The sequence below is a fragment of the Pinus tabuliformis genome, chromosome 4_2, assembly GCF_031772625.1.
Source record: "Pinus tabuliformis cultivar Carrire ecotype Pingquan chromosome 4_2, CPIR1, whole genome shotgun sequence".
Lineage (NCBI taxonomy): Eukaryota > Viridiplantae > Streptophyta > Pinopsida > Pinales > Pinaceae > Pinus > Pinus tabuliformis.
In genome coordinates, this window is record NC_142304.1 from 404,742,181 (window position 1) to 404,814,269 (window position 72,089).

The following is a 72,089-nucleotide window of genomic DNA, read 5'->3' on the forward strand; positions in this document are numbered from 1 at the left end:
TTATTTGATGTTATCTCCAGAGCCATGGCTTAACCCCGAAAAGCTACTTGGCGAGCTATCGGATTATAAGTGAAGTAATTTGATTTTTCTTTCATTAATCTGCAATTAGGTAATTTAGATATCAAGTTCTTCATGTTATTTGATGTTATCTCCGAAGCCATGGCTTAACCCTGAAAAGCTACTTGGCGAGCTATCGGATTATAAGTGAAGTAATTTGATTTTGCTTTCATTAATCTACAAGTAGGTAATTTAGATATCAAGTTCTTCATGTTATTTGACGTTATCTCTGGAGCCATGGTTTGACCTCGAAAAGCTACTTGGCGAGCTATCGAATTATAAGTGAATGAAAAGTTCTTGAAAATTAAAAGCTATTGTACCCAAGGATTGTAGCCATTGGACTCCTAGTACAACATCAGCACCTCCCATTAGAATGGAAAGCATTGGGCTAGTCAATACATATTCTCCCATGGATAGCTTGATATTATGGCACTTTCCAGAGCAATTTATTTTTCCTCCATTTGCAATCATCACTTGACACTCTGGTGCTGGATATAGGAAGCAATTCAATTCTTTTGCTACCTTACAATGAATAAAATTGTGGGTGCTTCCTGAATCAATCAACATTATTACCTTTTTATTCTTGATTTGTCCTTCTATCTTGATGGTTTGAGGAGTGGTAATTCCCGCCAATGCATTACAAGATATGGTCGGATTTATTTGTTCTTCATCTAGGCTTTGTTCCTGGAGTATATCCTCTTCTTTTGACCTTTCTTGCTCCTTTTCTTCTTCCTCTTCACAATCTATGTAGAATAATTTCTTCTTAGCACACTTATGACCTTTAGTGTATTTGCTATCACAACTATAACAAATCCCTTTTGCTCTTTTTTCTTCCAATTGTTGTGGTGTCAACCTTATAGGTTGTGGAATACTAGGGGCAACAACACTTCCGTCTTTATAATTGTGAGTGGTATGCTTCCTGGTTGCCATAATTTTGCTTTCCATTTTTCTTGCTAACCTGAATGCCTTCTATAATGAATTAGGTTCCCAAAGGCGAACATCATGTTGGATATTATCCTTTAAAGACCCTTTGAACACATCAATCCCATGCTCCTCTGGAATATCTTTTACCCTTATGTTCAATTTTTGGAACTCCTCAATGTGCTCCATTATTGAACCCTTTTGTTTGAGACTTATCAATTGGCTAAAAAAAGTGTTGCTTTTTGTATCCTCATAATGTGCTATCAATTCTTCCGTAAAAATTGCCCAAGTGATAAATTGTTTACGAGAGCAAAGCCATTGATACCATACAAACTGATTTGGTTCCAAATATAAAGTTTCCATACGTACCTTTTGTGTGTTTTGCACATTATTGAGATTGAAGAATTGCTCCATCTGTAATATCCATGTTGCGGGATCCTTGCCATCAAACTTCCTCATATCGATTTTTGGAATATGGTGGGTCTTCGATCCAACATTAGGGTCTATGGAATCATGATTAACATTTCTTTTGTTCTCATCATGAGTTTCCTTTACTACCCTTTCACCATTAGTGACCCTTCCTTGTAGCAACTTCTTCAATTCTTCCATGTCTGTCTTCAAATCTATCTTCAAATCGTCCATCTTAGCTTCTACGCCTTTCTTTAAAGCATCCATCTTCGCTTCTACATGTTTCTTTAAACCATCCATATTAGATTCTGTTCCTTTTTGTGCAAGTGACACTTGTTGCACTTGGTCTCGTAATTTTGCTATATCATGTTGCATTTCTTCCTCTTCTTCATAAGTCATGCTAGAGCTTTCAGGTTGCTTACTAGGTGTTTGCATTTTCTTTCCTCGGGGCATCAATTACCGATAATAATGCTTTACTATGCCCTTTGATTTCCTTCAAAACCAAGCTTATGCAAAAATTAAAAAAAAACTACACACTTTTTTTCACTTTGTAGAAGCTTGATATTGAATCTGATGTATCTCTGTAATTTCGAATCATCCAGTTCTAAAATTGTGACCTGTAGTAGCCTTCTATTTCCTCTTCCCAATGCCACTAGTCTGATCCAAATTGGATTCTCCAAGAAAGAGTTATGCACAATCTCCCGCAGTGACCTGATTATAGACTAGTTCAGTAGAGCGAACTTGTATGAAGTGCCACGTGTCACTGTTTCTACCTTTGACTCTAAAAAATATATACAAGAAAACTACAGTCCGTCCTCTTTTTGTACCTTCTTACGAAATTTCAATCCGATGCACAGAAAGAAAGTTATGACGATTTTCCCAGGTCACCTGTTTGGAATGTAATTCAGGAGTCTGCAAAAAGACCAACTTCCTCAGATCATATCTCCACAAATATAGCGCGAAAAGCTCTGAAATTTGGACCCGAGGTTCAGCACGATTTCTTCTCAAATGGTTTTTTTTTGCAACTTCTGAAACGTCGCAGAAAAAAGTTATAGAGAAAATGCCACGATGACCTGTTTGGAGCAACGAAACCCTAGAATCCAAAGCTCTGATACCAAATGTTATGAAACCAGCTCAAGAAAAGATAGAAAAGATAGATCAACGCCTTAGAATTCAGCCTCTTCGAGGGGGCAACCTCCTTTACATTACATAAATGAAAAATTATTGGATGATTCAAATGACAAACCTCCTTTCTATATATAGGAGTTTAAGGAGTCACAATATAATCCAGCCGACCTAACAATAATAATATAAAGCCACAAAAATAACAATAGAGGGATTCTATGGGGCACAGTAATAACAATATGGGGGCAATAGGGGCACACCAATATTAATAAGGGGTATAACTACCATAGTAATGGGGTAATCACTAGTATTATAGGGACCCAACAGCAGGTAATTTGGATATCAAGTTCTTCATGCTATTTGACGTTATCTCCAAAGCCATGGCTTAACCCCAAAAAGCTACTTGGCGAGCTATCGGATCATAAGTGAAGTAAATTGATCTTGCTTTCATTAGTCTGCAATTTTTGGTTTGTTTGAGTGCAATAGTTTAGATTTTATTTCTGTAATTAGATGGGTAGCATAGACAATGATTTCATGATCAGTATTTCATCTTTTGTTTGATTTAAGTAGTTGCATATTTACATTCCTGTTCAAGTATTAATTTTATCAATCACATGTTTTCAGATCTTTTGAAGTGCTAAGTTTTGGGAAGTTACCATAAGGGACATAAACCTTGTCTTGAAATCTACATCCATACTTGACCTTTAAAATTATTCTTGAGACCTTAGAATAGGATTTCGATTTGCATTAGACACTTTAGGAGATCGACAAGAAAAAAACCCCAAAACAAGATAAAAACTATAAAACAACGAAATAAGAAAAAGGGTTAACTAAGCACATATGGTGCACCACACTTCATCAGTTTACGATACTCGGATTGATAATTTATGTAGAGCAATTTAAGACGTTAAATTTACTAGACATTTTGGCGCCAATGCTGGGGAAGTGTAATTAGGAGACCTTATTTCTTACATCTAATTTTTTTTTAATAATTCTTGAGTATGCTCTCCTCCTGCACTTTGTGTAATCTGGAGGATCAGAAAAATGATTATTATGTAAAAAAAAAGGAAGAAGAAGAAAAAAGGAGACAAAATAAACTTCATCATTTCAATTGATTCAAAAAAAAAAAAAAAAAATGAAACCCAACTGCTTTGATAGGTTCAGCTGTCCAAGATTGACTGGTTATGGTTTGTAGTGGTCCTCAAAACACTGTGTCCTGTTTTAATAAGATTCTGTAAATTAGCTGCGGAATGCACCCTGATTCTGCAGCTAACTATTAATTCCGCAGCCAATTTCAAGGTTTAGTAGGTTACAAGCGTCCAATGAAGAAACCAACCACATGGGCATCTTCGGAATTGTCCTGACATGGATCCTATCCTAGTCACCCAACCCAGATTGATAAAAAAAAACAGCTTAAGACTTCAGTCAAAGTCCTGTTTTTAACATATTTTACTAAGTATTTGCTGTCTAAAATTTCAAATCATTAAATCATTCTTATAAAATTTCACAATTTCAGAGAAAAATAAAAGAAACAATCAAAGGCTATCCCCAATTCTAGTTTTCATTGTGGCTTCAATAGAAATCTGCATTTCTGTTTGAAGTTTTGGCCTTAAAACAAACCTGCAAGAACATTTAAAAAAAAAATTCAAAAGTGCAAATTCAACAGATAGAATTGCTTGGACTGTTGTAAAAAAAAATAAGATGAGAAAAAAAATTTCTTGTATGGCTTTCAAAATAGTGTTTGCAGTTTCCTTGGGTTGATGTTATGAATCACCCTCAGGCAGATATCAGCAAAAGTGTTGAAATGACTGTTGCAAAACGAAGAGAGCTGGAATATTTTTCAAATAATACATACTATAAACGTATAGCACACAAAATGAGATTAGAACATCTTGTGAAGATTCTTTCGAAGCATCTTGAAACTGTAATTAAGTTACCATCCCAAACCTTCAGTCATTTACCAACAAAAATATTGCTGATATTAACACAGAGTTGAGTCGACTTGGAAAACCGATTGCTTCGGATGCTGGAGGAAAATTGTATGCCATTTTGGAGATTTGTTTCACTGATTCATACACTGAGAATACATCTGAAAATAATTTTTCTCTTAGAAATTCATTTCATAGCCGAATGCAGCAACTTAGGAAAAAAGCAAAACATTGAAAAATGTCAAACTTCAACTGCACGATCTGGCCAAACAGAGATGAATTTGGGAAAAATAAAACATGGGTTTTTTTTTCCAATAGGGTCAATTAGATAAATCAAAAACCGTTTTAATAAATTCACATCAGTTTAGGAGAAATTCTCTGTTCTCTAAAGCCTATTTCTGCATGTTGCGTGAAGAAAAATGAGTTTAATTTAATGAACAGTCTGTTGTTTTAACTCGGCATGCTTGGAGAGGGAAAATTCAATTTGGGAACATATTGTGTGCTGGAATTCAATCCTGTTTATGCCATGCCTCTTGTCTTTAAATGTCTAACGATCTCCATGGCGTGTACTTCAATTTAACAACAAGATACATGACGTATCACAATTGAGTACGACTCTTCCAAAATGATATGTCATTTTCAATCAAACTTCACTACTCCACCTGTTTAAACAGATATTCCTATGTTCTTTTCGTAGAATTCTCGACGCTTTACTTGGATGGATTTCATTATTTGCATAGTCACACACATTGCATGATTCGTAGAGATTTGAATTGTAGCAACATTTTCATGAATGGCAATACTGGATTCTTGCGAATCGTAAGCTGACTGCATACGACTCTAAAACCCTGATTAGTTGTTCATTACACTGATTTTTTTTCCCTTTCCATATCTCTGCGGCCTCTTTGCATACACAGTCACTCCGTTTTCATACTACCTGTGTATAACAAACACCCTGTTTTCACACAGTCTGTGCATATAGTTACTCTGTTTTCACATATTCTGTACATATAGTCACTTTAGTCACGATCATTAGCTTCCATATACATTTTCATTCCATTTCCATATCCATAAACGTCTGATTTCTATCCATGCAGTCACTCCATTTCTCAAATAGTAAAGGGAATTCTGAAGAGTAGCCGAGAACAAAAATGATGGGTCTCATTATGAGGACAGAATCGAAGGAGTCATCAAAGCTGTTGAAAAGATCATACATTTCCATTACTCTAATATATTTTCATCACTAAAACTGTTTTGCTTCATATACCATTTACAAAGTTTTTATTTTTCAGGCAGGCAGTGAAGAAAATAAAAAAATATAACAGATCATGAATAATTGGTCTTGTGCACTAACTGTGATCATAGGATCTATCTCCCTGGTACTTGGCTACATAAAATCTCTTTTCCAATAACTTAAATCAGAACATTAATGGTTGGTTGTCTTTTAGCTGTGAAATGCAGCCTGATTCCGCAACTCACTGGCAATTCCGCAACCATTTTCATACTTTTATAGGTTATAGGTGTCAAGAGATGAAACAAACCACATGGGTAGCTGGGAAAATGTCAGTACATGGATGGTGTCCTATACATTTGATCCAAGTCGATGAAAAAGACCTTGGTCAAAAGGAATTCAAGGTGTGTGTTATCACTAAGTCGCCACTCCAAGTCGCCGCATGTCAAGGAAAAAAATAATAATTTTGAATCAAAGAAATGAATAAGTTATTTGCTCACTTTTCTGAAGGTATTTATTAATTTTGGACCGATGATGAAAGATGAATGGCTAACTTTTTATTCAAGATTTTAGCTATAGAAACTGTGCACATACTGCAGCTAAAGTCCAATTCCACAGCTAAACATCAATTTGCAGCAGAGCAACCTCATTGTTCAAATCCGCCTAACATTTTCATACAAAATCAGATTTTGATGATTCAAGTATCATTAGAAAGATCTCAAGAAGATCTACACAATGTGAAATCTATCATTAGAGTTTGAAATGGTAAATAATGAAATAAATTGCTGAAAAGAAGCAACATCAACTTGAGGTACTAATTCCAAAACATGTATAAATTCTTTTGATTTTTCCTTTGAGAACATGTTTCATTAATACAAATTCTTAGCTTTGTGTGATCACTAGAGAGATTGATCACCTATCTTCTTTGATAATCTTACATTCCATTGCAGAAGAAGTATTAGCTTTTTTGCAGGTTCCAGGAGGAAGGACAAATGACTACAAGAGAATGGTGTCTTTCTAAGGGACCAATTTGTTTCATAAGAGGATGATCAGCAACAAAGAGGAAATATGCTGATGCAAAATCAGATCCAAACACTTGAAAATATTTCAGATACTATTGTCTCCATCACATCCATACGTCATAATAAACCATTCACCTCATTTCACTTTATATTTTCCATTTACATCCACATACACTTTCCATATCTTTTTTTCCATTCATAACCCACAAATAAAAGTAAGAGGCTCATTCCCATGTTTATTTCCCATTGCCATTTATGCTCTCCATTTCCATCTTCCATTTTCATCTTTCATTTCCTGTCATTTTCATTTCGCAAATAAGCCCTGCTTCAATGCAAATTATTGAGTCCATAGTCCTTTGAGTCTAAGTTCTTTGTAAAAACACCTTGAGACTTGCATGCCTTAATGGAAAGTCCTCATGCTGACAAACAATGGGAATACATTAATGTCCCTTGTTCATCAGATCTTCTAGGTGACTTGACATCGGCAAAACCATTCATACCTAGCAAGATGTGTTTGGGCATCTTGACTCTCATTGTCATCAATGGTGAGAGTTCTCGTGTTGACTAGTGGCATCCATTAATGGCCACTAAGTCAACAATTTCCTGCTATGTTCAACATCAGAACATCTTTTCACATAGTAGGAATTGTGCCAACGAGTTATGAAGACATGAAGACTATTATTTTCAGAATTTTGGAGCAGATTCAACAAGTTTTAGTAGAAGCAATAAAAAGTCATCTTAACTTTTTATCCATGACTTTTCTTGTTCAGCCACTTGAAGAAGAATATGATCAGAATTTTGCAGCCACCACATATACAACTCATCCATTCCAAAGGGTAAGTTAAGGTACGTCATTTTCTAACTTTTGACCATAGAATTCCATAAAAAGCAAGAATGATAATTGTTGGAAAAACATTTCTCTTCCTCATTTCATAAAATTGCCAATACCATCAGTTGGGGGGGAATACATTCATCTTCATATCTTTCCATGTCCATATCATACTTAGGAGCCCACATACTTCCAACATATATTAATTATTACATTTTTATTATGAGCATACAATGGCTTTTCAAAAAGTGCTTAAAGGATAAATTGGATACAAATAAAATCATGGTTGTCACACAAGAACCAACCATCATGAAATCCAATAAAGATATACTTTGCAACAATAATAAAAATATCATTATGCAAAGTTCAAAGATCAAAATAGAATGCAACCAAAAAAAAATAAAAATGGTTGTAACACAAGAACCAACCATGTTGCAATTCAAGTAAAACACTTTGCAGAAATATGAAGTTATCAAATGATATCATGCAAAGTTAAGACAAAGCTCAAGGATCAAAAGAATTAATGTAATATATATTGCATGAGGACATGCAATAGTTTTAGTTGGGGGGTATGTTGGGTCTTGAAAATGTCATTCATTTCCATTACACTTTCACTATTATGTCCATTATATCACCTCCATTTCACTTCCATTTCATTACTATGTCGCTACATTCATCCCACTTTCATTACCATTGGGCCAAATTTATGTTTTTCCAAACTTTATTAATTCTTAACCTTTTTAAGTGAATTTGTGGTTAAAAATTAGAAAATAATGTGCATATGCTTATACCTAACAAGTGGGTTGAGATTGTTGGCATGTGTAGGTTAAAAGGAGGCTTCTAGAAGACTTTGATGTGGCACTCTAAGGCCAAATTAGAATTTGAGTGGAAAGAATCATGGGATCATGAGGATATGTGTCACATCTCCTAATTGTATTAAAACTCTAAGAAGACATGTGTCTTATCAGTTCCTATTTTGATTAGAACTCTAGAGGTAGAGGGAGAGATTCATGGACTCTCATTAATGAGATGGCTTCTCATCTTTTTGTATAAATAGGAGATCTCTCTCTTTCATTTGTTAGTCTTAGCTTAGCTTGGCTTTTAGTTCTTTAGCTTGGAGTTTGTAGTTCTTCCTTGATGGCTTTGGAAAGATTTGGAGAGCTTTGTTGTACTTTATAATTTTGAAGAATTTGAATAAAGTTTTGATGTTCTCAACATGGAAGGAGATGTGATGTAGATGTTATGGAGCACATTAGAATGTAAGGTAGAGTAGATTTTATTTTGTAATTTTGCTTTCATTTCATTATGTCATTTTATTGCTTTCAAGTTTGATAGATTAGATTTTCCATTCATGCAATTTTAATTCATGCAAGTGTGTTCAACCGGTTGATTGTAGATTAACTTTTCTTTACATGTTTTTGCATCAAATAATGACATGAGATTTGCCTCTCTGCTGAACGTTTTCTTAAGCTTTTCAATTTCAATTATGCTTTGATTTCAATCTTATTTATTTGTTGTTGTTAGCTAGTTTAGATATCAAATTCTTCATGTTATTTGACGTTATCTCCAGAGCCATGGCTTAACCCCGAAAAACTACTTGGCGAGCTATCGGATTATAAGTGAAGTAATTTGATTTTGCTTTCATTAATCTACAAGTAGGTAATTTAGATATCAAGTTCTTCATGTTATTTGACGTTATCTCTGGAGCCATGGCTTAACCCCGAAAAGCTACTTGGCGAGCTATCAGATTATAAGTGAAGTAATTTGATTTTTCTTTCATTAATCTGCAAGTAGGTAATTTAGATATCAAGTTCTTCATGTTATTTGACGTTATTTCTGGAGCCATGGATTAAATTCGAAAAGCTACTTGGCTAGCTATCGGATTATAAGTGAAGTAATTTGATTTTTCTTTCATTAATCTGCAAGTAGGTAATTTAGATATCAATTTCTTCATGTTATTTGATGTTATCTCCGGAGCCATGGATTAACCCCGAAAAGCTACTTGGCAAGCTATCGGATTATAAGTGAAGTAAATTGATCTTGCTTTCGTTAGTCTGCAATTTTTGGTTTGTTTGAGTGCAATAGTTTAGATTTTATTTCTGTAATTAGATGGGCAGCAGAGACAGTGATTTCATGATCAGTATTTCATATTTTGTTTGATTTAAGTAGCTGCATATTTACATTCCTGTTCAAGTATTAATTTTATCAATAACATGTTTTGAGATCTTTTGAAGTGCTAAGTTTTGGAAGTTACCATAAGGGACATAAACCTTATCTTGAAATCTACATCCATATTTGACCTTTAAAAGTATTCTTAAGACCTTAGAATAGGATTTCCATTTGAATTAGACACTTTAGGAGATCAACAAGAACAAAACCTCAAAACAAGATAAAAACTATAAAACAACGAAGTAAGAAAAATGGTTAACTAAGCACATATGGTGCACTACACTTCATCAGTTTACGATACCCGGATTGATAATTTATGTAGAGCAATTTAAGACGTTAAATTGACTAGACACCTGGATGCCTATGATAGGTGAGGACTGTATCAATAGCATAGTCAGAGGCATCTATCTCAATTTCAAATGGTTTTTTTAAGCTGGGAAATTTGAGTACAGGTGCAAAGAAGAGGCCATGATTCAGCTCAACAAATGCCTTATGTTGGGACTCATAATAGGAAAACTTTTGTTTCTCTCCACCCTTGGTAATCTGACTTAAAGGCCAAGTGATATGGGAGAATCCCAACATGAAACTCCGATAAAAATTGGTAAGACACAAACTATTGTGAATCTCGATTAGAGTGGTTGAGGATGACCAATCCCAAATGACTTGGATCATAGCCAAATCCACATACACACCTTGCTCATCTTTGATGTAGCCTAGATATTGGACCTAGATGATGCCAAAGGTACATTTCTCCAAGTTGGCACATAGTTTGTGTTGTCACAGGGTTTGAAGGAGATGCCAAATGTGTTGCAAGTGTTCTTCCCAAATCTTGTTGAATATGAGGATGTCATCTAGATAAACAACCATGAACGAGTGTGTGAAAGGCCACAAGATGTTTTCCATCAACCTCATAAAATTAGCAGAGGAATTTTTCAATCCAAAAGGCATGAACACCATTCAAAAAGGCCTTGGATTTGAAAGAAGTTTCCCATACATTTGTGGGCTCTATTGGAACCTAGTGATAGCTAGACTTCAAATTGATCTTGCTAAAATACTTGGCCTACTTTATCTGGTCTAGAAGGTCATCAATCCATGGGATTGGGTTCCTATTCTTGATAGTGATTTTTTTGTTGCCCAATAATCAATCCAAAGCTTCGAAGTCCCATCCTTCTTATGTACAAGTACAATCGGTCTCCCACAAGGTGAGGAACTTGGTTGGATGTGTCGTTTTTGGAGAAACTCATGGATCTGCCACTTGATCTCTTCATTTTCGAGAATGGAATGACAATATATTGATCCATTGGGTATAGGTGCTCCGGGAGTCTGATTGATCAAATGCTTGACCTGATAGTGCAAGGGTACCCCTATGGGTGAGGAGATGATGTCCTTGTATTCTTCCATGACCTTATACACCTTCTTTTTATTCATGGATGATCCCTTCCTGGGGGCCATGGATGTGGCCACGATCTTCCCCTTATTTTGAGAGTGAATTAGAAAGAAAAAAAATTTCCCGGTCAGGGAGATGATCTTACTGCATTTCTTAAAAAATATCGAAGAGAAGGCAGTAGGCAGGGTTACCTCTAGTATCCTGTATAACTTATTGCCCAAAGTAATAATAATATTGTGAGGCCTAGACTCATACACAACATGAAACTTCCACAATTATGGCTGGACTAATCGTATATCACAAGATTCAAGAGGAACAATGTCACAAAACACCTCATCCGTGAAGGGTTTGATGTTGTAGAGAAGGAAACACTTTGGGTTGATGCAGAGATCTCGTCCTTGGTGGAGCCACCCAATGGTGTATGGCTACAAGTGTAGTGTGGTCGGCAAACCTCACCGCTTAACGAATTCTATTGAGATGAGGTTCTTTTGGCTCCCATTGTTGACAATGAATTGCAATGGTGATACCTACACCACATCTGTGAGTGAAAGAGACGCTCCCCTTCCTCTAAGTCTTAGGGCTCAATCTTCTAGACCTTGTTGGTGGAAATGGTGGTACTAGGCTCTGCATCAATAATATGCTTCTCTTTTTCATTCCCCTTATCGAGGTTTGACTCCAAGTTAGAACATGCATTTCACTCTGAAACCTTCAGCTCAGCCATTAGTGCCTGCTTGGAATGACACTCACTTGTGTTGTGGGTGGTATTCTTGTAGAACTCACACCTCTTACTTGTGTCCTTCTTTGTCCTCATGGTGTTGTTCTTTTCTTGTGGCTTCGATGGGTTTTCCTGGGTCACCACGCCTTGGCTTTGTCCTTTGTTTTGTGGTTTGGGGGCACATTTTCCCTACTTCTGATTCACAAATCCAAAGTCTCGCTTATTCTGTTTATTTTTTTGTTCAATATTGGCAACATATTGGTATGCTGCACCAAGAAACGAGATGTCCAGAAACTCCACTTCTTCCTGAATGTATTTGCACATAGTACTGTGGTACTTGAGCACTAGATATCTCTTAGAGTGTTTGATACCCATCTTTGTGCGTAGAATATGAAAAATATTTGTGAACTCATGCACATCTTGATCCCTTTACTACCATAGCGTGGTCGATTATATGTATTGCTCCTCATAGCTCCCCACGGGGTAATATTGTTCCTTGAAAGAATCTCGGTAAGAGTTCCAAGTGGGTGCGAATATGAACAAAGAGGGTTTCTCCATCCTTTTCTCATAATAAGTTTCCCACCAGTCCTTGACACAGGGAGGGATCTTAAGTAGTGAAAAGGTAATCTTCTCCCTATTAGAGAAACAATGGAATGAAAAAAAAACCCTACATCGGATTCAACCATTTATCTACAACATCTGCATCTATTTAACTTTCAAATATAGGGATATCAAATTTCAATTGTACTTTGAAGGGGGTGGTTCCTCCGAAGTGACTATTGGATGAATATGCATCACCGGTGAGCATCTGTCGAAGGATTTGGGAAAAGTTGTCCATTATCTCATTCCTTTTATTCTCGAGGGATTCTTCAAGTAGCAATTTGATAGGATCTCCTACTCCCTCTTATTTATTTTCTTCTTCCGGGAAAGTCATAAGTTTTGACAGGGGCAGTCTTGCAAAGGTTCAACCAGTTTAAGTCCCAACTCCTTATACCCTGATCTCGTTGGGTACATGCACAAAAAAACAGAGCAAGAGTAGGTTGCTTTGATATCGCTGATATGGAATTATGTAGGAATGAAATGAAATATAGATATAAATGGAAACACAGAGCTACATCGAAAACAAAACTTTAATTCGTTAATAAAAAAGTACTCAAAACTCTTACATGTAGAATGGAAATAAACTAGTTTGGATGACGATAAATTATCTCTAAGAAGATATGTGACAACTACATGCCTTCTGAAATATGTTACGATGAGGCTTAGAGGCATTTTTATCATTAAGAAGCAATGGGAAACCTTAAAAATCCAAAAATATTACCCTAGGAGATGAGCACCAAAATCTGGTGCGTCCCGTTGGGGTTAGTTGGAACTTCAACTTCCCGGGGTTGTAACTTTTAAGGAAACTAAAAGAAACAATAGTGGGGTCCAAGTGGAACAGGTGGGTGGTCACCAATATCCACCTGGATTATATAGACAGTATAATTTATTTTAATTCCCAAGTTTACTAATTGTGGAGAGGTATCAAATCCACATCAAATATTTCAGTATGTAAACCTTTTTTTGAGTGAGAAACTTGAGTAAATGTTTGAGATATTTAATTCCTCTCAAAGGCTAGGTAGATTCATAGTGAGTTAAGATGATATATTTTGGTTCTTAATAATATAATTTATATCTATAAAAATATAGATCCATATTAACTTTAGATCTACCAAGGGGTGATAGGAATGAAATCTTTCGAGATGCAAATATTTCTTCACATTTTACACTCAAAAAGAGGTTAGAGGTTTGAGGTTTGCATCTTGAGAAATTTAATTCCTTTTGAAAATGGGTAGATCGAGAGTTTTTTAATTTCGTTAATAAATCACAAATATAAACAAGTATTCATTGAATCTTTATTGTTATATGAAAAATTAACAATAAGTTGTATTTTTAACTTTAATTTAACTTGCATAGATATTGTTAACCTCAGATCTTTCTAGCCTTGAGAGGGACCAAAACATAAAAGAAAAGTTTTCACCTTGAGAGATTTGATCCCTTTCTGTGTTTGATATATCTAGGGTTAACATGGATATATATATATATCTATATATATATATATATATCTGTGTGTGTGAACTCCATGCTAACCATGGAAGGAATTACACATCTCCTTCATCTTGAGCAACATATTAATAAAATGTGTTCATTTTATTTTTATTTTTTCTACTAAAATATTTCATTTTTTAAAATATATTATACACAATCTCCCTCTTTCTATATATTTATATTGAATTTATTATTATTATATTAATATATTTAAAAAAAATTACATGTCAACTCCCTATTAAGTATTGAAAGAATTGCAAATCTCTCTTATACTCTAAAGTAAAATGCACAAGCACCTATTCATATGAGGAATTACATTTCTCCCTTATTTTGAGCTATTAATACGAAGAATTACATATCTCCTTTATTTTGAGCAAAGTTATAATAAAATGGTTTAACCCCAGGAAATTTTCTATTTTCATTTAATTGATCTCTCTTTATATATATATATATATAGGAATTTTTTATTGATGAAAACTTTTGGAAGAAAACTATGTATGATATTAGCATTGTCCAACATTTCAGGTGGACACTCCACCCATCATTACAGTCCAAAAATCTTGATAATGATCACATGAATGCAGAGGAGACTTAAATAGGTAAAAGCCACAAAGTAGCTATTATAATATAATAAGAAAATATTCAACATATATATATGGAAAAATTAATAAAAAAGACATAAAAAGAGAAAGGGCATTTACATCATAATGGAGACAATGTAATAAAAAATAATGAACTAGCATAAGGTGTAAAAGCTTAAAAAAAGATACATAAAATCAAGGAGAAAAAGAAATCATGATTTTATATATCATAATTTTCTTTTAATATTTTATACACTATATTAGTTCATTATTTTTCATTAACCTCTTTCCATTATGATGTATAAACCCTTAATTCTCCCTTATCTTTTTCTTAATAATTTTTCCATAGTCTTTGAATATTTAACCTAATTTTAATTAATTGATTTTTATATTAATTAATTTTGAATATTTTCTTAATAATTTTAATATTTTGTTTCTATCTTAACATAATTTCAATTAATTTATTTTTTACACATCAATTGTCTTATAATGACTACTTTGTGTCCTTACATATTTAAGTCTTTTTAGTAATCATGTGATCATCATTAAAATTTCTGGTCCTTGATGATGGGTGGAGTGTCTACTCCAAAAGTTGGACAATGCTAATATCATACACAATTTTCTTGGAAAAATTTCATCAATATGAATATTTGTAAAAACATTGTCTCAAAATTGTTAAGATTTCATCAATATTAATATTTGTATAGACATTGTCTCAAAATTGTTAAGATTTCATTAAATTAATATTTGTATAAACATTGTATCAAAATTCTTATTTTCATTTACTTTATATAATGGATACATAGCCTCTATCTTTTTAGATAAATAAATAATTACATTATTTCATGTGAACTTTAGTGTTAAAAGAATTACAAATCTCCCTCATTAGCATAATTTTTATATTGCATTGTACTATCAATATTATTTTTAAAAATTACTAATTAATTCTATATTGAATAATAGAAGAATTACACATCTCTCATTTTAAAAAGTAGAAAACAATATTTTAATTTAAACTATGTTGTTTGTCTATAAAATTAAATGTAAAAAAAAATTGAATTATTTTATTGTCATCAACATTGGAATTATTTTATTATTATTTTTTAAATTTGTTAATAAAAATATTATTTTACTATGTTTAAATGTAACATTAAAACTTTTTCTATATATATTTTTATTTTTAATTTTATTAAAAAATTGATACACAATTATGTTTATTAAATTTTTACATGTTATAAAATAACATGAATATGGATCATTATTAAAAATATTAATACAATATATATTATATTATAATATTTTATGATTTTTATAAAAAAATTACAATATAACGGATTGAATTAAATTAATTTAATATATTTATCATATTTTAATTATTATTTTTAATTAAATTAAAAATTAAATATGTGTAATCCTTTATATTCACTACATTATCCGTTCAATACTTTGTAAAGAGCTGAATAATGATGTCTTTTTCGAAAAAAATATTGAAAAAATAGATAATATTATTATAATCTTATCTTTTCCCATTGCCTTGCCCAACCTATGACATATGAAAAGTGGGATAGTGAAGAGAAAAGTGGGATATTCAAAAATAAAAAAATATATTATTAATATAACAATATTAAAAATATATATATTTTAAAGTTATAAGTTATATGGATATTTTAAATAGAATTAAAAATAAAAAAATATATAGAAAGAAAAATATATTTTGAATATTATTTTAGATATAGATAATGATGATGATGGTTAATATTTGTTGAGATCAAACTTTGTTCTATATATTATATTAAAAATTATGTATACTAATTTATTAATATAATAATATTAAAAATGTATATTTTAAAATGATTAAATATATAGATATTTTAAATTCTAGTTATAATGATATTTTAAATAGAATTATAATAGAGTGAGTGGATATATTGAATAGGAAAATATATAGAAAAAAAATATATATATTTTTAGCTTAATAGAAAAATATATAAAAGATATATTTAATTTTTTAATAATATATTAAAAATTATATATATTAATTTGTTAATATAATAATATTAAAAATGTATATTTTAAAGTGATTAGTTATATGGATAGTTTAAATTCTAGTTATAATGATATTTTAAATGGAATTATAGTAGAGTGAGTGTGGCTGAGTTAAATAGAAAAAACATATTTTGAACATTATTATATATATATAACTGCTGCATAACCCTGCGATTTGTCTTTTGTGCAGCAAAGGAGAGTGACTTTTATTTTCGAGATATTTTACACACAGAGATGGTAAAGTGTGTGGTAAAGTTAATTTGAACATAGAAGATGTGGGTTGCAGGAGGAGTCAATGTTAGAACCTAGATATTGTGTACAGTTTACGTTATTGTTTTTGCTGTTGTTATTGCAATTAAATATAATGTGAAAATCTTTTTTGTTGGATTGATTGTATATATATTTATTGATATAATGGTTAGTAACTTAAAGGAGAGATAAATGAATATTGAATTTATTTTTATTTAACAAATAAAAAATAAAAATATTATATTTTGTTATTTTATTTTATTAAAAAAATAATAATTATAAAATAAGGTTTATATATAATTGTTAAGGGCATAAAACAAAGTTAAGATTGTTTATTTTTTTTTAAGTTACAGATTTAAAATCAAGTAGAGCATGTATGTTTTGGTAAATTTATTTTGAGATAATTTTTTTGTTCAAAAACAGAAAAAATTCTTATCCACTAATTCAGGGTCTGCCTTAACAATAACTTTAAAATTAAATAATAATAAAAATAATATATATAATTCTTATTAGTAATTAAAAAAATATTAATAAATATTATTTATTTTTACTTGAAAAATAATAATTTAAATAATAAAATATTATCCTATTATCATCCCACCATCAGATTTTATCCCAAAAAAAGAAAAAAAAAGAAAAAAAAAAGAGGAAGCCCAATGAAACTACTTGACTTGACTTGTAAGTTAGGAAGACGACCATTATTATCTTATCTTGTACCACCGGCTAATAATCCCTCCATCTAATTGAACAACCATTCCCCACGGACTAATCACTCTTGAATGGTAGCTGAATTTTAATGTCCGCACCGCCATAGAGGAGCGAGAGGGAAAAAGAAGTATATAAATATGATTCAAATTGTATGGTAATATATTGTTTTTTATATATCTTCAGTGGAAGACCTCAAATTGTGCAGTAAGAAGTAAGTAAACATGGCTGGTCGTGGAGGTGGTGGCGGAGGACCTGGTGGTGGTGGAGGACGACCTGGAGGTGGCGGGGGAGGAGGACCTGGTGGGGGTGGCGGTGGAGGAGGACCTGGTGGGGGTGGTGGTGGACAACCTGGTGGTGGAGGTGGTGGACCTGGTGGGGGTGGTGTAGGAGGAGGACCTGGTGGAGGAGGGGGACCTGGCCTTGGTGGTGGCGGAGGAGGTCCTGGAGGTGGCGGTGGCGGTGGTAGAGGCCAGCAGGGAGGTCCTGGATCAGGAGGCGGGGGTGGCGGTCAGGGAGGCGGGGGTGGCGGTCAGGGAGGCGGTGGCGGAGGACATGGAGGACGTTAGTGGCATGATATATATCTTTCCATATTTGTATTTCCATGGCAATTTGTTTAATTTTCTATGAATGTGATAGGCCTTCTTATCTCCTCAAGAGTGAAAGTATGCGTGTAAGTGGATCTTAAAAGATCTCCATATTAATGTTTATAAATAAATGACGTTTAGGCGGTTCCGAATTATGATTTTAATTAGTTGCCATGGAGTTATCCATCTTTCTGTGCGTTGAAAATCATGAAATCTATGATTCTAATCGACGTATTGCTGTACTTTCAGTTATTTGTTTACACATATAAAACAGTGATTGGAGTTTACTTGGATTTTCTTTGTTTACACATATAAAACAGTGATTCATATTTTACATTTTGAGAAAATTTATCAAAATTTTAAGAATATTGTCAATAGACAACAATACCACCTTTTCCATAGGAATAAAAATGCTCCCATTAAAACAAGTATCTCAGTGAGAATCTTGACAATAATAAACGAAAAAAATTAATAATCGTGGGAGATGTTCTGTAACTTTTTCAAATTTATGATAACAACCTTTAATTATTGGACTTCTGAAGTCTGTCTCAGAAATACTGGTTATTGCAATAGGTATGAGGGTAAATGAGCGCTTTAATGAAGTAAAATTTTGACATATGAAAGCTTCACTTGGACTCATATCTCCTTGATAGTGATTAGGAGTCTGTACCATAGTATCTCTTGATAGTGATTAGTAGTCTGTACCATAGTTAATAATTTGATTAAAAAAATTTCATGCTTTAGAAAATTCATCTATATTTCATAATCTATCAAACCTACTTGTAATCTGAATAAGGTTGTCTATTTCTTTGACTTTGACTTGCTCTGCTGACTGCTTCCTGTCTGGCCTGGTTAAACTATAGCCCTGTTAAACTTTCCATTAATGTTTTGGGATTTGGGTATAAAGCGAACTTCTGTTAAATTAGTTTTCATCTCTCCCCACAACGATGACGAATATTCCCATTTTTTACCAATACCCCGGAATTTGGTAGCTGTGGTCTGTACATAGGGGATGAAAACCCGCCAAAGTAAGATAAGGCTTGCTCCCAAACGCACTTGAGTTCGGAGTGTGACGGTGTCCAGACTTTCTTTCAAATGTGAAGGAAAATTATGACTATGAAGTTATGGGTTTAAGTCTGAAATTTACAAAAATATTATTATCTAATTTTAAGGTTCAGGTTAGGTTAGATACTAAATTGGTGTATGAGACTTTTTTGTTTGTGGGGTAAGGAATCCACCTCTTGGCAGCTATTTGACTGCTATGTTTAGCAAATCATACATACTCTACCCCTCTAGAAAAGCATACATACTCTACCCCCCTGATTTTGAACTTGTGACTTTTTACTAGGAAACACATGCTCTTAACTATAAGCCCACTCACTCTTTATAATAATATTAATTTAGTTTTAAGATGATTGTAAAGTTAGTGTATTTATATAAATTAAGTGTCCAATAAAAATCTATAAACATTTATTTATAAATAGCTTCAAAATAAATTAAAAAAAACATAAAATTAACTAAATAATTTTATTATTAACTAAATAATAACTTTATTATTATTAAATAATAGAAACAATTAATATATGTTAAAATATATATATATATATATATATATACATATTTATTTATTTAAAAAACATGGAAAGAAATTCTTAACTATGTAGATTTACTCTTTTTTTATCATGAATATTTAATTTGTAAATAAATTTTATTACAATACCATCAATTGTCATTACTACATACCAAAAAACAATAACTCATTTCATATGACACTTGTTCTTATAACATTTTTTTTAAGTAATCAATTTAATTAAAGCACACAATTTCTTTGGAAAAAAGTTTCAACTTTTGATTTCTGTATACTAAACTTGATTTTTGTATCACTATGCATTTTCTAGAATATTTTGTGAAGGAAAACTCTCTACCACCCATCTAATAATTAGTGATAATTAAATTACTTAATAATTATTGATAATTAAATTAAAATTTTGAAAATTTTTATTTCAAAATAAACACCATATAACTAGATATTAAGTTCATGTATATTTTATTTTATTTTATTTATAAAATATAAAAATCTTTATTTAATATTAATAACTATATTTAAAATTAAATTAAATTCTTTATTATATCTATATCTATATATATATATATATATAGATAACTACATATAATTAAATATTAAAAATTAATATAAGGACAAATAATTTTGATAATATCGCTAAGTCACAAAACCAAACCATGGAATGATGCAAACTCGTTGAGTATTCAACCATAAATCATATATACAATATTGATGTCAAAATAAACTAATAAGAGAAATATTAAAAAAAAGTTGACATTGTTGTTGGAAGCATGAACAACATTGACAGGGTGTGAGGAAGTGAATTAATATTGCGCTAGATGGAGCAATTTTACTGTTTTTTTCCTTTTCTTATAAACCTTGTTTTATTAATTCATTAGCAGCATAATACATGTGCAGGTCTCTCCATAAATCATAAGAAACAAGTAAACATGAACCTTGAATATATCAACAAACATAATCAACAACACATTAATTAACACATGAGAAACAAAATATAAGGTGGGAACCCAAAGGGTAAAAACCATCGTTCGCTGATAGTCTTCATCTTCATGTTTCTTATTAATCTTCTAATCTTCTTTTACATATGATCACTAGCCACCACAAGTGTGCAAGCCACATCTTTCCAATCATGCAAGTCGCTACTCACTCTAGGCCACTACTTGTATGAACTTTGCAAGCTAACACCTACCGGAAGCCACCACTCCCATGACTTTGCAGGCCACCACCCACTCGAAGCCACCAATCCCACATCTTTGTAGGCCGCAACCTGTTGGATGCCCCAACACCCAATAGTCTATCTAGCCACCTATGGACGGAACTTGCCACTCCCAATTTTTTAGTCCTCTATCTAAAGGATGCCACAAAACCCTATCACATCAAGCCAATACTTGCCTCACCAGAGGCCCCAACCTTCAAGCTCTCATGTGGACCACGTTTCACAATGTTTCATACTCGATCCACTACTCTTTGTAATCAAACACTTGTGAGCCACATTTCTTCCATTTTCATACTAAACTCACAATAAAACAATTTGGTCATATATCAAACTTTGAATACATGTCCTCCAACACAATCTTAGCCACAATCAATACATCACCTCAACACAATCAACAACATACATATAAATTTGCAATACCATGGAAAATATGATATACAATATACCAAACATCAAACCTCCAACATACACACTCTCAGCACAAATCCATCAACAACATAACAAATATGATCACAAAAACTCATCCATGTCTCAACAATAACATCCATACAAGACATAAACCACAATGCTACGTCCAAAATTTGTACAATAATAAAAAATGATAAAGTCACCTATGATCCCTTGCATACACAATGTAAGCGATACAAATGTGCCATTTAAAACGTGCTAACATCAAATCTTTAAGGTAGCAGCAATCTGCTCAATCAAATGTCTTCATAAACCTACATAAAACAATTATTGAAGCATGCACACAAAATTGCAATAAAATTGATCTCCTTCAACAATTTGCTACAACTATTTCTCTCCTCTTACCTTTGTATCTTAATGTTATCATTGCTTTCCAATACCTTACTCTAAAAAAAGAACCAACCTCTCCAACATTGAGGCTACCTCTAATAAATAGATTATCTGAAGTGATTAAACAATAATGGCTCATAGATATGGAGAGACAAACACTCCTGTCCATACTTTGGTACTTTTCTCCTTCGCTTGATTCTCCATTTTATTCATTCAATGAGAGACTTATCCTTGACTTAATCACCTTATAGAATCAAGACCAACTCAAATCGACTCTAAACCATAAAAAATTTTGGGCAAATATCTTGGGAAATGTTCATGGTAAATTATATGCGCGCACAATTTAGAAATTCCTCTCTATAGCTATTGTTGTTGGGACATAATTGGATCTTAGAGACAATTGTTGCTTGGATAGTATATGCATCCTAAAGAAATTTCTGCTATCTTTGCTCTATGCATAACTGCCTCCTAGAGAAGGTGCCTGAGCACATGGAAAATCACCTCCTCTTTGCCTAGAATGTTTCCATTTGTCTTTAATGGTTCTCCACCACTTGTAGAGCCTATGAAAACATTAGGAATTCCTTAGTAACATATCATCAAACCTATGATCATCATGACAAATCCTCCAAGCCCGTTGACATCAATTCTTACACAATTGATTCCACGATTGACTCCTTAGGTAGACATCCTAGGTTAACATCAATTCCAACACCACGAGTGTTGTGGGGGAAAGTATCCAACTCGGAATGACCCTAACCCACTCTAAGGGTGACAGTTCCTTAGCAACAGCTGAAAGCAAAGCTATCTAAAGTTTCTTCTTTATGACATGCAAGAGATAGAAGGAAGAGATCCACTTACCGATGTCTTGCGCAAATGGTCGATCCAATCTCCTTTGTTTGCCGCTTGCTTCCAGATCCAAGTCTTTTCACGGGCCCAGCTACACGAGATCCTGCAAATAAGACAAGAAAAGGAAACTACAAGAGGCATGCATTCATAATCGATTCAAGGATTAGCATAAATCAAAGACGCAAGTAAGACAATACACCATTGAAACACATGCGAATAGAAGAACCTCAAATGCTTTATTAATATATGGAAGTAAGGTTCAGGCGGTGATACAACCATGAAAGGTCTAATCCAGCATCACCTTCCCGACGGAGAGAAATCTCTTCTTCACCTCCCTCAAGCAATCACCCAATACTCACAACTGTAAACCAACAGCAATTCTTTGCACAAAATTCCGGCCTCCAGATCCCATGGGATGAGATCCTTATATAGAGTTTTGGAGTGAAGATAAGTCAGCTTGATGTGTGACTGTTGTCCTCTTCAACCCCAGTTGTTCTTCAGTTCTTGAGTCCACTTGGAGATTCTACCTTCCACTCGGAGTTTTAGAACCTCTTACTCTTCACTTAGGCGAATCTTTTGATCCAAGTGTCATTTTGGAAGCTTCCTGGACACTGACACATTGAGGAAAGATTCCTCCACATGTCCAAACTCGCTCAGCGCAGGTAGCCTTTGATGAAGTTGACATTCAGCGCAGGTACACCATGGAGCAGTTGACATTCAGCGCAGATGCTCAGTGGAGCAGTTGCTTTGATCCAAAATTGACCTGTTTTTGAGTGTTTTTCAGTGGAGAACTGATCTGAAGTGCTGTGGTTTGCTGACCTTGTTCCTCTAGGGGTAGGAACAACATGTTTAGGGACTTTGGATCCCTCAGATTATTGACATTTCATGCTCTATTCTGTAGGGTCATATCCTTTATGATCAAAGGCCACAAGATTGGAATCCATTGGGCCAATCCCACTTATCGTTGATAGTAAAGCTTGCTCTTGGGAGTAGTAATTTTGCGGTACCTCAAGTGTCGACATAGCGGACGGCGATTGGGCCAGGTCCTCTATTATATTATAATTCTGTGCTATTTTTGCACGAGGATTAAATGTCGATTTGTGTACTACTCCCTTTGGCAACTTTATCATTGGTTTAGGAATGATGGGTGGCACGACTTTGGTCAGAGTTGTTGTTGAACTACTAGGTTGTTTATTTGCCTTTTTGTTCAACTGCTTTGGATTCCTGTAATCTTTATTTCTTGTCAAAGCATTATTCTGCTATTTTGAGGTAGACAACATAAGCACTTGGGATCGGGAAGCATTTTGATTAGCAACCAGATTTTGTCTTGGATTAGGAAACGGATCAGTCAATACTGCTGGGGTTTTTGAACTCTTGAAGAGTTTCTTAACTTCAGCTATATGTGGACAATCTTTCGTCCAATGATCCTCATCGCATATATGACACCCTGTCGGGGGTTTCCCTTTCCTTTTCTTTTTCTTCTTGCCCCCTGGTTGCTTCAGTCGTTTGCTCTTGTCGGTCGACATGGCATTTACTTCTGAGGCAAGAAGTTCCTCATTTTCATTTTGACTAGAGATTTTGCGTTTGCCAGTCACGCCATTACTGGCGTGAGAGTTAGTATTCGATTTAGGAGGGGGAGGAATTGAAAATTCAGGTCTAGGGGCGTAAGGTATTTTGTCGTAGAGCGTGCCCGACTGAGTATATACTAAGTCTAAGTATTGAGCACGAGCAATGAATTGCTCCTCTGTTACGACTCCTCCCTTGGCCACATCTTCCGTTATAGCCGGAAGTAACGACTTTATAAACCATTCAGCTAACAGCTGATCGGGAACGTAAGTTTTCACCATCCTACGACGACGTCGCCACTCATGTATATGATCAGATATGTGAGTGGCCGTTGTCTGTTTGAAGTTGGTAAGGAGTTCTGTTCCCGTTTCATACCTTATCGATAATTGAAAATGGGTTAAGAAAGTCGTGGCTAAGGAGCTGAAATTGTCGAAAGAGGCTCTTGGCAATTCAATGTACCATTTAGCCGCTGGACCTGTCAATGTCCTCTGGAAGAGGCGAAGTCCTATCGAATCATCGTTTAGAGTGTTCGATGAACACCACAGATGAAAAGTCATGACGTGATTCGACGGGTCTTCACCTGGATTTCCATTGAATTTAGGAATGTCCGATGGAAGTTTATGCGGAATTGCTGGCCACCAAGGGGCATAAGCAATTGGATCATTCGTCAGCCGGTTTAGATCTGGTAATTCTAGAGTTGCTACAAAGGGCAACTGTTGGTTCAGGTTAGGCGAAGCATATCCAGGATAAGACGGTATCGCCTGAGCAATGGGTCTTTGCAGACCAGCATAATGCTGACAACTTTGACAAAGTTGATGGGCATAACCATTATAGCATGGATGCCCATTACTTACAAAGACTTGTTGCTCAGGTCCTTGATATGATTGCTGGAATGGCGGTTGTTGAGATTGAACCAGCTCTGGTTGTTGGACCATTTGCTGTTGACCAATACTGGATGATTGACCAAGATGAGGAGTCACAGTACTTGTTTGAGCCTGAGTCGCTCCAGATAAGGAGGCACTACCCTGAGATTGTGATTGAGCCGCTGAGACAAGAGGTTGTTGTATTACAATAGGTAGCGCTTGTACTTGCGACGCATTCGCCATAGCAGGTGTGGTGGTAATATTCGACGCAGGGTGTACTGGTTGCATTGAATATACAACTCCTGGTTGTTGGGGCAGTATTGGTACCCAACCGCTGGATGTAATTCCAGTTTGACCTGAACCTTGTTGTAAACTCCCATATGGTTGTTCTCCGGGAGGGAACAATGAAAGAGCATACTGCCCTCCATATGGTGGAAATCCAGTACTTAAAGGGTAAATTGGCTTTTGAAGACACATTGGATCAGTTTGTTGAGTTTCAACATAAGAAGTACCAGATGATAATCCGGATGAAGAAATAGGAACTAACCATATTGTCGCCCCCGATTGGACTCCGACTTGTTGTTGACAATTTTCCGGGATAGACGGTATACCAACAAACATCGTTGGAGTAGCAGCAGGAGGTTCTGCTGCTGCTGTGTCAGACGACACAGTCCTAGATTTTGACGGTTGTTCAGACATATCTAGTCTATCCAAAAGATATCTTAGCGATTCTACAAGAACTTACGATGCCAAAAGACTAACTTCGAAGATCAACGCAGGAATAGGAGGTGATTATGTTCCGTTTAAGATGAATTTTATTATGACAACGCTTTTATACACAACTTGCTTTTTCACTTTTTAAGAGTCGAGAAAAAGCTAAAGATGACTCTAGTCTCCTTCGATGTATTAACGAGCCCGAAGTGACAAATGCTCGGATGGACTTTTTCAGTTATAGAGTTTGAAAAAGGCCAAAAGAAACTACTCTGGAGTTCTAGGCAGAGGGTGTGCCAAACCTTTCGCGAAACCACAGAATACGTTTTACGGTACGAGTGGTCGATCTTCGTGAATGTTGTGTTCACTACATCGCGATCAGTAGGGCGGCCGACACGGCTTCCTATGGATAAAGGCTTTGTTCCTATAAGGGTCCCCCAATATACGCGACGGTACGCGGGGGCACAAGTCCGTATTAGTGCTATCGTCCCTCAGGAGGAATCACCCACCTTCGTAGAGATCGACAGTCACTATGTTTAACGACGCCGGTTCACGTCTCTACCTAGACCTCTACTGTGTTTCGTTATGTTTCAAAGCGTTGTTAGATAAATTCAGTTCTTTTTAGGTTGATCTTGCTTAGCAGTTTGCCTTTATGGATCACCACGTGATGTATGATACAACTCCTAAATGCAGTCTAAGAATGATAAGCAAGCTTTTTCAATTCTTTCAACTTATGAAAACCTTAACTACTGAAGGAAAAGAAAGACATCATCTTTTCAAACAGATCATAGAGCACACACTGATGCACTTTTCCTAAATCGACATGCAAACTGTCAAAATGCACATGCACAATGCAAGTATTTCTTTTCTTCTTCCTTAATGTTGATGTATTACAAAAAGAAAGCTGTTGTATAATTTCGAATTCAATTTCAAGCGAAAGCAACAAGTGTTTGTCCAATAATCAAAAGAACACCTTAAGATTCACTCGTTTCAACACAAGAAATACTGAAATTCAAACCATATAACGAAAGCAAATGCTCAAGAAGCTATGAACAACAATAAACTAACTCTTAGAATCACAACGACACTTTCTCATAGGTCTAGATCCAAGAGGTCATAGCAAGACTAGTTCACTTTCGCTATGGGAAACTGTGAATGACAGCAAGAAATACAATAAGAACAATCACGGTTTCTTCATACAACTGAGGCGGAATGAAGGCAAAGAGAAGTGGTTTCAGCTGGGTATACAGGTTGACAATAGGCTGCAAAACAATACTGAAAACTGGGCAACAGACAGTGGGGAACCCCAGTTGCACAAGGCAAAACTGGATCAGCGCAGGTGCTGCACTGTCAATCTGAGATGCAGCGCAGGTAGCCCCTTCGGGACCTGCGTTGCAGTGCAGGTAGCCTTTGTTGCAGCTGCACTGATGAGACAACTCTCGTCTCTCTCAGATTCCGGGTCACAGTTTGCTCAAAAATCAATGGTTTTTGGCCAAATCAGAGGCTATCAGTCAAGTATACACTAGAGGGTGATTAAAGGAAGATGAACACTATCACAAAGAGCTACAAAGAGTCCTTGTGGATCAGCTCTTCAGATCATAAACATGCCCAGCACTGGGCTAGAGTAGCTGCCCTCTACTTTGCATTCGAAGGACTCGAATGCAGTTCGATTCGGTACTCCCTTTGTTTAAGAAATGAATAGTAAGAAACACAAGCTACCAACAAGACACGATCCCCAGTGGAGTCGCCAGTCTGTTGTGGGGGAAAGTATCCAACTCGGAATGACCCTAACCCACTCTAAGGGTGACAGTTCCTTAGCAACAGCTGAAAGAAAAGCTATCTAAAGTTTCTTCTTTATGACATGCAAGAGATAGAAGGAAGAGATCCACTTACCGATGTCTTGCGCAAATGGTCGATCCAATCTCCTTTGTTTGCCACTTGCTTCCAGATCCAAGTCTTTTCACGGGCCCAGCTACACGAGATCCTGCAAATAAGACAAGAAAAGGAAACTACAAGAGGCATGCATTCATAATCGATTCAAGGATTAGCATAAATCAAAGACGCAAGTAAGACAATACACCATTGAAACACATGCGAATAGAAGAACCTCAAATGCTTTATTAATATATGGAAGTAAGGTTCAGGCGGTGATACAACCATGAAAGGTCCAATCCAGCATCACCTTCCCGACGGAGAGAAATCTCTTCTTCACCTCCCTCAAGCAATCACCCAATACTCACAACTGTAAACCAACATCAATTCTTTGCACAAAATTCCGGCCTCCAGATCCCATGGGATGAGATCCTTATATAGAGTTTTGGAGTGAAGATAAGTCAGCTTGATGTGTGACTGTTGTCCTCTTCAACCCCAGTTGTTCTTCAGTTCTTGAGTCCACTTGGAGATTCTACCTTCCACTCGGAGTTTTAGAACCTCTTACTCTTCAATTTGGCGAATCTTTTGATCCAAGTGTCATTTTGGAAGCTTCCTGGGCACTGACACATTGAGGAAAGATTCCTCCACATGTCCAAACTCGCTCAGCGCAGGTAGCCTTTGATGAAGTTGACATTCAGCGCAGGTACACCATGGAGCAGTTGACATTCAGCGCAGATGCTCAGTGGAGCAGTTGCTTTGATCCAAAATTGACCTGTTTTTGAGTGTTTTTCAGTGGAGAACTGATCTGAAGTGCTGTGGTTTGCTGACCTTGTTCCTCTAGGGGTAGGAACAACATGTTTAGGGACTTTGGATCCCTCAGATTATTGACATTTCATGATCTATGCTGTAAGGCACAAAAAATGTCTATAACAATGAGGCCAACAATTTCATATTAATATGGTGGTAGTGGATTAGTTGAACAAGATAACTCACTTATAGTTGTTAATACTACTCATAAAGTAATTGATATAACTCAAATCTTCATGAAGGAGATATTTAGGTTACACAGAGAACCTAAAAATATAATATCAGAGAGAGATGCCAAGTTCACTTCAAACTTTTGGAAATAATTGTTTGCTACTTTTTGAACCTTGCTAGCCTTTATCATTTCTTACCATCCTTATACTAATGTTTAAACAGTGAGAGTGAATAGAATATTGAAAGACATACTGAGGATGTATGTGATGCATCAACTAAGAAATTGGGAAGACTATCTTCCATTAGTAGAATTTACATACAACAATGGCTATCAAGAGTCATTAGGAATTATTCCCTTTTAGTCACTTTATGGCAATAAATTCAACACTCCTATCATCTAGGATGATCCAATAAATAGACTAATCATTGGACTAGATTTGTAACACACCCCCTTACCACCCTAACATTTAAGAAGTGGTTATTGTGCTTATTTGAATCCCAATGTTCTATTATGGAAATGGGGTCTAAAAGTTTTTACCATTTTCAAACTCAAAATCTAGAATAGATGACACCATCATGTTCATCTTGTTGAGATGATTCCAATGATATACAATTTTGTCTCAAATGGGCTTCAAGATCATAAGTTATGGTTTCCAAAAGTTTCATAAAAAAAACCCTACATACTACTCTTATCCTACCACGTGGCACCCATGTGGTCTAAACATGAAATACTACTCGACTACCATGTCATAGTTGTGGCATTCGATGGCCTTGTGGCATGCCACCTCCCCTTCACATTGTAACTTCTATAGCCCCTCCTAATCCAATGCATATATGTGTGTGTGTGTGTGTGTGTGTGTCCACCATGCTTCTATTATACACACACATGAAGACACAAACACACACACACACACACAAATTACATGTATATAAGCATTAACCCCTCCGCAGGCCCCTCTCTCTTGTCCAACGCTCGTGGCGACTTCATAATTTAATGACTATGATGCAAATGTAGATTCTCCCCACCTTCGATATAGAAAAGAGGAGGGGAGGGTGGGGGGTTCCACTATCGTGTTTCCAGAGCATGGTTCTGCTATCCCTAATCGATGGTCATGATGTTCCTTAATATTGGATGGCTAAGATTTAAATGAGACCACCCCCTCCCCTTGCTAACTTGGTAGGGTGGGGCGTTCATTATTGGATCCTCATCATTCATTTCCTGGCAATTATCCATCACCAATTATCTTGGTCCCATACGTCCCATTTGCCTCCACTGTCGACCCTGGTCACAACACTAGGCCATATTCCTTGACTGGCTCGTTCATCTGCCTAACCACAATTACATAATAAATTGCCACCCTATGTTTTCCTTGCCCTTACCCAATGGGCCTTTCCACCCAGTCCCATGTCTAGTCATCTTCATGTGGGCTAATCTTGAGTTTTGGCCACCAAAACACAATGCGATAACACTTTTACATTATGCATGGTTTATAGTGACCTTACCAAGTCCTGACATGTGACACATCTATAAATTATGCATCTACTTCCTGACCATACCAATAAGAAGCTACCACATGGCACCCACGTGGTGTCCACATGGCGACCCCATCCACTGGGATCCTCTCGGTGCCATGCCACCTTGGATTATGCCACGTCACTGGGTCAAGGGCCTCACATTAAAATAGAGAGTTGGGTTTGACCCTCTCAATGAGGAAACACATTGTGCACATTAGCACAGATCTAACCTCCTGACCTCTGACCATACTCGGGCCTCGACTACCTGACCTTTCGTGGAAATCAGAGAGCCCAAGCACAACCATAGGATGAAATATATACATATATATTTAAGTTCATACACATGCCTATATAGGTGCATAAACATGGTGATATCTCCTTTGAGCTTTGATAAGGCCTCGACCAACCCCAACTATATTTTTATATATATTACTCTCATGTAGTATTATCCATATGTGATTTTAGTTAAGTGAAAGTGGTTATCAATTTTGAGCTTTGATGCTTCCCACTACGAATTACATATACATACACATTTATAAGAACATATTTCGTGACTTAAAGTCGACAGGGCTATCCTTCCTAAGATTTTTTAGTCATAAAAAGGCCAATCAAGAAAATCATTAAAACAAAAAGATAATTCCAACACGAAAATTCTACCCATGTTTAATGCTCAAGTAACTAGATTAATTTTCAAACTCATGAATAAATAGAAGGATTAAATCATCCCTCAACATCTTACACAGGTCATTAACAATCCTCATTCATGCAAGAAACAACATTCCTGAACAATTTCCTTAACATTGTAAAAACATATTAAACAAAGACGTGATGTCCACATGTAATACAATAAAGAATTCAATCATTTAGCTTACAACAACATGAAACAATTTCATGAAGTTCATAGAACATTCAAGGAATTTCAACCAAAAATTTCAAGCACCAACATCCTACAACCATGCAACCTTTCTTAGAGCTATACATATATTCGATATGGAAGATATTTAATTTCAAAGCCCTCACCTAATGCATTCATTTACTAAAGAAAAATGGCCAAACTGAAGGCAAGAATTTGATTTTCCACCCAACCTTAAACTCACTCCAGTCAGAATCACTTGTTGTAGTCACTCTTGATATGTATTCATGATCTAAGGGCAATTTTATTTAGTAGTTTTAGAAGGAGGCCACACTGAGCTCAAGAGGGAAAGGACTACTTATATAATCAGGTGGCTTATTAGCTAGTTAAGTACAACATAATTTATAATACTGGGTGGTTTATCAGCTATGGAAAACACTCTAAGAGTGGTTTATTAGCCCAAGATCAAGCACCCTAGGTGGTTTATCAATCCCCTCTTAGAAATCACCCTTTTACATGTGGATTAGCAGTCCTTTACAAAGAACTTAGAGTGGTTTCTCAACCAATTCTTGGTAAGCAGTCATTCCCATATCCTTAGAATTTTCTTGAACTCTCCCTAGTCACAATTTCTCTTTTCATGGAATTTCATTCCATTAGCTTATATGCCTTTTTAGAGCTCCTCCTGCACTCCATCAAGAATAATTCCAACCCTTGCATTGACGTGCAATTAATTTTTTATTTTTCTCCTTGGTGTCTCTTCATGCTCCTCTTGGAACCTTCCTCTAACTTTTCTTGATCACTTCCCATAAATTAAACAGTGGTGTCATCTGGCTCCACACATGCCTATTTTTCATTTTCCTCCTTAGGTAATTGATCCATGGTCCCACTCTTTAGGCCATTCCATAAGAATATATTTATTTATAATTCAAAGTGTCATTACATTACAAAAATCATGTGGAAGTCCACCACAGGTGTCAAAAACCCCACCCATTTAAAGGGAACATCATCATCTATGTTCTTATTAGAAAAAGATAAAATATAAATGAGCTTCACACATAGATCTTACATCCACTTATTCAACAAGAAAAATATAGGTACAATGCCTTTATTTGCTCAACCATTTCCCAGGTGATGTCATCGGGTCGAAAGTGCTCCATTGCACCTTGACCTATTCTATTGCTTGAGTCCATAGTGTGATTTGCCCTAGTCCAGGACACACAGTGGCTATGGTTGGAACTATCCTTCTGATTCTACTTATATCATATACCAATCAATAATGTGATTATTATAATGAACATATTTCTTAAGTAAGGAAACATGAAAAACATTGTGTGCTTTTACTGTGGGTGGCAAGGCCAATTGGTAGGCCACTGGCCCCACTCTCTCCAAGATCTAAAATGGTCCACAATATTTGGGTTCAAACTTGGCACATGAGCCCAATTTCAATGAGATTTTCTTTGGCTTAACATGGATATAAACATGCTCTCCCACCTAAAATTCTTTGTGGATTCTCTACTAGGATACATAACTTTTCCGCCTAGCATGGGTTGCGTTTAACTTTTGTCTGATATTAATCATTTACCATTTCATTTATTTTAGAAAATTTGGTCCAATGATTACTCTATTTACTGGATCATCCCAACTACTAGGGATGTTGCATTTCCTTTCATAAAGTGCCTCAAAGAGATGCATTCCCAATGACTCTCAATAGCCATTTTTGTATGCAAATTCTACCAGTGGAAGATAGCCTTCCCACTTTCTTGGCTGATGCATCACATACATCCTCATCATGTCTTCTAATTCTATTCACTCTCTTTGTTTAACCATCGGTCTGAGAATGGTAAGTAGTGTTAAAGGCTAGCTAGGTTCCAAAAAGAATAAACAATAATTTCCAGAAGTTTGAAGTGAACTTGGAATCTCTGTCTCATATTATGTTCTTAGGCACTCCATGCAACCTAAATATCTTTTTCATCAATATTTGAGTTATATCAATTACTTTATGAGTAGAATTAACAACTATAAAGTAACCTACCTTGCTCAACGTATCCACTACCTTGATATGAATATTGCATCTTCCCTCAATATTGAAGTTTGAATTTTAAAATTTTTAAAATCATTTTAAATTAAGATGTTTTGCTTCATGGAAGTTTGAAGGCAAAATAAAATTTTATAACATTTACTAAAAAAGAAGAAAAATAGTTAATTAATATGTTAGAATCTTTAAATGAAATAAATCCTATATGATTATTTATTATAATAGTGAATTTACAAATCATGATATTGTATATAATTATTTTTGTTTTATATAGTAGTTTTTACTACATTCTTCTAAACACTTTTTACAAACGTATTGATTATTTTTCATAAAATTTATGGATTTTTTTAAGTGGTTAAATATTTTGTGAATTTGGATTTTTTTCAGTTTGTCATTATTGGAATTTAGCCAAACAATTTTTATAAAAATTCTAATTTTGAATAAACAATATTTTCTTTTAAATATAAAAGAGATTTGGAAAACCGTTATTTATAATTGTGGAATGTTAATATCTATATAGAGAATTCCATTACTCTATTTTTTTTTAAATAACTAGTTTCTCTTATATCATTTTAAATAACAAAAAAGGAAAAATTTCTAACACATTTAAACAATCATACTCCTTAAAACTTGTCATTTAATCTATAAGTTGAGAGGTAAACTGCAACAATGTTGTTTATAGAGAGTCATTCAATTTTTACAATCTATTTTCATAATAACAACTATTAAAAAATGCCATCATGATGCATTATGTATGCTTAAATTGTGTATGGAGTATAATTGAGGAGTTAGATCTCACAACGACACAAAAGGACTAAATCGTTATGACTTTTCTACAATAACACTTAGGGTTATGTAATAACTCTATCAACATGAGTAATACATCATACATATATTTATGAATGAAAAAGGATGACCAAATCTAGTAATCTTAGGTATATTGAATGAGAATAATCATTGCCTCACTTCCTAAATTCAAGTTGACTTCTAAGGCATGCTTTAACTTGGTAAACATGATCACTAATGTTACTCATGTATTAAAATAGTTAAATTGGGTCAGATAAATTGTTTCTCCTATAATTTCATGATGTTCATGAATGTGGACCATTGAGTTGTTGAGGTGGCGTGACAAGTAATTTGTTTAACTAGCACCAAACAATTTGACACCAAGGGTAGAGAGAACTTGCATTGAATCTTTAGCATTGGTCATATGTGAGAGGTTTATCATGCCAAAGGATTAACATTGATTGTGTATGAATTTAAGAAGACTATTTTCAAAGTTACAATGGTGAAATATGATTTGATAAAGGTATGATATGGACTAAAAGTGCACAAATGCATTGATTTGATTATAAGAAATTTCTCTTACAAGAGAAATGGATTATTGGCTCAGTTCGTCATTGTATTCTTCATTATCATTTTCAATCCCTTGTGAGAGGTAAGATCTCACCCAAAGTGCTTGCCAAGATAAGGGTCATTAGGGCTTAAGAAATACAAAAAATTTAATTAAAAAAATTCTTAATGTACTTATTAACTATCGAATTAACAACATAAAAATCTCCAGGACTCTAATTTCCAATATGCAAGAGTAGGGAGGGGGTGATTATATTATTTTCTAGAGGAAAAAATAAGGAAGAATGGATGGGAAGAGAATGCTTATATTAATTTCTATCACTAGAAATATCCTAATTGCAACATAACAATCTCTAAGTCTCTAGATGCAACCCTAGACAATAACAATACTTGTACCCAAAACTTCAATAATAATCAATATTTATATAGTATGGTTATCTTTCTTTCTCCAACTAACTAACTCCAAAACAAGGTGAGACATTTTCATTTATATCCTTTTCTCATAGGTGAGGTTATTTATTCAATAGATTATCTAGATAGGCCACTACTTGTGCCATGATGAAACAATTCTAACCACTTCCTCAAAACTAAGATCAAAACTACCATCATATTTGGCTATCTCTAACAATCCTCCAAAATGGGTGGCATAATCTTCATTTCTCCTTATGAATAGTGTGTTCATGCCACCTTGCCCTCATTTTATACGAAGACCTAGTCATAGCCAAATAGGCCCCAACCATACATGTTGAATCACCCCTAATCAACTCCACTTCACATTATATTTAGTCATGACCTCAAATAAGGTGATTTGAAATGATCATATGTTAAAACTGAAGTAGAATTGATTATGCCAACAGTGAAATGAATGTTAACTTAAAGTGCTAAAACCGTGAGAACTGCTTGAGAAGAAAGACTTTATGACAGATGATAAACATAAGCAAGATGCAAAACATAAGTGAAAATAGCAAATACACAACGATACCAGACAACAAGCTTGATTACGAAGTTCATCCCTGATGGACTACATCTCTGGGTCTGCTTTCAAGATGGGCAACCATTTTTATTAGGATTGAATCTGAGGAGGTCGATTACAAAAAAAAATGACCAAACTGAATGTGCACGCAGGCACTTCTGGTCACTATCATAAGAAAGCTCTCTGAACGAAATTTCCAACACTTGTCACGATTCCCAATTCTGACTCTGGATGATGCTATTACACTGAAAACAAAACAAGCTATATCCTCCAGAATTTGCACATAAAACTCAAAACCACTCCCCCCTCTCTTCAATGAGCAAAACTAGTTTTATAGCCCTTTAGATGAATTCTAAGTCCTTAGGCTAAGTTTAGGGATGCATAAGATTGAAATTAGGTTTGTTTCCCTCCGACTTGTCATTATTTGACACCTTAGGATAAACTTACATCGTAGTTTTAATTAAATATGCAAAACTCTAACAAAAAACCCAAAATAAACCATATAAAAAACATATCCACTGGAGGTTTAACTAACGACGTGGAGTTGGTTGACCGGCCATGTGAATAGGCTGCAGTCTAACCACAAATGGACATGTTTGTAGGTTTGTTCTAGCAGTTTTGGAATCGCTTGCCAACTTTGCATGTGACAGCTACCTCTAGTAGTTACAGTGAGATGTCAACCTTTTCCAACGTAGTCATGGTTTATGTGATCACATGTTGGAGGCAGTTCTGACGTAGCTAGTAGACAATGGTTAGTTTAAGCTATAACTCCCAACGGTTGACACTATATCTGATTGCGTGTGTTATAACTCGGATGGTTATACAATCTCCATTGTGGTTAGTCTCTTCCATGGTAACCCTGATGGCTTATCCCCTTTTCCACTCACATGTGAATGAGGCTAAGGTTTTGATGTGGTTTGGCCGGTGGTTAGGAGCTACGGTCTATGTAATGTTTTTATTTACATTGTAATGTTTTTAATATGGTTTTTCTTGTAGTTTTATGTAATGACGTGAGAGGGTTTGAAACTTAGGATTTAATTCTTTAGGTGTTAGGTATAAGATATCTTAATACATGAATTTTGATAGGTTAATGTATTAGGTTTTTAGGACTTTGGTTTATTTTTAGAACTAGTACTTAGGTTAAAGCATCTCTTTGGTTCAGAAGTTTTACCTGTCGAAACTATGGAAGTTATCCTCCTTTCATCACCTGAATCGAAGCCTAGATCTTGTTGGACTACTGCAATTGCATTCTTTTCATCCTTTTCCTTAAGGAACCTTTTGGGCTTAAGTTCCGGATGAAGTTTCAAACACTTAGATTCATCATGACCGATTCTCTAGTAATGAGAACAAGTAGGTCTTTCCTTCTGAGCTATCGCTGATTTCTTTATTTTCGAATTGTTCTTCCATTTACTGTCATTGGAACCCTTGATTTCCAACCCTTTGGATGATTGCGGTGAAAACTTGAAGGGTCTGCCACCTGATTCAATATGTATGGCTTGAACACACACTTCATCAAAATCATGAGGATTAAACATCAATAATGTATGCTGCAAATATGAATGTAAACTGCCCATGTATTTTAATAAAGTTTCATGTGTATCTAATGAAATACCAAGTGCCAATTCTTTCTTTCTAAACTCCTGAGTAAACTCCTGAACACTCTGCCATTTACCTTGCCTAAAATATTGCCAATCAATAACAACTTGTTGGATGTATCCTAAAGGATAGAATTGTTTTCTAAGAGCTTTTAAAAAGTTAGATCATGAAGAGATGACTTTACCTTTCTGCTTTACATCTATCTAAGTTTTACTTTCCCACAATATTAAAGCTATTCCCCCCATTCTAAGTGTAACTAAAGTTATCGTCAGAAATGTTCTGAATACGACAATACACTTCTAACTGCGTAATCCAATTATCTAGCTTTTTAGGATTCATTTCACCATCATGAATAGGTAACTCAAATTTTACATCAAGTTTCAAAAGAAATGTTTTCTTAGGTTTCTTTTCTGTCTTATATTCTACACTGGAAGAAGAAGAAGAAGAAGATGATGGTGATGAACGTGGTGACGAAGGTTTGTCAACCTTCCCTTTACCTTTCTCCTTCTTTGATGTCTTTGAAGAAGAAGCTGCATCTCTTGCCTTCTTATCTTCGTAAAGTTCTCCCAAAATCTCATGCATATTCAAGAATGCTTGTTGAAACTGTTCATTGCTCATCTTAGTTTCTAGTGTTTCGCCTGCATCAGAACTTGTCCTGGTCGACTTATTAATGACTCTTCCATTTCTAATATCTAGATCAATCTCCTCAAGGATTTCTTCTCAACATTGCGACTTCGACCTGGTTAACATTCTCTGAAAAATTCTACAAATGCAACCTGCTTTGATACCAAATTATATGATTTGAAATGATCATATGTTAAAACTGAAGTAGAATTGATTATGTCAACAGTGAAATGAATGTTAACTTAAATTACTGAAACTATGAGAACATCTTGAGAAGAAAGACTTTACGACAGATGATAAACATAAGCAAGATGAAAAACAGAAGTGAAAACAAAAAATACACAATGGTACTAGACAACAAGATTGATTACGGAGTTCGTCCTTGATGACAACGTCTCCGGGTCTGCTTTCAATATGGGCGACTGACTTTACTAGGATTGAATCCAAGGAGTTTGATTACACAGAAAATTGACCAAACTTAGTGTGCACATAGGTAATTCTAGTTACTATCATAAGAAATATCTCTGAACTAGCTTTCTAACACCTATCACGGTTCCCAATTCTGACTCCGGATGCTCTTGTTACACTGAAAACAAAAAAACCTATATCCTCCAGAATCTGCACATAAAACTCAAAACCACTCCCCCCTCTCTTCAATGAGAAAAACTAGTTTTATAGCCCTCTAGAGGCATTCTAACTCCTTAGGCTGAGTCTAGGGATGCATAAGCTTGAAATTAGGGTTTATTTCCCTCAGTCTTGTCATTATTTGACACCTTAGGATAAACTTACATGGTATTTTTAATTAAATATCCAAAACTCTAATGAAAAACCCAAAATAAACCAAATAATAAACATATCCACTGGCGGTTTAACTAATGGCAGAGAGTTGCTTGACCACCCATGTGAATAGGCTATGGTCTAACCAAAAATGGACACGGTTGCAGGTTTGTTCTAGTGGTATTGAAACCGCTTGTCGACTCTACATGTGACAACTACCTTCGATAGTTACGGTGAGATGTCAACCTTTTCTAACGTAGTCACGGTTTATGTGATCACATGCTAGAGGTGGTTCTAACGCAGCTAGTAGACGGTAGTTAGTTTAATCTGTAACTATCGACGGTTAACACTGTATCTGGTCACATGTGTTATAACCCCGACGGTTATACAATCTCCGCTGCGGTTAGTCTCTACCATGGTAACCTCAATGGCTTATCCCCTTATCCGCTCACATGTAAATGAGGCTAAGGTTCCGACGCGGTTTGGCCGACGGTTAGGAGCTACAGTCTATGTAATGTTTTTAATATGGTTTTGTTTGTAATATTATGTAATGAATCGAGAGGGTTTGAAACTTAGGATTTAATTCTTTAGGTTTTACGTATAGGATATTTTAATACATGAATTTTGATAGGTTAATGTATTAGGTTTTAGGACTTAGGTTTATTTTTAGAACTAGTACTTAGGTTAAAGCATCTCTTTGGTTTAGATACAAAAGCCCATGTACACCTCTTTGTCAGCAAGCGCCATTGTCAACATCATATGACAACAAACCCATGTGGACAACCAAACCTGCGAGGTGGGTGATAATCACACATCGAAACCATATCACCATGAAAATCACTATTGAAGCTGACGACACCAGACTGAATTTTGATGATGAAATTGAACCTATGCAACTGATCTGACAAGATCCTCTTGGATCATAAGGGGTAAGTTCCAACAATTCAGTAATAACCTAAATTCAAACAAAGTCTAGCCAGTGTAGTTGGGTTTTCCATGTCCAAAAGGAAGGTTTGATCACTCAATGATAGTTAAATGCATGCTATGGATTCATATGTGTAGATTTATTCTGTGTCAATCATCCCCATTGTTTATCTACATATTAATCTAGCTGCCATAATTCGTTAAAAATGCCTATGCAATGGGCCTCAACTAGTTCAATTGTGCCTTGATAACATTGGTATAAGTATATATCAACTTATAAATATTCCAATCTAATGGATTATGCTATGTTAACACCCACTTGATCATCAACCTCTTATGGAATTTGAAATTTTCTATCCAGCAAAAGTTTTAGCCTTTTTTGCTTAGCTTTCTTAACAACTAAACATTTTCTTATAGCTTGATAGATTTCCTCATCCAAAGAAATGGTGGCTTGGAAATTCCTTCAATATCACTCCACTTTAATAGTAAGTGGAAAATTCAAGCCAATAAACTATGTGTTCATGTATTTCTTTGAACCTTGTTTATTATCAATTTATCCTACAACCTAGAAAATTAAGTAGTCACTAGTGAGTAAGAGGCATGCAAGTGATCAAGAGAAGTGGTGAACACATTATTTTGAGATAATTCTACCATTTTAGGTCTTCAAAGTGTGCATGTCATGGAAATATCTAGTTTTTCATATCCACATTAGTGTGTCACAACTACAGATTTTCCATATTACCTCAGTTAGGTGATTCTAAGAGTCAAAATAGTTAGATGTAAGGCATCCTATTTTGTTTCCCCTTTAATTAGTTCAATATACAATTCCATTCCAAATTTCTAATTTCTTTTGATAATCTCCCTAGCAGCCATGGGTCAGACATGTAAAGTTTTAAAAGGAATATAATGTAAAGGGACCAATGGATTATATCTCATGATTGGGCCAAAGGTTTGCATTATGGCACCCACTTGGCTCTATGTATCTATTGGTTCCTCTATATTCTCTGTAGTTGTGTACATTATCAAAGATTTATGTAGCTTTTCCCTATCATTGACTCTAGCCATCTTGAGAACATGTTAGTGTCAAATCACGTAATCATGTGGCTAGGGTATAATCATAGTGAATCAAAGTATATCAAATCATTCATCTCTTCATAGTATTTTTTCTCCCATGCTTTAATGTGTTCCATTTTTTCCACTGATACTTTCTTAAGCTCCCATCCTTATGAAAGTCATTATCACTACTTTCTATAATGGTGTGTTTCAAAATTGGTGGAGTAGTGCTCGAATTCTTTGTGTCTTTGAATATAATGGTGTGTCATATTGTCGTTTGAAGGATCATTAATATAACCATTGCAACTAAGGCTTCATTTTTTTTCTCAAATTTTCCTTCTTTCTACTTGTCCTCTTCCTCTTCAATAGTGAGTTCAACCCCATGTTTATCTATGTCCTACAACCCAAAGTTTGAAAATTTCAACACTCCCTTAATTTTTTATTTTGATTCTAGTTGGTAATGGAAAAGAAACACTTAATATTTTATGTATTTGAGAGGTTTACAAGCACACTCTAGAGTACCTATATTAAATTGTTGACATATTTTGTTACTTTATAGATGGATAAATAGACTTCTTCCCAAGAATATGATTGAGAATTTTCAACATGTATATTTCAAGGGAGTCACTAGATGACCCTACAGCCTAATCGAGAATCACCTAAATGTGTTCAAGTAATTGTAGTGGTATCATGTTTTATCCTTCACTTTGATGAGCCACCCAAAATGGGGAAATTTTCATAATCAGTGGGCCTAGTATGTCCAAGGGAATTCTTTGGAGAAAACAACGAATTTTCCCTAAGTAGTATGAAGAAACTTAACGCTAATATAGGGACCCCTAATATGCAATATGGCTATATAAATATAATATATAACAAGGAATGAAGACAACCAACTAAGAATCACAAAGTTCCCACTACTTAGAATATGCTCTACTTGCCAAACTTTCACAAACTCACATTGATCACAAAAGTAGTAATAGTAGCATTAGGACAATTGTCTAACATAGATCTCTCTCTCTCTCTCTCTCTCTCTCTCTCTCTATATATATATATATATATATATATATATATATCTATATATATATATATATATATATATATATATATATATATATATATATATATATATATATATATATATATATATATATATATTTATTTATTTATTTATTTATTTATGTTCTTTTTGAGGAAAATCCATAACTTTATTTATATAGATGAAAAAAATTAGATTTTGTAGATACACATTAAGAGTGTATTCAAATTGGATCTACCAAGGTCCAAATAGTGGCCACAAAAGATATCCTGATATATATATATATATATATATATATATATATATATATATATATATATTATATATATATATATATATATATATTTATTTATTTATTTTCTTTTCGAGGAAAATCCATAACTTTATTTATATAGATGAAAAAAATTAGATTTTGTAGATACACATTAAGAGTGTATTCAAATTGGATCTACCAAGGTCCAAATAGTGGCCACAAAAAGATATCCTGATCTCACATTAGAAAATAAACAAAATTTACATAAGTTAACCATAGGGGATCACACAAAAAAAACCATTAAAATGAATGAAAGTTCATACCTCATGATCATTCTAATAAAAAATCATCGCATACAACCTAAAAATCTCCATCATCCTTGTCATGACCACTGATAACAACTTGTAGCATATGAAGAGAAAAGAAAAAAACTAAAGAGGAGAGGATCCATTATGCTTGAGAGACAAGCCTATCCATGAAAGGGAGATGAAATAACTTGAATTAATGATCATTTAGGACATCTTCAATAGACCAAAGACCCCATTCCAAGTGAATTAATTCCTTCGAAAGTTGATCTGCATCACTATTTCATTCCCTGTAAATATGTGTACAAGAAAAATTAACATAAGAATTCTTTATCCTTTGTAAATCATCCAAGATATTAATAAGATGAAAGAATAAAAACTTTTGAAGTTTGTTGACCCAATTTATAACTACTAAGATTCACCAAAAACTTGGAGCTATTCACAACCAAGGAAAATTTTAAGGATGAAATTTTATCATAAAGTTTAGAAACCTTGGCAAATCTTACTAGTCCCTAATATAAAAACTATAAGAATTTTGATCATATTTTTGTAGAAATATTTATATTTGTAATGATTTTATATTAGTCTATATAAAATTTTGGTGATTTTTAAGGTAAAATAATTTTTTATTTTAAATTTTAGGCGAATCATTTTTAGGAAAAAATGGAAAATGGCGAATCTTCTTTTTGCAAAAATCATAGAAAATTGCCCACCTGCGAATATTAGCCCCTAAAATTTCCCCTATTCACAACCCTTCTCACATGCAAAAGACATTAATGTGTGACAATATATAAGCTATGTTAGGTTTTTTTAACCCCTTGCAAGTCCCAGGTTATGAATTTTTTTGACTTGACAAGTAGAGAACAAAGCCAACCCACAAGATAAATTTTCACCTTACACAACCCGATCAAAGAACCCCGATGGTGGAGCACTGTCAAGCTCCTCAGGGAGCACGAGCTTGTTCTTGGAAAGGATCACACTCTAATGAACACAAGAAAGAATGTCCACAAATTCAAAAGTCACCTAATTCGAGGAAGATTATTTGTTTTTAAATATTTACTTATTTCTTGCAATTGAAACACCTCAGTAGATGAGAAAAGGTAAGGCCTTAAACGATTTATTATTCTTGTTTTGGAACCAAGAGCTCAATTTTTCTTCAAAACATGAACCTTGCTAAACACATCCCTAATAAATAACCAAATCACATATTTTCCAAATATGACTAGTGAAAGAGTAGTTAGCAAAGAGGTGTTATACGGATTCAACATTTGACTTATAAAGTTAACACCAACAAGGACTAATCTTATGATTCCTTTGAAGAAGATCCTATGTAGGGACCTTTTTAGCTAGAATACACCACATGAATAGGTGATATGTTTCTTGGAATTTCACCTTCCAAACTCCTCTCCACCACCATTACCCATTCTCCTCCACAATAACGAAATTTAAGTGTAGATACCCCATCTTGGATGTATAAATTCCAGTTGGAAAATGATCCCAAACCAACTAATATTAATTCTTTGAAATTTTGATATGGGCCATAGATAGAGCATCAAGATAGCGCCTCCATTTTTCCCTAAAAACTGGTTCGACCTACAAGTCCTTAGATAAGTCTGAACCTTGATGCCATAAATTGGTATTATTAGGGGAATTTATATGAGCCAACCTTAAGACATCGCTATCCCTGAGAAAATCAATAATATCCCAAGGCAGACGATGAGCCTAACCACAACTAGGCTAGGGATCTTGTCCCAATTGAATGATTAACCCATTTCCAATATTTCAAGCCAATCCTAAAGCAATAAGATCTAGAGATTTTAGAACAACACACCATATAATTGAAATATTTGCATCACATTTGCATGTGGCTTATCCTACAAAAAATTCTAGTCTTCAAGAGAAAAAGGATTTATATATTTATGATGGACTACCTATGTCCATAGGTTAGAACTAGACATGAGTCTCCATTCAAATTTAGCTGCCAAAGACTTTGAAAACTAGAATTTTTTTAAGTGTCCAGCCTCCTAGCCTATTTAGGCATTATTATGTGCTTCTAGTTAACCCATTGAAGAACAAAGTGATCTTGAGTGCTAACCAAAAAAATTTAAAACATATCCTTCTATCTTTTCTTAAGACCCCTCAAAGAATCCAAGTTACAGATATTAAGGCACATGAATAGTTTCCAGGACTGATTTTACCAAAACCAATCTCCATACCCTTGACAACCACCTAACACTCCAACATTTTAGTCTGTTTTCCAACTTTGCCTATAACCAAAACCAATATTCTTTCTTGTAGTAGTTTTGTTTTAGATGGAAACCCAAATATTTTAGACTTGGATCCACTTCAATAAAGGGAAATGGGAATGTACTCCTAATATTCCTCACTTCATGATTTACCAAATTTTGAACTAAAATAGAAGAATTTTAGTCATTAAAAAACATAGCCATAGCTACTCCAAAGAGGTTAATGATTTTCGATAGCTTAGAAACATTACTACATGTGGCATTACAAAATATTAATGTATCATAAAAAAAGTAAACGTGTAATTGCTAAAGAATTAGCAATAACAACTCCCTGAAATTTGTCTCTATGATTAGCTTCAACCACAAGGCGACTAAGACCCTTCGCTACCAAAAGAAAGATTAAAGGAGATTCGGGGCATCCTTATCTTATCCCACATTATGAATGGAAAAATGGAGAGGCAGGCCCATTTATAAGAGCAATAAAGGACATCGATTGTATGCACCCCATCATGCTACGAAGTGGAGGACAAAACCTGTAAGATCCAGTCCTAATAAAATTAACTAGAATAAAATACCCTTTTACAATTTATGCATTTTTCTCGACCTGCAAACACAATGAAACAACAATGATTGAAAAGATTATCTCTCACCTCCTGAAATGGGTAACACACAATACTAATCTATTAATAATAACCAATGTGGAATACAAAAAAAAAACCTAAGTAAGTAAAATCATCTAGATAAATAGAGTACAATAGAAAATAATAAAAGAGGGGAATGATTATTTTAAGTATTATCACTAAAAACATCATGATTACAACATAATAATCTTCAAGCCTCTAATTTCCAATAAGGCTGAGCGGGGAGGGGCTGATTATATTAAGTTCCAGGGGAAAAAAATAATGAAGGATGGATGGGAAGGGAATGGTTATATTAATTTCTATCAACAGAAATATCATGATTACAACATAAAAATCTGTAAGTCTATGGATGCAACCCTAGACAATAACAATAATTGTACCCAAAACTTCAATAATAATAAATCTTTATAAAGTATGTTTATCTTTCTTTCTCCAACTAACTAACTCCAAAACAAGGTGATACATTTTTATTTATATCCTTTTATCATAGGTGAGAATATTTATTCAATACATTAGCTAGATAGGCCACTACTTGTGCCATGATGAAAAATTTCCAACCACTTCCTCAAAATTGATATCAATACTACCAATCATATTTGGCTATCTCCAAAGATCCTCCAAAATGGGTCTCATAATCTTCGCTACTCCTTATGATTAGTGTGTTTGTGTCACCTTGCCCTAATTTTATACTGAGACCTAGTCATAGCCAAATAGGCCCCAACCATACATGTTGAATCCCTAATCAACTCCACTTAACATTAGATTTAGTCATGACCTGAAATAAGGGGTAAGTTCCAACACTTCAGTAATAGCCTAAATTCAAACAAAGTCTATTTATTGTAGTTGGGTTTTCCATGACCAAGGAGAAGCTTTAGTCACTTAATGATAGTTAAATTCATCCTATGGATTCATATGCGTATACTTCTTTTGTTTCAATCATCCACATTATTTACCTACATACTAATCTAGCTACCTATTGTGGCCATCAACAAACCCCCTCCTTATTTAGTATTAGCAATAACACTAGGTAAGTGGGGACCCTTAGTAAAAAATTCAAAAAATCAATTAGAACTCATACATGTTGCTCCTTAAGAAACATCACATCGCGCAAAGAATGATAGGGCATTTCCTTATGAGTCAAAATGGTAAAATGCAAGATCGCGATGCGAACTCCATCGCATCGCATGCATTAAGAAAAGCTCACGTTGGGAAACCTTAAGAAAATGTCGATATGCAAAAATGCCGATATGCGATATCGCATATCGCATCTCGCAAAACTGCATGAAAGACACATAATGATTTAACGATTAAGCGATCATGCGATACTGCGAACTGCGATCATGCGAGACTGCGATCTGTGATCTTACGATAGCGCGATCAAGAAATCTTGCAATAGCACAACACGATGAAATTGCTGCGAAATGTGATACTGCGATGCAGATCACAGAAACATTCCATCGCAAATTTTCCTAGCTCAATATTTAAGAAAAGTTTTCCATAAACCAAGAACTGGATATGTGCTTTAATGATAATTAATGAATTATATGCCAGTTGTTAATAAAATATGGTTTTGTGTTGTTCGAAGAGCCAATTTACGTGAGGTGGCATGTTTTTGCATATCCGTAGCATTTAAAGCTTTCCTGTCGATTTTTATTATCATTAATCTCTCCTCACTTGTGAACTACAGGAACAAAAAACAAAAGGTTACACAAAGCAATGCGCATGAAGCTATGAGGAAAAAGGGTAAAACTCCAACGTTCAAAGACAGAGAAAAGACGCCCGCATGCAACAGAGCCGCAGATTCACAGAACGCTGCTGAGCCATCCATTACAGATCTTTCATTTACAACCATGGTTGAATGAGTATTGAATGATGCTGATGTCAACAGGCAGTTTAATGTTCAAGGTCAAGAGCTCATGAAAGCATTATTTTTACAAATTTTGAAGCTTTATACCCAGTGAAGAAAAAGGCGTAAAAGGAGAAAAATGCATCAAAGAAGCCCGGATCAAAGAACGGAGGAAATTTCCGATGCGCGATTAGCACTAATCGCACATCACTGAGAAGATTGTGTGAAAAGAAAAGCCTCTAACTACTTAGTCACTTATAAGCTCGAAAAATGCAAGAAAGCAATGGTAAAGAACAAACTGGAAACATAAAGCTAAAGAAAAGACAGAAGCGATTCAAGGGTTAACCAAGTGAACTGAGATTATTACTGGGCATACGCAGTAAATCCACATAGTCAGAGGATGACTCTCGAGTATATCATCGATTTTGCTGAAAAGATGGTGCCAGCTCTTACCATTTCTATTTGTTTAGTTCAACCGAAAGCGGAAGACAGTCAGCCGACTCTACCCAGGAAAATACTGAATGCTTGCAACATTAAGGAGCAAATGCAGAAATAGTTAGATATTAGATTTAATTTTTAGAAATAGTTTTGCTTAGAAAAAGGGCAGTCATTTAAACCGTATCCTGAATCTGTGTAATTAAGTTAGTAAGTTAGTAGTATTTAAACCCTTCTCATGCATTTAGAGAAGGGTCCAGAAATTTATCAAAAACTTGTCCTCAGAACATGCACTTTTGAACCCTCAGAGGAGGTTTTGGTGAATGAATGGATCAAGATTTGTTGATGTTTGCATTTGATATCTGCTACTGATGTTGCACTTCTGTACTCTTAGTGGATGTTAGAGCAAGGAGATATAAATCATTGTCGCTTGAAGCTTATGAGTAGGACTAGTCATAAATGGTACTTTTATCTCTTGACCATTTCTGCTTATATGTTAAAGTGATATACAGTTTTTAGTTGTTTATGTATTATTGCATGAATGCCTGAGTTATCATTTGGCACTTTTGTATGGTGATAGCTATTTATTTATGCTTAATGTATGAATAGCTCATTATGCGATATGTTTTTCACAACTATTTCGTCTATGCGAAGTGGTTCATCTTTATTGATTTCCTTTCTTATAATCGCTGAATGATCTTTATTACCAGTTGTTATCTGAAATCTCTTTAGATCACATAATAGAATAATTACATCCCGGGTTAGTATAGACTTAGATGTGCTGTTTATTATATTACAATAGCATAGAATTAGATTAAAGTTAGAATTAGAAAGTCCTAAATAGGAACTGTTAGATCAACAACATCAAATTCTACACACACACACTCATAGATTGGGAAACTGGTCCCATTATCCCCAGTCGGAGCCGCTATACCAAATGGATAAGGAGCTGCCAACCAAGGTCTAGACCAGGCGGGTATCCCCCTTGTTGTCGACCCGATTTTCGGGGCTTCAACATATTTGGCGCTAGAAGGAGGGCCTGAACTATGAATGGCAAGTAAATATAAATCTGAATACCATTCTGAGAGTAAATCGCCCTCACCATCTCCCCCGACTTCTCCATTACACTTAAATCCAGAGTTAGAAGTTGCTCGAGTATCAACCGCTGATACACACCCTGACATTTTAGAACAATCTACAGTTGAACTTCCTGAAGTCGAATCTCTGATTCACAAACTTCAGCGATTTTCCATTTCTCCTCAAAGGTCTGATAAATCTCAAGGCAACGTGACTTCGCAGTATCACCCTGCTCATCCCTTGACTAGGCTAAAGAGTGAAAATTTTGGTGTTCAGCCAACCGAATTACCTCTTCCCACCAGGAAAAGAGAAAGGAGATCACCTAAAGAGTCCGACAGCGAGACTCTTTCGTCAGCATCGTCCATCTCAACTTTTCACCATGAAGTCAACCATCCACTCCACCACTGCAGATCATCGTTCATCCATCCACTGGAACCCCAACAACTCTTCCTCAATCATCTACAATCGTAGTATCCTCATCCTCCCAGCCACAGGGATCATCTTCTGCACTTTCCTCTATTAGCAGTTCAACAATGGCCCAGTCTCCATGGAATAACCCTGGGGCAGTCTTAATGCCTGCACCCTTGAGTTAAATACTGACCCATCCTGAGAAATGACTGCCTAATTTTAACCCCGAGGCAGGGATGCTAGCAGAAGAGCACATAAACAACTTCATGCTATCCATTAATCTCAATGGGGTTACTAATTAAGATGCTGTTGTTCAGCTTTTTCCTTACACTCTGCAAGGAACAACCGGGTCATGGTATTTTTCATTACCCTCCGGATCCATCACTAGTTGGGACATCTTCCAGGAGAAATTCCTAACCAAGTTTGGTGATGAAAGGTCTACGACAACGTTAATCAACGACCTATCCAACCTTAGGGCTGAATCTAGAGAGCCTATCAAAGATTTCAATTTACGTTTCAATAAAATCTTCAACAAAATTCCTACTGCTTCCTAGCCCAGCAAAGAAGTACGATGTGAGTGGTATATCACCGCTCTACCATCAAACATAGCAATCTTCGTGGACAGGGCTAATAAAACAACCTTAGCCGATAACATGAAAGAAGCAATAGCAGTGGAGAAATGAATAATAGCCCTGGAAAAGAAATCTGCGATAGAGGAACGTAAATCCAAGAAGGTCACCTTCAAGGATGACTCCAAGAAGAAACAAGCAAAAGATCCATTCGATTTGGAAGGATTGCAGAAAGTTCTAAAGACCATGTCCATTGAAATGGTCGACATCAAAAAGAAAGTAGCAGAAACTTGTTCAAAAAAGCCCTATAGAGCTTTTAAAAGAGGTCCTTCAACGGATTCAAAGCCACCCAATGCTATTTCAAATGCTAAATCCGAGGAAGAGGAAGACGAAATTGCCACTGAAGGGCAGACTGATGAAGAAGAGGTTATGGAATTACAAGGAATGTGGGATTTCATCCTCCCACAAGAAGAATATCAAGAAGTATTCCCAGTTAGTACACGAAGCAAAAATCAGCTTGATCCTCCCCAGACTATCCCTAAGCCGAAGAGCGTAAGCTCTGCAATAAAGGATAAAGTCACAACAAGGAAAACAACATCTAAAGCGACTCAAACTAGCCTAGTCCAAACAGATGAATCAACTCCATCTAAAACACTGATCGTGTCGGATGAAATGGAGTACAATATTATAGAAGACAAGAAAAATACTAGGGCTAACATCACCCTTTACGAATTGAGCAAGTTGAAGCATCAACAGAAGATAATGATGAAAGAATTACATGCTGTGCCAGTTGCACCTTTGCCTGCCGCTGTACTTTCTCAAGCTTCCCATAACATGGGAAGACCTCCAACTAACTCGATTAATAAGATTGATCCGAATGGCATCACCATAATTGGAGGAAGATCAAGATCTCACACTCCCCCGTTTCTCCTTACTTAAGAAATCTTCAATAAAAATGTGCACAATTGTTTGGTAGATTCTGGTGCTTCATCCAATATTTTACCCAAATCCATATGTGCCAAGTTAAACGTTCAACCACAGAAATCCGCTGTGCGCATAGTTCAGCTAGATCGATCTCAAGTCGAAGTGATTGGCGAACTAAATCAAGTAACCATAAGGTTGTCATCCAACCCAAAGGTATGTCAAGTTATTGACATTTTAGTTGCTGACATTCCTGAATTCTATGGCTTAATTTTTAGCAGGGATTGGTCAGGAAAACTTCATGGATACTTCGCAACCGGCTAGTCGCACATGTGGCTGCCCTACAACGGTAAACCGAATCAAATAAAAGTTGAATGAGAGCTACATCAGAAGTACATAGTAACGGAGCTAGAGGGGGAAAATGAACCAGTAGCGTATAACAACAACATTATTGGCAATTACTCAGTAGATTCTTTCCTCGGCAATTTCAATGCTCATGCGTCACCCTATTTAGAACACTCTGTTTTGTCCCAAGTCGAAAACTTTTCTCGAACTCATAGTTCAAAATGTATCAATTTTTTAGATAAACCTGTAAATAAATCTTTGTTTTGGAAATTATTTTTTGATGGTTCTAGATCTAATGAAGGAGCAGGAGTAGGATGCATTCTGATTAGTCTAGAAGGAGATAAAATCATGCTCACATGCAGACTCGAATTCGATTGCACCAACAATATAGCAGAATATGAGGCTTTGGTCCAAGGGTTGTATAAAGCAATCGGGTTAGACGTTAAGTATCTTCAAGTTTTTGGAGACTCCGAGATTGTGGTTAAACAGGTACGTAACACTATACGTTGCTTATCAGGTCATTTAAAACATTATCAATCCTTAGTTCAAGATCTGACTGAGCATTTCATAGCATTTAATATTTCTTCAATTCCCAGACTCCAAAATGCAAGTGCAGACCTTTTGGCTAACGTAGCTTCTAAGCTTATTCCTTAAGAAGATTTTAGTCCAGATAGATTTTCAATAGAATTAATCTTTAGACCATCCATTCCTGATAACATAAAAAATTGGAGAGTATTCAATGACAATCCTGATATTGTAAATTTCCTCACATCTGAAGGATCCTACTCCAATCAAATGATTGACAAAGACCAACATGATCGACAATTACAACAAGATAGCACTAACAATGCTATACCTAAGTCGGTGGTCAAGTTAGAAGACTTGTATGATTTGAAAGATCAGTTTAAGAGGTCTACCAATTCAAAACTCCAAAGTTCAACCTTGAAATATGAATTAGTAAACCTAGGAACCGATGCTAAACCACAAAACATTAATCTAGGCCTTGGCCTAACCCCTGAAGAAAAATCAGCGTATATTCGTCTTTTGAGACAATATAAAAATGTTTTTGCCTGGAATTATGATGAATTGAAAACATACGACACTTCCATCATCCAACATACTATTCCCATGATCGATAATGAAAAACCTATCCAACAAAAGCTGAGAAAGATCCATCCCAATTTAGAAAATCAGATAAAAATTGAGCTCAATAAGTTATTGAAATCTAGAATAATTTTTCCTGTCAGACATTCCAAATGGGTCTCCAATATGGTACATGTTAGAAAGAAAAACGGAGATATTAGGATCTGCATTGACTTTCGAAACCTTAACAAGGCCTGCCGAAAGGATATTTTTCCTTTACCACCTATGGAACAGATATTGCAGGCAGTGGCGGGCTCAGAATTAATGTCTTTCTTGGATGGATTTTCAGGATACAATCAACTGTTGGTACATCCTGATGATCAATTGAAAACCACGTTTTGAACTAAATGGGGCACATACGCATATTGAAAGATGCCATTTGGTTTGATTAATGCTGGTGCCACATTTCAAAGAGCCATGGACATCGCATTCAAAGGTTTAGTCAATAAATCTGTAGTAATTTATTTGGATGATATAACAGTGTATTCGAAGAAGCGAAGCAACCATATTAAAGACTTGAAACAAATCTCTCAACGGTGTTTAAGGTATGCAATTTCACTTAACTCAAAGAAATCTTTTTTCGCACTAAGTGAAGGGAAACTTCTAGGATTCATAGTGTCAAAATCTGGTATTCACATCAATCCTGACAGAATCAAAGAAATTTCTAAAATATCCTTACCTCACAAAAAAAAAGCCATGCAATCTTTCCTTGGTCAGATCAACTTTGTAAAGAGATTCGTTCCAGATATTTCACGAATCGTGTCTCCTTTGCAAACCATGATTAAAAAGAACTCAAATTTTAAATGGGGCCAAGATGAACATGAAGAATTCAACCTGATCAAACAAGCTATTAGTTATGCTCCATCGTTAGCAACTCTGAATTTTTCAGAGCCTTTTATTTTATACACATTTGCCTCAAATAAGTCATATGCTACAATACTCACTCAAGAAAATCAAGAAAAAGCGGAAGACCCAATTGCGTTTTTCAGCTCAAATTTACAGAGTGTCGAATTAAATTATTCAGACATGGAGAAACAGGCTTATGCTGTTTTCAAAGCGGTCAAATACTTCAGACCTTTCTTACTCAAAACCCATACTAAGATTATAGTACCATTTCCAAAGGTAAGGAATCTTCTAGTACAGAAGGATGTGGGTGAGAAAAGGGCCAATTGGGTTACTGCCTTACAGGAATATGACATTGAGATTAAACCAGCAAACATTATGGGAGGTCAAGGCTTCTGCAAAATGTTGGCTAGAGCATCGCAAATTTCTCAAATTCCATCTAAAGAGGTACAAATGTGCGAGGTAAGCCTAAACGAATCAGAGTCATTATACGCTGATATCATTTATTATCTTGAGAACGGGGAGCTCCTTCACACCTCGATCATACTAAGAAAAGAGCTCTAAGGTTGAAAGCCAAACAATATCAGCTCATAAATGATATTCTTTTTAGAATAAATTATGATTATGTTCTTCTTAGGTGTCTTGAGAAATCTGAAGCTGAAAAAGTTTTGCAAGAACTCCACGATGGGCCGGCAGGCAGACACTATGCTGGAGATGCTACAGCACATAAAATCTTGCACACAGGATATTACTGGCCCACGTTATTTAAAGACTCACACAATTACGTGAGGAGATGTCAAGTCGGCCAAACTACTGCTGGAAGACAAAAGAAGCCATCCTTGCCACTACAGCCGGTAAACATTGAGCAACCTTTCAGTCAGTGGGGATTGGACATAATAGGTGAGATCATTCCTCACTCTTCTAAGCAGCATAGATACATCCTCACAACAACAGATTATTTTACTAAGTGGGTAGAAGCAGTTCCACTCAAGACAGCTAATTCTGAGAATATCATTGAGTTCATAGATCAATTTATAATCACCAGGTTTGGATTGCCATCCGCTTTAATGTTTGATAACGCATCATACTTTTATGGAAATGAAATGATTGAATTCGAACTTAAAAGAGGATTGAAACTTAAATATTCGGCCAATTACTACCCACAAGGCAATGGGTTAGCTGAGTCCACAAATAAAAACCTAATCAGGATTATTAAAAGAACAGTTGACCAAAATCATAAAAATTGGCATAAGGCTTTGATGTATGCTTTATGGGCAGACCGAATAATGCAAAAAGCTTCTATCGACACTTCTCCCTTTAATTTAGTTTATGGGAAAGAAGTGGTTATTCCAACTCACTTAGCGATTCCCTCTTTGTCTCTAGTTCAATATATTGATGAAGTACCCACTTCCTCCTTACAACTAATACAAATGGAAATAATCAAATTAGAAGAACAACGAGAACAGGCTAGGAAAACACATTCTCATCATCAAGCACTAGTAAAATCCTCTTTTGATTCAAACATAATGACCAAAAAAGATTTTCAGATGGGAGATTTAGTTTTAAAGTGGGACAAAGCTCATGAAGAGAAAGGCAAACATACAAAATTTCAAAGAATGTGGCTTGGTCCTTTTCAAATTGTAGAAGTCACAGGTCCATCAACGTTTGTGTTACAGGATTTAGCAGGTAAGAGAGATCCTCTGCCTGTTAATGGACAGATTCTCAAGAAATATTTTCCATAGAAGATTATTCTTCTATTTTTGTAGAGTAGTTGTTTTTCTTTTCCATAATAAAACCAGTTGTGAGTGGTTACATTAGGCATTTACAAAAGAGACACTAATTCTCTTTCAGATTTTGAACTTTTCACTTGTATAAATAGCAAATCTTTTGTAAAACTGATCTTTATTATTGATAGATATAGTTAAAAACTCTAGCCTAGATATGATACTAGTTTCAACTTCAAAAAGTTTGATGAAAACAACCTTTACTGAAGAAATTGTTTTATCTCAGTACAATGAAAGGTATCAATAACAAAATAAAGATTGTTTGAAGAACAACTGTTTCCAAAAACTCTATTATTGTCGTCCAGAGCAATCTTAAGGAAACAATGACTTCCTCCCTACTAAGGAAATCACAACTTTCAGAGGAACAACCTAAGGATACACTTTATCTTGAAGAATAAGAGATCTCATCACGAGCCAGCTTATCATAATCGTAGATATTATAACTTGCTGACTTTGCCAATACTGTACACCACAACAGGGCAATGACTCAAGATTGTTGCAATCAAAAGACAAGGGGTCTCATCACAAGCCAGCTTGTTCAACAAAGTTATAAATCAAGTGAATGACTGTGTCATAATTTGGCTACCAAACCAAGACATTGTTCTTTAAGAATAAAAAAGAAAATCAAAGCAATAAGTGTGGATATGGATTTTTATTTGAAAGTTGTAGGCTGCCTTAAGTAGGATACAGGATCATTGTTGGGTAACAGGTAACCCTGTTGAGGCTATAAACGCCTGCTGGCAGCAGAGGCTCTACCTATGACAAATGAGCATATTTAAGACTGGTTTACAGAGGAGACTTTGTTTTATCTTTACAAGGCCAAGTAATGACTGATGTAAATACAAGGACTAGCCTGAGGAAGCAAATAATCAAAGTGGAAAATGGTTGAAACAAAATATCATTGACAGCTTAGAGCATAATGTACTTTATCTTTCCATAATAAAGTTTAATTTTCTAAAAAAATTTCTGTTTTAGAAGTTTAGAAAATTCAATAGAAAAACAGAGATAACTGGTTCTTCCAAGTGAATCGCCAATTGTTGTGGCCATCACCAACCCCCCTCCTTATTTAGTATTAGCAATAACACTAGGTAAGTGGGGACCCTTAGTAAAAAATTCAAAAAATCAATTAGAACTCATACATGTTGCTCCTTAAGAAACATTGCATCACACAAAGAATGATAGGGCATTTCCTTATGAGTCAAAATGGTAAAATGCGAGATCACGATGCGAACTCCATCGCATCGCATGCATTAAGAAAAGCTCACGTTGGAAAACCTTAAGAAAACGCCGATATGCGAAAACACCGATATGCGATATCGCATATTGCATCTCACAAAACTGCATGAAGGACACATAACGATTTAACGATTAAGCGATCATGCAATACTGCGATCTGCGATCATGCGAGACTGCGATCTGCGATCTTACAATAGCGTGATCAAGCAATCTTGCGATAGCACAACACGATGAAATTGCGGTAATGCGATACTGAAAAATGCGATACTGTGATGCAGATCGCAGAAACATTCCATCGCAAATTTTCTTGGCTCAATATTTAAGAAAAGTTTTCCATAAACCAAGAACTGGATATGCGCTTTAATGATAATTAATGAATTATATGCCAGTTGTTAATAAAATATGGTTTTGTGTTGTTCGAAGAGCTAGTTTACGTCAAGTGGCATGTTTTTGCATATCCGTAGCATTTAAAGCTTTCCTGTTGATTTTTATTATCATTACTCTCTCCTCACTTGTGAATTGCAGGAACGAAAAACAAAAATTTACACAAAGCAATGTGCAGGAAGCTATGAGGAAAAAGGGTAAAACTCCAATGTTCAAAGACAGAGAAAAGATGCCTGCATGCAACAGAGCCGCAGATTCACAGAACGCTGCTGAGCCATCCATTACAGATCTTTCATTTATAGCCATGGTTGAATGAGTATTGAACGATGCTGATGTCAACAGGCAGTTTAATGTTCAAGGTCAAGAGCTCATGAAAGCATTATTTTTACAAATTTTGAAGCTTTATACCCGGTGAAGAAAAAGGCGCAAAAGGAGAACAACGCATCAGAGAAGCCCGGATCAAAGAACGGAGGTAGTTTCCGATGCGCGATTCGCGCTAGCTGAGAAGATTGTGCAAAAAGCAAAGCCTCTAACTACTGAGTCACTTATAAGCTTGAAAAATGCAAGAAAGCAATGCTAAAGAACAAACTGGAAATAGAAAGCTAAAGAAAAGACAGAAGCGATTCAAGGGTTAACCAAGTGAACTGAGATTATTACTAGGCATACGCAGTAAATCCACATAGTTAGAGGATGACTCTCGAGTATATCATCGATTTTGTTGAAAAGATGGTGCCAGCTCTTACCATTTCTATTTGTTTAGTTCAACTGAAAGTGGAAGACAGTCAGCCGAATCTACCTAGGAAAATACTGAATGCTTGCAACATTAAGGAGCAAATGCAGAAATAGTTAGATATTAGATTTAATTTTTAGAAATAGTTTTGCTTAGAAAAAGGGCATTCATTTAAACCGTATCTTGAATCTGTGTAATTAAGTTAGTAAGTTAGTAGTATTTAAACCCTTCTCATGCATTTATAGAAGGGTCCAGAAATTTATCAAAAACGTGTCCTCAGAACATGCACTTTTGCACCCTCAGAGGAGGTTTTGGTGAATGAATGGATCAAGATTTGTTGATGTTTGCATTTGATATCTGCTACTGATGTTGTACTTCTGTACTCTTAGTGGATGTTAGAGCAAGGAGAGATAAATCATTGTCGCTTGAAGCTTATGAGTAGGACTAGTCATAAATGGTACTTTTATCTCTTGATCATTTTTGCTTATATGTTAAAGTGATATACAGTTTTTAGTTGTTTATGTATTATTGCATGAATGCCTGAGTTATCATTTGGCACTTTTGTACGGTGATAGCTATTTATTTATGCTTAATGTATGAATATCTCATTATGCGATATGTTTTTCACAACTGTTTCGTCTAACTTTTTATGCGAAGTGGTTCATCTTTATTGATTTCCTTTCTTATAATCGCTGAATGATCTTTATTACCAGTTGTTATTTGAAATCTCTTTAGATTGCATAATAGAAGAATTACATCCCGGGTTAGTATAGACTTAGATGTGCTGTTTATTAGATTACAATAACATAGAATTAGATTAAAGTTAGAATTAGAAAGTCCTAAATAGGAATTGTTAGATCAGCAACATCAAATTCTACATCCACACACTCATAGATTGGGAAACTGGTCCCATTATCCCTAGTCAGACCCACTATACCAAACGGATAAGGAGCTGCCAACCAAGGTCCGGACCGGGCGGGTATCCCCCTTGTTGTCGACCCGATTTTCGGGGTTTCAACACTACCATAATTCTTTAAAACATGCCTATGCAATGGGCCTGAACTAGTTCAATTGTTCCTTGATAGAATTGGTATAAGTATATCTTATATTACAAATATTCTAATCTAATGTATTATTATAACTTCACATCCACTTGATCACCAACCTCTTGTGGAAACTAAAATTCTCTATCCAACCCAATTTTTTTATTTTTTGCTTAACTTGCTTAACAACTAACCATTTTCTTGTAGCTTGGTGGAGTTCCTCATTCATATAAATGGTGGCTTGGAACTTTCTTCTACATCACTGCACTTTAATAGTAAGTGGAAAATTCAAGCCAATAAACTATGTGTTCGTGCATTTCTTTGAACCTTGTTTATTATCAATTTGTCCTACAACCTAACAACTTAAGTAGTCGCTAGTGAGTAAGAGGATGCAAGTGATCAAGAGAAGTGGTGAACACATTTTTTTGAGATAAGTCTACAACTTTAGGTCTTAAAAGTGTGCACGTCATGCAAATATCTAGTTTTTCATATCCACACTAGTGTGTCACAATTACAGATTTTCCATATTACCTCATTTAGCTGATTCTAAGAGTCAAAATAGTTAGATGTAAGGAATCATATTTTGTTTCCCCTATAATTAGTTGAATATACAATTCCATTCCAAATTTATAATTTCTTTTGATAGTCTCCCTAGAAACCATGGGTCAAACGTACAAAGGTTTAAAAGGAATATAATGTAAAGGGACCAATGAATTATATCTCGCGATTGGGCCTAAGGTTTGCATTCATTAGGGGAATTTTGAGGTCTAAAATGGGCCTCCTAAGAGAAATGTACAACCAAAATAAAATTTATAGGAAACAATAGGATTTAAGATGATGATGCCAACTATGTGGGATGATTCATTATTTTTAGAGTAAAAAAGTAAAAATATTAAAAAATAATAGAATAATAAAACTACTTTTTCAATTCGCATTTCCAACTTATCTCCCTACATTTTTACTCAAATTTTGAGCACGAGTACTCATTCGATGTCAAATTTAATTCCTCATCCAAGAAGTACCCATGTTGTATACTTTCGATGGACCCTGCTACATGAAAAATGAGAAATACATTGAAAAACATGATTGCAATCACATTTTTCATGTATTTCTCATTTTTCGCCTAGTAGGGTCTGTTGAAAGTATGAAACATGGGTACTCCTTGGATGAGGAATCAAAATTTGCATCCAAAAAGTGTTGCCACTCAAAATTCGAGTAAACCCATGGGGAGATAAGTTGAAAATACAACTTGATATTTTTTCTTTTTCTTTTTCCCATCTAAAATTTGATGATGTAATCTAATCTTATTTTATTATTTCCACTATTATTTTATAATTTCATTAAGAGGCCCATTTTAGACCTCAAAATTCCCCTAATGATGGCACCCACCTGGCTCTATGTATCTATTGGTTCCTCTACATTCTCTGTAGCTATGGGCATTGTCAAAGCTTTATGTAGCTTTCCCCTCGAATTGACTTGAGCCATCTTGAGAACATGTTAGTGTTAAATCACTTACTCAATCATATGTTTCATGTGCTCAATGTTATTAAGAAAATTGTTGATGCTATACAAGATGGTAGGGTATAATTGTAGTGACTCAAAGTATATCAAATCATTCATCTCTTCATATTATTGTTTCTCCCATGCTTTAATGTGTTCCATTTTTTCCTTTGATACTTTCTTAGGCTCTTGTCCTTGTGAAGGCCATTATCACTACTTTCTATAGTGGTGTGCTTCAAAATTTGTGTAGTGCTTGACTACTTTGTGTCTTTGAATCTAATGGTGTGTCATATTATTGTTTTGAAGGATAATTAATAAAGCCATAAAAAATAGGGCTTCATTTTTATCTCAAATTTTCCTTCTATCTACTTCTCTTCTTCCTCTACATTAGTGAGTTCAACCCCATGTTTACCTATGTCTTACAACCCAAAGTTTGAAAATTTCAACACTTCCTTAATTTTTCCTTTTGATTCTAGTTGGTAATGGAAAAACAACCCTTAATCTTTTATATGTTTGATAGGTTTGCAAGCACACTCTAGAGTACTTAGATTAAATTGTTGACATATTTTGTTACTTTATAGATGGATAAATAGATTTCTTCCCAAGAAGATGGTTGAGAATTTTCAACATGTATATTCCAAGGGAGTCACTAGATGACCTTATAGGCTAATCTATAATCACCTAAATGTGTTCAAATAATTGTACTGGTATCATGTTTTATCCTTTGCTTAAATGAGCCACCCTAAATGGGGAGATTTTCATAATCAGTGGGCCCAGTATGTCAAGGGAATTCTTTGGAGAATTTATTTATTTTTCTCTAAGTAATATGAAGAAACTTAATGTAACACCCTCCTCCCACATATACGTAAGTAACCAACCAACCAGGGTAAATATGAAACAAAAGGCTACTATAATGGGATTCAACCTCCTAGGTGACCTTAAGGAAGTGGAATCGATGGAAACACATGACACATAGCTTCCACATTAGCAACAAAAATCCCAGGAGATAACCCAACCACTTAGGTAAACAGCCTGTGAGACCAACTAAGGTTTTATAACATTAATTCCCCGTACGCTCCCTTGATATGGATAAGCATGCATCCATGAGGCTCTAGGCACTCTCACAACACGGGTATGCATGCGTCTAAGGACCTTTCTACCCAATGTTGTGTCTATATCTCTGGGCTTTGGGCCACTTTTTTAGGCCCAAAGCCCAAGTCATTGACCAAAACTTAATGACACTTTCAGAACTAAAAGATAACATCATAATAAGGATGAAAATGCAATTACTTGAACAAGAAATTCACTGGACGCCTACTAGCCATGACAAGCATTTCGTCAAACATGTCACAAACATGTAATCTACATGTTTAAACAACAGAGCTAAGCATATGGATCTCATACTTATCTAAGAGTTTTTTAGAAGCATTTTTCCCTTATATCATTATATGCATTATCATCTATTAGGTGATAGATACATTGTTCATTCATTTACAAATAAAAACATGAGGAGAGCCATACATCATCAATGCCATAATAAATGCTTATAACCAACATAATAACAATATAAATACCAAAGATACATCAGCCATAGAATACACATAATAACCAATACATTTACACATAATATGTCAAGGAAAGAACCTCTTATTAATGAATGCAAAATCCAACCTAGGATAGGACTACCACGTTCCATGCGACCATATAATGGTTGAGCCATTTCTCTCTTCAACAATTCACCCCCGTGCCATATTCCAAGCATGAATGTGGGACTCAAACCAAAAGATCTAACTAGGGAATCATGAGGCTAAACCACCTCACGCTCTTCAATAGAAACTAGGCTTTACCACAATCCACACCAGATCACTAGGCTAACATAATAAACATGTAATAACAGGATTTACCATGATCTCCACCATATCACTAGGCCAAAACAAGCATGGATTCCACCAGATTTCTCCACCTACAATGTGAGGAATTTTCCTATCTCCTAGTCGCTAAGGCTTTAACACAATCCGCACCTGATCACTAGGCCCTAAATCAAAAACCACTCTCCAGGATTTATCACATATCCCATCCCGAGATTACTAGGCTTGATGGAGATCACCCACCTCTAGGATTTACTTTTATTCCCACGATTCACTGGTCGAGGATTCCTAGGCCCACCGAGGCAACAAAAAATCTAGCTTTATTGCAACCCACAGTCTGGTTCAGGGGTTATTAAGCCACATGTTTAATTATTCAGAGATCCACCTCACTCAAATTTGAGTCCATCTGAAAGTCCAACTCAACCAAAACATGAGACCCCATCACACCATGGCTATTCTTAAATGGAAAGGCTAGGTTGGAAACACTAGTTAAGCTTCTCAAAGCTGGCCTCACACTCCTCTATCCATTCAAACTTTTTACCTTTCCTTTGTAATAATGTAATAGGATAAGAAATTTGTGAGAAGTTCCTAATGAACCTCCTGTAATAAACTGCCAATCCCATGAAGGATATCACCTCATCTACATTTCTAGGAGTTCCCCACTCCATGATAGCTCTTACCTTTTCTAGATCCAATGTTATGCTTTCCTTGGAGACAACATGCCCCAAGTAATGTACCTCAGTCTGAAAGAAACTTCACTTGTTGAGATTAGCACACAACTAATGCTCTCTCAACAACCTCGACATTGCTTCCAAATGGTCAACATGCTCTTCCTCATTTTTAGAATATACCAATATGTTGTCAATGAACATAGTAATAAAATTGTCCAAATACGGATGCAACACACTGGTCATCAAGCACATAAGGTAGCTGGAGCATTAGTCAAGCCAAATGGAACTACAACAAACTCATAATGTCCGTACTTAGCCAGAAAAGTTGCCTTATATATGTTCTCTTCTTTAATGCATACCTGACGATATATGGATCTCAGATCAATCTTCGAGAACACTGCTTCTCCCTTTAGCTGATCAAACAAGTCATCAATCCTTGGAAATAAATACTTGTTCTTGATGGTAACTTTTTTTAACTTCCTGTAATCAATGCACAATCTGAGTGTACCATCCTTATTCTTTACAAACAATACTAGTGTGCCCCAAGGTGATAAACTTGGCCTAATGTATCCCTTGTCTAACATTTCCTTCAACTATAACTTTAACTCTACCAACTCAGATGTGCTCATCTTGTAAAGTGATTTTGATGTTGGAGTTTCCCCTGGCACTAACTCAATAAAAAAGTATATTTTCCTGTGAGGTGGAAAATTTGAAATCTCTGCGGGAAACACATCCTAAAACTACTGTAGAACTAGGTACCTGCTCAAAACATTCACATCCTCAACTTCCTTAACTTTGTCACTACAAATATGCATTGCAAATAAATACACCATTTTCTGTGACTGCGCTTTTCCTGCATAACTGTCACCATCCTAACTAATGTGGATTTCTTCTTTCCCTATAATACCCTTGGTTCACCATTGTCATCCAAGCAATCAATGGCTTTGTCATAATAATCCACCTTGGTCCTATGAAGGTAAAACCAATCCATGCCCAACAATATACTGTATGATCCCAATGGTAATACATTCAAATGTGCTGTGGTAGGCATACCATTCTAATAAAATGTACAATATCTTACCCAATGATGAACTCTCTTCTTGGTACCCTCAGTCAACTGCACTAACCAATATTTTGCGTGCGCTTCTTTATTCAAACCACACCTATCCACCAAGTCAGGACTAGCATAACTACAATTAGATCCAAGGTCAATCAAAATAGAAACAACTTGATTAAAAAGCTTACCATCCATCTCAATGATAGATGACTGAAGATTTTCTTGTCTATTATCCAATGCTTCATAGATACGAGGAACACTTTGACCAACATCCCCAATAGTCTGCACCTCCTGTGCACTATATATATGAGGCCTGCCACCTTGATTCTATGGAAAATATCTCTTAAGGTGTTCCTTACCACATGTCCAACACTCCAACCATCCAGTACCATCACTTCTATGTTGCTGCTTTGGTCCATGTCCCTGTCTAGTTACATTGAACTTATTTTGTGGTGCCACATTTTTTTTCTCTTCTGCATTTCAAGGTTATGTTCTTTTCGGTTTCCATTTACCCTTACGTCTATCCTTATACTTCCCTTTCCATCATTGCTAAGATTCATTCTTACAATTTGACTGTTCATATAAATGTTTCAATTTCACAATAATTCCTTAAGTGACTGAGGCTCATAATACTCAATCGGATCTCTAAATGATAATGGAAAAACATTGAAAAATCACTGAAATTTATCCTTATCATATTTAAGATACAGTACATACCTAAATAGCTCTAGGAACTTCGTTGTGTACTCTTCATTTTTCATCGATCCTATCTTTAGCTCATAGAAGTATTTAGCCTTAATGTCGTAGTACCTTTCTGATAAGTACTTCTTCCTTAAAAGAGCCTTGAACTCATACCAACTCAAGTCCTATGTCTCGATGTCTCTGACTTGCTTTATAACTTCCCACCATATATCTTCTTTACCTCTGAGGCTGAAGATAGCTACTGTGGCCTTCATATTATCTACGTAACTATGTAACTCAAAGAAATTCTTCATCTCAAGTATTCAAGCCTCTACATCTTCTAGCTTCTTCAAATATCCATCAAAATTAGGTGGATTTTCTTTCTTAAATTCATCTTGAAAGTATCCCCTATCAATCCTCCTATAAGGATGATAACGATGACTATCGTAATGCCTATTATAACTAGAACTAGAAGAGTAGTTGTGTCCATCACCTCTCCTATCCAGAGTATCCAAAAACCTCCACCTCTAATCGTGTCATCTCTATCTGACCTGCGACCACCATTAGACCTACTGCCATACGCCCCATTAGTTTCATCCTCCTTGCCATGGCTGATCCGTAGTGGCCCCTGCTTTTGTAATTACGACAAACTCTGCTGGATTATTAAATTAACCTTTTCTTATTTCTCTTTTTCCTACATGATTTTTTCATTGTTTGCCTTACAACTCCTTATTTCTTCCTTCTAGCTTCTCCATGTGTTTTCTAAGTGAGAAGAGTTCCCAACACCACACTGTTCATCTGATTCATAGGGAAAATATTTGTAGTCTACCATCTTGATAGTAATTTTGATCTCTTTCTTGTAGGGCATACCATGTCATCTAAACCAAATCATAATAAACCAACATACCTTATCAAAACTTAGGGAGGATGTCTCATCTTCAAGATCAAACAATCATCGTAGTACATGTATAACATAATCATGACATCATATATACATATAATACATAAGCATATAAGCATATAAGCATCATTCTAGCTAGAGTCTATTCATCAATGCATGACCATATCTATTACACATACCAATGTATACTGACAATATACACGCATACACAACATGTAACCAATCATACAATCATGATGACACACTTCACAACAAAAAATCCTCTTTCACATGGCAACATCACTAGAACCATGACTAACACCACACATATGCAACAAGCATATAGACCACAGGATGATTAACACATGTGCAACTGACATGAATGCATGACGAACAAACATTGCCCATCCAGTCCAAAGGGTGAACTTCGCTCTGATACCACTCTGTGGTATCAGATACGACCCAAAGAGAGCACAACCCACTTTGATACCACTTTGTAACACCATCCTCCCACATCTACCCAAGTAACCAACCAACTAGGGATAATACGATGAGAAGCTACTATAATGGGATTTAACCTCCTAGTTGACCTTAAGGAAGTAGAATTGATCGAAAAACATCACACGTACCTTCCACATCAACAAAAGAACACCTAAGAGCCAACCCAACCACTCAGGTAACCAGACCTTGAGACCAAATGAAGTTTTATACCATTAAACCATCGGACGCTCCCTTGATCTGGAAAAGCATGCGTTTAGGAGGCTCTAGATTCTCCCACATCATGGTTATGCATGTGTCTAGGGAAGTTTCTTCCCGGTGTTGTGCCCGTGTCTCTGTGATTTGGGCCACTTTTTCAGTTCCAAAGCCCAGGTCACTACCTAGAACTCAATGACATTTTCAAAAGGAAGATAACAGCATAATAATGATGCAAATGGAATTACTTGAACAAGAACTTGACTGGACCCTAACTATGTGTTGATATATATTACTATCATGTAACAAGGTCTAATTTTAATGTTATTGGGTTGACTTGTTCTACTTTGATTTATCTCGTAGAACAACCTTGATACTTCTTGGTAACATAATTTCCTTGATTTTGTTGTTATATGTTCATTTATGTTTCCTTTTTCATTATGTGTATTTTACTTTTCTTCCCCATTTTCTTGGAACATGGGTCTTATTAGCTTCCTAAGATGAGGCAAACTACACATAATTGAAGGTTCTTGTACTTACTTTTTCGAGTAGTATTTTCTTTTTGAGATGCATCTTTTTCATTTCTTTTTTGTTGGGTGCATGATATTGAAGATAATTAGAGTGTTGGTATTGCTTTGTCATCTATTTTTGGTGTTTTAATTTTAATGTTATTGGGTTGACTTATTCTACCATGATTTATCTCGTACAACAACCTTGATGCTTCTTGGTAACATAATTCCTTGATTCTGTTGTTATATGTTCATTTATGTTTTCTTTTTCATTATTTTTAATTCACTTTGCTTCCATATTGGCTTGGAACATGAGTCTTATTAGCTTCCTAAGATGAGACAAAATACACTTAATTGAAGGTTCTTGTACTTACTATTTTCAAGTAGTAGTTTATTTTTGAGATACATCTTTTTCATTTCTATTTTGTTGGGTGCATGAGATTGAAGCTAATTAGAGTGTTGGCATTGATTTGTCATCTATTTTTGGTGTTTTAATTTTAATGTTAGTATTTTAATTTTAAGAAGGAAACATAGATATTAAATTTACTAGAATAAAAATGGGTCTATCATTTTTCATTTTAATTCTTTTACTCTTAACTATATTTTGAAAGAAGCATATATAAATAGACCAATTTAGGCCATATAAATAAACATGTATTATAATTTCAGTAAGAAAATTTTATAAAAAGGTAATGTAAGTGTTAAATTTACTAGAATAAAACCGGTATATCCTTTTTCATTTTATTATTTTTTTCCTTTGTTAACTATAGTTTTTAAAGAAGCATATAAATAGACCCATGTATGTCATATAAATAAACATGTATTATAGCTTTAATAATTTTTTTTATAACAAGGCAGAATAAGTGTTAAATTTACAAGAATGAAAATAAAAATAAATTAAGAAATACTTTCAAACGTGGGTGATTTGAAGCTAAGTTGAATTAGAAAGATTTGTATCTGTGGAATGAACATAGAAATAAATTAGTAAATACTTTCAACCTTTAGTTGAGTTGAAGTTAATTTGAATGAAATAGATATTTGTAGTTGAGTGAATTAGAGATTTCTAGTTGTTTTGTTCTTACAATTCTCCAACCATCAAACAAAAAAGAAACAACCTTTCTTGCTACCTAGCCTTCCGACAGATTTGTCTAAATAGTGATATTTTACACAACCTAACAATACCTGGCATCGGGGGTGCTTCCCTTTTTCCACTTAAATCCGCCTTTCACCGCCTTTGATGCAATTTTCTTCATAAAGCCTTTTAGGCCATTTTAAAAGGATTTTGCCTCCTTTTAGAAGGAACAAAGGGCATCTTCTTTGAGTGATAACTTCTGCATCCTATGTCCATTTTTTGCTGATTCAAGTTGCAATAGATTCAGAATGAGACGATCTCTGTAATGGGGCTAGTTCCAGGAAATTCCTTGGACTTCCATTTTCCTCAGTGAGGAACACTTAGACTTAGGAGTCTATCCAAAATCCATTTTGGATCACGCCTTCCCACTAAAATAATTTTTGGTCTCCAAAAGACTGATATATTGATTTGAATAGTAAATGAGAGTGACTCACCCTCTTCTTTCAACCTCCACATAATTTCCTTGCATAGTGCCTCTGAACCCAAGTCTCTGACCACTTCCCTCCTTGGATGGGATGGTCTTCCCAATGGGAGTCTGATTCCAAGGGAGTTTCTTCTGCCATTTTCCTCCTAGGGTAGACTCTTCCTATTTTTGGGTTAGCTTCAACGAGTTCTCTTTCTCTTAATTTGAGCTTTGACCTAGTTAGCATTCAATAATCCAACACAAGCTTGTCTAACCTTAGCAACCTAAAGCTCTTATACCACTTGATTTGATAATGAGATTTGGGACAATTATGAAGGTATTACAGACTCATGTGCATGGACTTGCCTATGTTATTTTATGCAATGGATTGATCCATTGCATAAAATAACATAGGCAAATTCATGCACATGAGTCTGTAATACCTTCATAATTATCTTAGATCTCATTATCAGATCACCAGGTGGTCAAAATTCTCTCGATGGTCAACATTCTCTGGGGGGGTCATCAATCTCAGGGTGGACAACATTTTGTGGGTGGTCAACATCATTTTGGTAAATTATATAACTTTTTATGTTAAAAAAAAATTGTACATGTAAATGAATTGTATGTACATATGTGTGTACATGTCTATCTTGCATACATGTATGAATACATTTCTTCACATGTTTTTATATTTATGTAATTTTATATATTGATCCAGAGGGTGAAAATGTTGGTCCACGTGGACATAAAAAAATCCAAACATTTCAAGAAGAAGGCCATACACCAACTACAACTTATCCATATGATATTTCTGATGAGCTTCCTTGGGAGACAAACCTCCAATAATGTACATTACAAAGGTGCAAACATCATTATTCAAAATTAAGGAAGGATTTTGGGAGTTTGGAGCTCCCTGTAGAGAGTCGAGAAAGCTTAGAAATAGTTGTGCACTCTCTAAGCTCATTTCTTGATATTTACAAGAAGCTTGGGCCAACCACAGATTCATTTATAAATATGATGAGGCATAGAAAGGAAGCAATGATGGGTCTCGATAAATGGGTCAAGGTTAGTAAAAGGGTTACAAAATAAAATGCAAAATCTATGTTTAATTTCAAAGAAGGGCCAAAAAGAAAGATGCTCAAGGTGCAATATTTCAAGCACCCTGATATAGCCAGCCATTTGTATGATAGGTTCCTTGCAGCGTATGGAAAGCTTCCATGGAATGACAAGGTTCCAATTTATTTTGAAAAATTATTTTATGCAGAATTATTTATTGGTATGAAACTTGATTATAATGACCTTCCATCTAAATATTATGGTACTAGGAGAGGTCGGTTATATGATGATAAGGGTGTACTACATGATACTGAATTGTCTCGCCCTCGGCCACATTTGGTACACCAACCTCCTCATCTAGTAACTTTGTGGTCAGAGATGGATGCCGCTTCTCAAATTGTTTGAGAAGGGATGCCATTATAGACAACATACAGAGTGCGCTGACCATAATTGATGTTGGTCTAAATTAGAAAAGAGCACGAGCTAATGCATGTGCTAATTTTGTATATAAAATAGATGAGGAGATAGATAATATGAAGAGCGAAAAGATTAAAAAATATATGCAAAGTCTTGTTGTAATGGTTGGCAAGACCTAATTGTGCATGAAGAAGAGGGTGTGGGATTGGTATGTGTTAATAGATAGGGTAGATATTTTAATGTTTATTGTAATGTATGCATTAATGTCAATTCACATACGTTTTGTTATTTTTTTTTAGATATAATCTAATACAAATGTATCATATCTTCACCAATTTCATTTAACTCATTTGTTGAACCAAAATTTTGATCATTTCACGGTCCCATGTTCAGGTTCCAATGAAGACATTTTGAGAGATATTAGTTTTTTTGAAGATTTCATGTTGATACAGTTATTATTCTACTTTTATTATATCGGTATATTTTGAGGACATATTTTTAAAAGAAATAATTATGTATATATAATTAAATGTTAATAGATTCCGATTTCAACCAATGTTTTGGACATACGCCACCTTCTTCCTCCCTATTAGGAGATGTGCCACAAGTACTGAATATTTAACTTATGTTTTGTTATAAATTGAAGTCAAAGTTTCATTAAAAATGAGATAGATTTATGTCATAGTTTTAAATTTTGGAATTTTAGGATTGTGGAGATGATTTCCATTCTCCAGGGACGTTAGCGATGGATTTGGCAATGAGGATAGGATCATCTAAATAATTTGAAAAACTTGTGTAACATTTTTTTAATATTGCGAGTTTATGCATTTTCATGTGTAATTTTAAAATTTTAATATATACATGTGCATGTATTGTACAGAGCATCTAGGAGGGCGCAATGCATGGTGAACACCAAAAGGGCAGAATAGAGGGGGAACACCATGAGGTATTGCATGGTATTTGAAACTTTTTATAATTTTGTTTTGATGAATACATTCTCATTTAATTTTAAAGTACATAATCTTATGTATATATGAAATTACACATGTTGTGCAGGGCACCCATGATTCATATGAGAGCACGAGGAGGTTGATATATCATATATTTTAACGAGTTTCTCTAAATTGATGCAAATTTTTATTTGATAGTCTTTTAATGTTATATTTACTTTTATCATGATATAAATTTTGGACATATTTGAAGTAAAACTCTTTATTATGAATTGATGCATCTTATTATTTGACAAATTTTTATTATATATTTACTTTTATAATGATATAAATTTTGGACATATTTTAAATCTTGAACTCTTTATTATGATTTAATACATGCTAATTTTGGAGATTATGCACATTTTGTATAGTACAATTTGCATGATTTTTGGTTTAATTCTTAAAACTTGGTTTTACATATTTAATTTCATGAACATGTAGCAGTGAAAGTAAATTTTCATTTAGTTGGTACATCTTGCATTCAATCATTCCTATAATATTAGGAGATGATTCTTAGGTTTTGTTTAAAGTTGTTTTTTCAAGTCATTTAAAATGAATATATTAAAATCGCAAATTACAAAATGTGAATCTACATTTTGCATTTGAATGAATCTTATAATTCAGTGTAGATGTCTAAAAAATGATAACTTAAAATTTCATTATAAAATATGGTATGTACATTTTTCAATCATGTATAGAAAGGCTACTTTGGATGTCGATTGATAGTTAACTTTTATTATAAAGTTGTTCGAATGCACCAACATAAGTTAGATAAAATTGCATTATAAAACATGACCCACAATTTGCATGATGCATGCATGGTTTGATGCTTTTAAAGGTTTTACATATTTAAGTTCATGAATATGTAGCAATGAAAGAAAATTTGCATTTAGTTGGTACATTTTGCATTCAATCATTCCTATAATGTTAGTATATGATTATAACGTTTTATTTAAAGTTTCTTTGCCTTGAATTATTTAAAATGAATCTATTAAAATTACAAATTACAAAACATGACCTAAATTTTGCATTTTAATGAATCTTATAATTTGGTGTAAATGTCTAAAACAATGATAACTTAAAATTGCATTATAAAAGATGGTATGTACATTTTTCTTTCATGTATAGAAAGGATACTATGGATGTCGGTTGATAGTTGGCTTTTAATATAAAATTCTTTGAATGCACAAACATAAGTTAGATAAAATATCATTATAACACATGGCCCACAATTTGCATGATGCATGCATGGTTTGATTCTTTTAAAGGTTTTACATATTTGCATTTAGTTGGTACATTTTTCATGAAATCATTCCTATAATGTTAGTAGATAATTCTTAGGTTTTGTTTAAAGTTGTTATGTCAAGTTATTTAAATTGAATCTTTTAAAATTGTAAATTACAAATGTGAGGTCTACATTTTGCATTTGAATGAATCTTATAATTCGGTGTAGATGTCTAAAACAATGATAACTTAAAATTGCATTGTAAAATATGGTATGTACATTTTGCATTTGTGTATAGAAAGGCTACAATGGATGTCAGTTGATAGTTAAATTTTATTATAAAGTTTTTTGAATGCACAAACATAAGTAAGATAAATTTTCATTATAAAACATGGCCCATAATTTGCATGATGCATGCATGGTTTGATTCTTTTAAAGGTTTTAAATATTTTCATTTAGTTGGTACATTTTGAATTCAACCATTCCTATAATGTTAGTAGACGATTCTTAGGTTTTGTTTAAAGTTGTTTTGTCAAGTTATTTAAAATGAATATACTAAAATTGAAAATTACAAAATGTGAGGTTTATATTTTTCCTTTGAATGAATCTTATAATTCGGTGTAAATGTCTAAGAAAATGATAACTTAAAATTGCATTATAAAATATGGTATGTACATTTTGCATTCATGTATAGAAAGGATACTATGAATGTCAGGTGATAGTTAACTTTTAATATAAAGTTGTTTAAATTCACAAACATAAGTTAGATACAATTGCATTATAAAACATGACCCACAATTTGCATGATGCATGCATGGTTTGATGGTTTTAAAGGTTTTACATATAATTTAAGTTCATGAATATGTATAAATGAAAGTAAATTTGCATTTATTTGGTACATTTTGCATTCAATCATTCCTATAATGTTAGTAACCGATTCTTAGTAAATGGCTCAACCAATCACAATCATAAATTAACAGAGCAGTAACAACGCTCAACTAAACCAACCACAATCATAAATTAACAAAGCAGTATACATCACAAATTAATGGAGCATTAAATCCTCAATACAGGTCTACATAATAGGCAATATACGTATAAATTTGTAACTTAATACAAGACCCAATGAGTATTGCTTTCACATTATCACATTCTTAATAATGTACAACTTAAGAGTGCACAAAAGGAAATGCTAACAATGTACTTGAACTCTATGTTCTAAAAGACGAATCCAAGTAGAATAAATTATTGGGCAGTTCATTTAAACAAATTCTGATGGAATTCCATCCTCAAAGATCCGTTCATGGTCAACTTTTGACATTCTCCATTTTTTAACTTCTAATTTTTTTTTTTGAACTTCAATCAACTTTATGTGTGTTGCACACACTAAGTGATTATATTGACAACTTATGACATCAAGTTGATAGTCTTGAAAGTAAACATTACTCTCAGTTTGGTGGGTTTCTTGGAAAAATAACCTTTCAATATCATAGACCCTCTTTCATATATAACACCGTTGTCATCATAGTCTTCTAATAACTTCATCTTTCATTTAGTGCACCACATCAAAT

At 34.8% G+C, this 72,089-nt stretch overlaps 1 long non-coding RNA gene across 1 annotated transcript; it reads left to right on the forward strand.

Annotated features, from left to right (window-relative positions):
• Nucleotides 1-17,422: 17,422 nt before the first annotated feature.
• On the forward strand, nucleotides 17,423-18,341 carry LOC149169676 (uncharacterized). Its single transcript, XR_016259398.1, has 2 exons — nucleotides 17,423-17,701; nucleotides 18,014-18,341. It is a non-coding gene; the product is annotated as an uncharacterized LOC149169676 (long non-coding RNA).
• Nucleotides 18,342-72,089: the final 53,748 nt, after the last annotated feature.